We start from the raw sequence: 70,789 nt of genomic DNA on the forward strand, positions 1-70,789 counted from the left end.
CTCCTCTTTTGTGTTGTCTTTGCAGAGTTCTTCTGCCCTTGCTTTTCAGGCAGCTTCATGTTCTGTGTTGTAGGAGCAAAACAAGTCATTGTCCTGGCTTTGTGTGGGGTGGTCATGATGCACCTTTAGCTTCCAGCACTGACCTTGGCCCTTGGGGCAGCTCTGCAGGCAGATCTCAGCATTTCAGAGGTGCAGAGTCATTGGATCCCAGAATGGTTTGGGTTGGAAGGGAGCCTTGAACTCATCCAATTCCAATCCCCTGCCATGGCAGGGACACCTTCCACCATCCCAGGCTGCTCCAAGCCCCAGTGTCCAGCCTGGCCCTGGGCACTGCCAGGGATCCAGGGGCAGCCCCAGTCGCTCTGGGCACCTGTGCCAGGGCCTGCCCACCCTCCCAGGGAACAATTCCTGATTCCCAATATCCCATCCATCCCTGCCCTCTGGCAGTGGAAGCCATTCCCTGTGTCCTGGCACTCCAGGCCCCTGTAAAGGTTCAAGTCTCAATGAAGCAATGCAGAAGCCCAGTGTGCATTGGTAACTGCTGTAAAGCTGGATTTGCAGACTGAGGCTCTTGGAGCACATCAGCACTGATGGCACAATCTGTGTGAGAGCTTGTTGGCACCAAAGGAACCTGTGAGGAGTGACAGGACTGTGGCCAGCACGGGTGCTCCAAAATGCTTCCATGGCTCCAGGTGGGCGTGCAGGGGAAGAGCTCTGTGTGTGGGCACAGTCCTTCCCAGCTCTGCATGCCCTGGCACAGGCTCCACATCTGCCAGGGGCTGTGGCTGTGCCAACAGGCACTCTGCAGAGGGCTGGCTGTGCACAAACCTCTGCTGGCTGGAGTGGGCTGTTTGCTCCTCAGGCTTATCCTGGACAGGCTCCTGCACCTTCACACATGGAGGCTACACCTGGCTTCTGAGGAATTCGTTGTTGCAGTTTGTCTGTCCGTGCTGGGGACCAGGACAAACACTGGCACAGGAGCTGGTCCTGTGTCCCCAGGATAGCAGGGCTCAGTGGTGGCAGCGCTGGCAGGGACACGGCAGCCCAGCCCTGCCTGGCCCTGCAGAGCTGGGGAGGGGACAGGGCTGGCACCCATAACAATGGGCAGGTTCTGACACTGCCGCTGGAACTCACTTAGCAATTCTGTTGATGTTCTGGAAATGAAAATATAATTCAGGCCAGCTTCTCCGCCATGCTGACCCTGAGAATCTGGGAGAAGAGCTACTGAATAATCAGGGGCTTTTTTTTCTCCCCCCTTTTTGCTAGAGTTACTGCTCAGTGTTGAACTGTCCTCTACAGTGTCATCAATTCCCTTGAACTTACTGCTCCAAGTGTACTTAGCATTAATATAATTACATAAATTGCAGTCTCATTAATCACTGGGGGCTGCAGCACATCCTTGTTGTGCTGTTTCATGGGTGGCTTGGCTGGTGGGAACCCCTGGCCAGGGGTGGAGGCTGTGGCTGGAGCACTCCCCCTCTGCTCCTGAGCCTGGTTTAGCTGAGCTTTGTGTGTCTCACCCTGCAGGATCTGGAGTGTTTGCCAGCACTGCCATGATTGCAGCCTTGCTGCCGCAGAGAAGAAAAGAGAAAGGTGGGTTTGTCCCAAGGCAGTTTGGCTGGACCACATCCCTGCTGCTGTCCCTGTGATTTGGGTCTGTGGGGTCCCAAAATGCAGAGCCCAGCCTCGTGGCTTGGCAGTGAACACCCAGAGCCTGTGCTCTGTGCAGGGTCTGCTGCAGGGCTGTTTGATGATGCTGTGCTTCTGTCTCTGTGGTAGAGCTCTTGGCCTTCCTGGCAATGTAAATTCTCCTGGCTGCATGCTAAAATTACACTGAGTTATTGATTTGTCTGAGAGGATTTCCTTCCCGAGGGACATTTCTGGCTGCTGTAGTGATTTAGTTCTCCTGCAAGGGCAGAATCCGTGGCAGAGCAGAGCCACCCTCCTGCCCTTGAGCCTGCAGCTCAGGGTCGCGCTCCCTCAGACTTCCTCTGCAAGCTGATTTCTGTTCCAAGGCTGGGACAAGGTTACATGGCTGTTATTTCCGTGTAACAACTGCAAATAAAAGGGCATTTTCAACTTTCCACTGCAGAAGCTGCAAGTCTGGGACAAGCCTTTGTGCCATGGCACCAGCATTATCTTGGGCATGTCTCAAACCCAGCTCCAAGGCTGGAACGTGGGACATGTGGAGCCATGCCAGCCTTAATATACTTGGACTCCTGGGAATATTTTAGTTCCCCAAAGTGGGGTATGATGGGAGCAGGAGCATGCTCTCCTAAAGCTGCAGGGAACAACCTCTCTTTTCTTTGCTTTCTATTGACTCACCATGGACCGTCTCTAAAAACCAAGCAGCTGAGTTCCTGCTGGTGGTCCTGAGGAAGCCAAGACAGTTTTCTTCTATCACCAGTTTTCTCCCCTTGACCCTGAAATCCCACCCCGCTAGCTGTGGCTCAGCTGGTGAGCACCATCAGTAGAAGGACCTGACCCTTCAGGACACGGCCCAATGTTTCAGATACTCTGTGGCTGGAAAATGCCCAGCTCTGTGTCCTTGGGTGCCCATTTGAAGCACGTCCCTGTGGGTTCCTGTATCTAACCCCACTATCTAGTGGATTTGGCACCAATCTCAGCTGCATACTGATAAAATGGGAGGCTGCTCGTGCATGTGGTGTTATAAAACAGCATCCACGAATTAGGTCCAGGGAGAACGTCAATTTATTTTCCTGTGAACCAAGTGTGGCACAGCTCCTTCCTTTCCCAGTGATCTATCTGTGAGATAAGACACATCTTTAGTGTCTATCTTAAATACTGCAGTGTTGACAAGTTCTCTTGACAGAAATTAGGCTAATGTCCCTTACGACTGCGTTAGCTATAGAAACAAGGCTTTAAATTGAAGCTTTGCAAAGCGCTATTCCAGCGCCCTCTCCAAGGCATCTCCTTATTCCAGCTTTTATTATCCAAATTTGTTCTCACTCTGCCTTGGCAGCAGGGCTGGCAGGCAGCTCTTCCTATCCATCCTGCTGGTCTGGCAGCCAGGGGTGGGACCAGCACCTCCCGAGCTGGACCAGGCAGTGCTGGCCAAGCACCGTGGAGCCCTCGGCCCCGGGGAGGCTCCGGGCTCGGGGGTGTCGAGGTCGGCCCGAATGAACGGTGACGGATGATTTTTTTTGGTGCAAAAATAACCAACAAGGCACAGGGGCTTTGCAGTAACAAATCAACAAAATGCAATTTTATTGATAATAATCACAGCTGAATATGCGTTTGGTTAGGGAATCTAGGGAAGAAAAGGGTAAGACAAGGGAAGAGGGAGGAAAGAAGGGTCAGGTAGGGGCTATAGCTACCAAAACGTGTCGTTGTCCTTCGGGGGTCCAGCCGTCGAAGCTCACTGGTGAACGTCTCGGGGAGATCTCAAAGGACGGTCGGATTACACCCAAAAATATACCGGTTTTTTTGGGGGGGAAGGGTGGCCAAAATGAGGTTTCCATGGAGGGGAAAAGAATAGGAACAGGAGGAGGGGGATGTTATTCCATTGTTTTCATGGCCGAATGCTGGCAGGTACGTTTATTCTGGGCAGTCGTTCCCCCCTTCCCCAAGCTGGGGGGGGGTTCAGTCCCAGTCTCTGGAAGGGGGTGCCAGGGGGGTGCCGGGGGGTTTCTTGTCTTGTCTTGGTTCCTTGATGAGGGGATTAGCATCTCTGTTTGTCTGTCATGATAGTTGAAGGCAGGCAAGAGGGGTCTTCTTTTGGAGAGGGGGAAGCCACCCCAGAGCTCAGACCAGCCAGGTCAGGATGTAGGGAAAAAGTCCAGATCCATTGTTCAGAAAATGGCAGCACGCCCCTTTCGAGTTCAGCATGGCATGTTCTGCAAACACCACCTGTGAACACACTGAATAAGCATGAGACTTTCTTTCCCAACTGGCTCAACAGTTTTTAACCTTTTGGGGGTCTTTTCTCTTCATGACAATTGTGAGGTAAAAATGAAGGATTTTCGGATAGACTCTCACACGACTGCGTGACTCACGATTATCTTGAGGGATCTTCATCAGCAGAACTCTGGAGTGCCGTTGATAAATCTTTGAGACTTGTTGCAAGTCGGTAGCATAACCCTGGAAAAGTAGGGATGACAGAAAAGAGGGGATAAAAGGAAAGAGAAAGAAAAGAAAAGGAAAAGAGAGAGGGAAAAGGAAACCAATAAACATAAACATAATTAATATTGATCATCCTAACAATTTTCACACGTGGTTATTCTTTTGTAACAATTTCAAAAAATGATTAATCATAACAATTTCAAAAATGGTTAATTAATAAAACAATATCATTTGTTTAAAAATTTCAAAAATTATTTAAACAAATCACAAATAATCAAAACAACAAGCAAATCATAGTATGAGCATTGTCTTTTAAAAATTATTTTCTAAAAATCAATGTAACCTTCTGTAAATCATACTTGATAATTAAGAAATTGTTCTTAAGCACATATGCTTGATTCATAATTGTTTTGTGTCAAGTGTTTCGGGGACATCTATTGTATAGAGTACATCAGCTAAGCAGTGTGCATTGATTACAGTCATTAATCTTCTAAGCTTTTTCATCATGTTCCAATTCATAATGAATAGGGCTGCTGACAAGATAAAGCCAAGCGTAACTAGGATCAAAAGAACAACAATTGGACGGCACACACTGTTCGTGATACCTGTGGCAGTAGGTGACCACCCAAAGAGAGTATCCCACCACCTATGCTCAGCATCCTGCTTTACCCCCTCCATAACCCGGTGTATTTGTCTCACAGTGTGATGAACAGTCACCAGGGTCTTCTGTCCGCTCTCCTTGATTTTCTCGAGGATGTCAACCAGGTCCTGATGCAGCGGCAGTTGTCTCACGAGGGTGAGGTTCATTCTGATAGGAGTGGGCATCAGCTTGTGAATCAGTGCGTAGTTTGATTGCAATAGGTAGTGAGAGGTAACTGGAGCTTCGTAGGAGAAATCACATCCTACTATCTTAGTAAAGTTACAAGCACAGAAGTTTGAGTGATTTTTTGTATCTACCACAACATCTTCTACAAAAACAGAATCACATATAGTTCTAAAGCATGCACAGCCATTGCCTATGTGTATAAGAACTGTCTCAGTAGCCTCATGTGGACGAATCTCAAAATGACAGATGTTTTGCTCTGTGGCTAAACAGATATCCTGAGCTACAATTGCATTGCTTTCACAGATGAACCCTTGCTGTTCTCAGACAATACAAGTTTCCAGATTAACAGTTTGCCATTTATCATTGACTTGATGGGCCCATCCCCTATATTCAGTAGGATAGAGAACAGCTCCGTCATGGTTTAATCCTAATGCAATAACAGGGAAGACCAAATGTACAGAAGCATTGCGTATGGTTAAAACAAAAGAAGTGGCTGTGTTTGAAATGGGATCATAGGTAAAGTTCACCAGGTTCCACCAGGATTGGAATTCTCTTTCAAATTCAGTGGCATTGTCCCAGATGATTTTCCGAATTTCTGTGGGGAAGGTGCCTTCCTCGCCCTCTCTTATAATTGCAGCAGAGACTGATTGCATCCACAATTGTGCCTGCATACAGCTGAGGGCTAAGGAAACATTGTTCTGTGTAGCACTAAGTGCATCAATTAGCAATTTGTGATCATTCACATTCACTCTTTACCAATTTGGCAAAATGTTTGACAGCAGCCACTGGTGTGTCCCTAAGGCTAACAGAGATGACCTCAGCGGTTGCTGTAATTTGGTCAGGTCTCTAGTTGTAGCAGCCAATTTGTTCATTAGTACTTCAGAGTCAATGCTATTCAGAATTTCCAATCCTGTACCCACAACACCGGTCACATCCCTTGGTGTTCTCTTAAAGGAGCTTCGTTTCCAAAGCCAAGTGATCCAGCCTTCAAAAGAAGTTTGCAGAAATGGAGAGCAGGCTGGCTGAATATCTGAAACATTGTTCTGCATTAGCAATTTGACCTGTTTGAGAGACCGTGCCGGATTGAACAATATTTGTTGTTGGCCAGTTTTCCTGATTACATAAGGTCCGACCTTGAAAATTCTTGGGATAAGTATGACCGGTGGTGCGGGTGAAGTGGTGACAGTGGTAACAGTGGTTTCAGCATTTATTACAAATTTGAAAGAAAGGCCTTGAGTATCCTTGGACCAGAGACAAATTACCTCTGTAGTATGGGTTAATGTGAAGCTGTGCCAGCAATCCCATACACTTGGATGCGTACAGATTTGCTTCTGTTTGTTTTCCCAATCTGTAGAAGCACTGATAGACATTGCTTTGCTGTAGTCAGACCCATTAACCATTCAACACCTAACACTAATTAGTTCACCTACTACTCCTTGAAACTGCCAGGTTTTGTGTTTCTCCCTTTCTTGTCTAGTGTACAACTTATCTTCATGTGTGACTACTGTTAGTAAGTTCAGACCCGTGACATTTCCCATAGATCCGGTGGATTGTAGGAAGGCTTGAGACCAGGGCCACTCGAAGGGGTTCCTTGTTGCCTCTGCCAATTGGGGTGTGACGTTAGAAAAAAGGTTCACACTTTGGGTCTGAGAGAGTGTAATTACAGCACTCGGTGTGGGTTTTGGTACAGTGTTTATCTTGAATGTGTAAACCAAGCCTCTTAGTCCTAATGGACTAGCTGTGTCATCATCCCAGCGGCATGTCACATAAGTGGGTTTGACCAAAGTAAAACTGTACCAGCAATCAAGTGATTCATCATTACAATCCCTTGTAATTGCAACATTGGTGGTTTTGGTATTGGAAACATAACTACCAACATGTTCCTGGTGACAACACAGAGTAAGGGGACTTTCTATTTTGGAACACCCCCATTTCTTCGTGGGACATAATTTTGCTGAGGGGATGTCCAGATGATTCCTTCCACCTGCTTCCATAAAATTTCCACCAATTATGATGGAGGTGGCTCTTTCATGGAGGGTTCCTTCCACCTTTCTGCATGTTACCACAATTGACTCACCAACCGTTCCTGTCAGGGCTCAGATCAACTCATTCTGGTCCCACCTCCACTCATTCGGGCAGTAAACCTTGGAGTCATGCTGCACTAGGGTTGCCAGGCTCGGGTAATGGCCCTTGGGATAGGTTCCAAGGACACTGGTGTGCGGAACGATGGCTTCGGGTCACAGCTGCTCACCAGGGGATTGTCCATGAAATTGTGGTAAAATGCAGAAAAGTATTAGCAAGGTTATCATGTTTTCAGATGATTCTCATGTCCCTCAGGGTTCTCCTGTAAAAGCAAGAACAACAAAAAATCCTGCCACTGAGAGGCAGAGTTTAAAATGAGGGGATTATCCAGCGTGTGTGTATGCGGTGCTCTTTTCCAAGAGCGACAGAGGCTACCCACGCTTATTTATTCAGAAGGGTTTTCAGCGCAAGTGGTACCTCACCCACCGTGAGCTTTCATTGGCCTCCTAATTGCTGGGCCTTGTCCTGGGGGGCCCTCTGGGGCTGCAGCCAGTGCTGGCTCCCACTGAGGCTGCCTGGCCAAGAGCAGCCCCAGGGGCACAGGGCGGAGACAAAGCACAGTGGGGAGGAGCAAGAGCAGGGACGAGATTGCCCTTGAAAGGCAGAGGCGCTCTGGGGCCCGCTCCTGGCCAGGGAGCCTGCCCAGAGCCGTGCCCTGCTGGCCGGGGCCTTGAGGGACAGCTGTGCAGCTGGGCCAAGCTGTGCCAGCAGCTCCAGCCGTGCTGGGGAGCCTTGCCAGCTCTGGGCCCTGCTGTGCAGGAGGGTCCCTGTGTGCCACTGGCAGCTGGGGCCTCAGCCACCCTCTTTCTTCACAGGAGCGCCTCTGCAGCTTCACAAGACAGCCAAATAACTCAGGCAGGGAGAACTCGACCTGTCATTTCTCATTTCCGTGCCAGTGTCCGTTGTCCCTGCCATGGCTGCAATACCAGTTTGTTGCTGGAGTCATGCTGTTGCCACCACCACCCAGAACAGGACCCTCTGTCCCCACTGGGGCTGGCTCTGCTCGACAGCCAGGCCAGGACGTGCAGCCCTCCAGACAGGGAAGGGCCTGAGTACAGCAATGTCTTTGGGCTTCAGCTCATGTGTCCGTGATCTACCACCAGCACGGGCTGAGCTGCTTGTCTACGCACAGCCATGGGTGGGCAGGCAGTGGCCAAGCATAAGGCTCCTGAGACACCATATTTTTGCTTAGTTCATCATTTTATTAATTAGAAACTTTTAGAAATAGTTAGGGATTATTTTTTCCTAATAAAGAAATCGCCAAAAATTTGTCCCCCTTTTTCCATAATAGTTAAAGAATTTATAAGTAGTTTTAGAATTCAGAATAACTTTGAACATTTCTACACTTCTAGAATCAACTGGACTTGTCATCTTGCATCTCCGTGCCAGTGTCCATTGTCCCTTCCCCACAGCTGCATTACCAGCTTGTTGCTGGGGACATGCTGTTGCCTCCACCACCCAGAAGAGGACCCTCTGTCCCCAAAGGTGCTGGCCCTGGTGTCCAGCCAGGCCAGGAGGTGCAGCCCTCCTGCCAGGGAAGGGCCTGAGTCCACCAACATCTTTAGCCTTCAGCTCAGGTGTCTGTGTGCTACCACCAGCGCTGGCAGAGCTGCTTGTCTGGGCACAGCCAGGACTGGGCAGACAGCAGCTGGGCACGGGGCTCCTGAGAAAAAGCAACCCCATTTTGTCTTCATTTTACATTTTTACAAAGCAGAAATTGTTCAAAATATTCAGAAACAGTTTTTGTTGAAAAAAAATCCCCATATCTTTCTTCCCTTTTCCCACAGGAGTTCAGGATTTTTCAAAGTAGTTGTAGAATTCTGAAAAATCTAGAACACTTTAATACTTGCAGAATAAAAAATAAAACTGCATTTAATTGGTGATCTTTACTCTAAGAAGAACTAAGTCATCACAAGGCACCCAGCGTACTGGAGAGGCTCTTTTCCCACTGGACATTCTTACCGAGCGACAACAACCAACCTAAAACCTTTTCCCTGATATTTTCTGGGATTTCTGAGAAGCTCACCTCTCAGTCTTCAGAGGCAAACTTTGAGCACGGTGGGAATCTCCTGCTGGGGAGAGGGTCTCTGTGTGCCAGCTGCAACTGGGAGCTCAGCAACCTCCTGTCCCAACAGGCGTCCGTCTGCAGCTTCAGGAGCGGCCAAACGCCTCAGACTGGGACACCTGTACCAGACATTCCCCATGTCCATGCCCATGCCCGATGCCCCTGTCACAGTTGCTTTACCAACTTGTTGCTGTGCAGGTGCTGCCACCACCCAAACAAGGTCCTCTCCCCCTGAAGGCACTGGCCCTGATCTCTGGCCCCTACTGAAGGTGGGCAGAGCTCGGCCCAGCATTTCTGTTGCAATAAAGAGATGGAGCTGTCACCCCAATGTCCGGGTGACAGCAGCAGCAAAGCCCACCTGGCAGCTGCACTGGCTCAGCTCCGTGCCCAGGAGCAGCCATGGATGCCCACAGTGTGGGCAGGCAGGAGCCAGGCAGGGGCTGCTGTGACCAGCGGCGGGGTCCCGAGGGCTGGGGGAGCCCATGCTGAGCATCCCTGGGCTGAGGGCACATTTCCTTCCCTGGCATCATCTGGGCCTGGACCTCCTCCAGTGGCAAGCCCAGGAAAAGAGGGAAGCCATCAAGAGCATCTCCATGGACACAGTCTGACCCACAATGTCAGCAGGTGACAATTAAGGTTTTGCTGAGCAATGGACCTGGGATACACAAAAACCATCAAGGCAGTCCATTTGTACAGATGCAGGCACACTCTGGGGTACAGCTGAGGCCATGAGGTCACAGCAGGCTCAGGGGTCACAGCAGGCTGAGGTCACAGCAGACTCTGAGGTCACAGAGGTGCCAGACCCGGTGGTTGCACAGCAGCACAAGGAGCGAGCAGTCAGTCCTTGAGCACAACTGTTGTGGCAGCAGCAGCGGCAGTGGCAGCAGTGGTGCTGACATTGGGACAGCACTGACAGGACAGCGGTGGCAGCAAGAGCTGTGGGACTGGCAGAGGGCAAGGCACCATGGCCCTTGCTCTGCGCCTCTTCCTCCTGCTCCTCCTGGCCATGGCCCTGCTGGCCAGGGCTGCCCAGGCTGCTCCGCTGCCAGCGTGGCGAGCACGTGAGCCGGCAGCCTGGCTCCCCTTTCCCGGGACAGCGCTCCCTGCTCCCCGGGAAGCGCTGGGGATGGTTTTCCCCAGGCCTTTAGGGAGGGTTTCCTCTGGGGGAGGGAGAGAGCTCCCATGACCCTGGGCAGCCCCAGTTTCCTCTCCAGGGATGTGTCACAGGCCTACAAAGAGGGTGCAGAGTGACCAGGAGCCTGCCCAGAACTCCCGAGGCCCTTGTGCAGTTTGACCTTGCCCATTCACACCTGGCCCCCACGGCCGTACCCGACCCCCTTGCAGTGCCCTGTTCCCAAAGGCAGAAGGGGATCCCAGCACACAAAGGAAATGGTTCAGGTCTTTGCTCCACTCTAGATTTGGATCACGCCTTGGAAGATTTGGAAGTCCAGGTGAATGACACTTTGAATGTCTTGGCGAATGCCAGAGGCAAGTTCTGAATTTCCCTTTTTACTGGCAAAATAATCAGTGTCCATGTTGCAAGAGCTCACCCATCGGCCATTTTTGTTAACGTTAAATCAGGGCTGAAGAATTCTGTAAACCTTGCCTGCTTCTTTCTGGAGCACTGAGGGATCCCAAAGGATCGCTGTCAGTGGGAGGAAGGAGCATTTAGCTGTCCATCCTCCTCTCGTGTCCAATGCCACTGTGTCCTTCCGTGTGCTGTGTGCAGTCACAGGGAAGAGTAGAACGGGCAGGGGCCAGGCCCAGGGCTGTGTCCCAGTGCTGAGCCTTGCCTGCAGCCTGAGGATCTGCTACAGTGCCACAGGTGATGTTCTGTCCTGCCTTTCTTTGCAGCTGAACCTATTGGTGAAGGTGATCTGGCTTCCCAAACCACATCCACGCCTGAGCCTCTGGGAGATGGTGAGGGTAGGTCACGGCCTTTCCCCTGGGAGAGCTGCCAGCTCAGAGCCCAAAGCTCGGCCAGGGGGGCATCGCTGCAGGTGCCGGGACAGAGCCATGGCCGTGTGTGCCCTCGCCCTGCGCGATCCCCTCACCGCTCCTGCAGCTCAGTGGTGCCCGTGCAGCTGAGCAGAGATGGCAGAAGCTTCTGTGGCTGATGTGTTACAGATGTGTCTGCAGGGAAGACTTTTCCTGTCCCTGTGATGATTCCTACACAGAAGCCAGGCTCCCGTCACAGGGGTGAGTAGTGTGTCCCTGCTGACCCCACAGGCTGAGCCCTGCTTTTGTGGCATCCATTCATGGGAAATGGAACCGTGTTGCTCTAAGGTCCTCCAAGGGGAAAGAACAAAGCTACAGGACAGAAGAAACCCCATGAGCCATCTGAACAAATGAGGGAAATGCTGAAGGAAATGCAGCAGGCAGGACAAGGTGGGTGCATTCCCTCAGCCTTCACCTAGGGCTGAGTAGCCAAGGGTTCTGACTGGACATCTGGACATGCCGAGCCCAGCACAGCAGGAAGGGATCCATGACAGCCTCACTGCCCCGCTGCTGCTTCCACGCCCTGCAGGGCAGTTTCCCAGCCTGGCCTGGCTGCAGCTCCTCCCCAGCCTCTGCAGGAAGGCATTGGGCATCAGCTGACAGGCAGCCCAAACTGCACCACAGGCATGAGATGCCCTGCAATTTCCCATCTCCAGGCAAATCAGAAAGGGGACCTATATGGAGAAGGGAGAGCCCTGGCCTACCCAAAAAGTTGAAAGGGATTTCTTGAATCTTAACCATGTCTTTGAGAGGCATTGCCTCCTGAAGATGCCACCTCTCCAATGGGGAACAGCCCAATCTGATCCAGCTCTCTCTTTTCTTTTCTCCAGAAGCAGATGGAGAGGCTGTGCAGAAGGAAGCTTTTCCTGGAGGAAGCAGTGGCTCATGGACAGCCTCTTCTGCAGGAAGGGAGGCGATGCCAGGCACAGTCACACGAGGTAATTGCTGTGCCTCTGGGCCTGAGCCCTGCTGAGGCTTGAGAGCTGTCCTCTCTGCTGCTTGGCACTGCGGGCACAGCCCAGACCAGATCAGCACAGCCCAGAGGAATTGTCCCGAGCAGGCTCAGGGCACTCGGGTACTGAGCTGTCCTGCTGGGCTCCCTCCATGGGAGACACGTCCTGAAACCTGGAAGCGGCTGCACGGGGTGCCCATGGTGGGGAAAGGGCAGAGGGGGAGAGCAAGGCTCCAGTGTGTCCTGAGAGGGCCTGGCTATGTGCCAGTGTGCTGGAAGATTTGTCCCAGGGGAAAGACGGTTGGAGGGATAGAAGTAGGTAGAAGGGGATGGAGAAGGGGCAGGAGGGATGGAGTGGGACAGGGGGATGGCTGTGGCACTGCCTGCTGCAGTTTTCCCCAGGGATTTAGCAAGACTTGCAGCTGTGGAAGTGAGAGCTCCCAGGGCCCTGGGTTGCTTCAGCCGCCCCACCATGGATGTTGCACAGGGAATGGAAAGAGGGTGCAGAGTGACCAGGAGCCTGCCCAGAACTCCCGAGGCTCTTGTGCAGTTTGACCTTGCCCATTCACACCTGGCCCCCACGGCCGTACCCGACCCCCTTGCAGTGCCCAATTCCCAAAGGCGGAAGGGGATCCCAACACACCCTGAAAAATGTTCTCATCTGTGCTCTGTTCTAGATGAGGTTGCTCGAAATGCTTCCCCATTAGATTGGTTGAGAAAAGTGTTGAAGCCTTTGGAGCCTCCTTCAGGTATGTTCTCACTGTCCTACACAGTAATAATTGTTGACAACTTCACAGCAACCAGGTTATACAAGCTACTGTGGCTGTTGTGTTACAGATATGTCTGCAGCGAGTACTTTTCCTGCCCCTTTGCTGATTTCTACAGAGAAGCCTGGCTCCCATCGCTGGGGTGAGTAGTGTTGTCCCTGCTGACCCCACAGGCTGAGCCCTGCTTCTGTGGCATCCATTCCTAGGAAATGGAACTACTGTCTGTTAAGGTCCTCTGAGAGGGAAGAACAAAGCCCCAGGACACAAGAAACCCCATGATCCAAACAACATCTTGAAACGAATAGTGACAGAACTGCTCAAAGGGAATGGTGAGAGCATTTCCCTCAGCCTTGTCCTGGGGCTCAGCAGCCGAGGGCTCTGGCTGCACGTCTGGACACGCCAAGCCCGGAACAGCGGGAAGGGATCCATGGCAGCAGGAACCCTGCTGCTGCTTCCATGCTCTTCAGGGCTGTTTCCCAGCCTGGCCTGGCTGCAGCTTCTCCCCAGCCTCTGCAGGAAGGCATTGGGCATCAGCTGACAGGCAGCCCAAACTCACCAAGGATGCCCTGCATTTTCCCAGTCCCCAGTAACATCCTGAGGTGTGGCTGCGTCGAGGAGGGAGGGCCATAGCCAACCCCAAAGGCCTGGGGGGATCAGGATTTTCCTGATCCTTATCCATGTCTTGGACAAGTATTGCCTCCTGAAGAGGCCACCTCCTGGATGTGCAATGATTCCATCTGATCCAGCTGTGCCTCTTCCTTTCTCAAGGGATGGACAGAGAGGCTCTATGGAAGGTGGCATTTCCTACAGGAAGGGAGGCGATGCCAGGCACAGCCACAGGAGGTAATTGCTGTGCCTCTGGACCTGAGCCCTGCTGAGGCTTGAGCTGCCCTCTCTGCTGCTTGGCACTGCGGGCACAGCCCAGACAAGATCAGCACAGCCCAGAGGAATTGTCCCGAGCAGGCTCAGGGCACTCGGGTACTGAGCTGTCCTGCTGGGCTCCCTCCATGGGAGACACGTCCTGAAACCTGGAAGCGGCTGCACGGGGTGCCCATGGTGGGGAAAGGGCAGAGGGGGAGAGCAAGGCTCCAGTGTGTCCTGAGAGGCCCTGGCTATGTGCCCCTGGGCTGTGGGAGCTGTTCCATGGGCAGGTGGGCAAGCAGGAGGGAGGGACGGAGGTTGGGAGTGACAGCAGTGGCGCTGCAGATTTCCCCAAGCATTTAGTGAGGGTTTCCTGTGTGGGAGGGAGAGAGCCCCAGGGCCCTTGGCTGCTCCAGCTGCCCCTCCAGGCATGTTGCACAGGACCTGCAAAGAGTGTGGAGAGTGACCAGGAGGCACAGGCTCCCACAGCCTTACCCCACCCCTTTGCAGTGCCCAATTCCCCAAGGGAGAAGGGGATCCCAGCACACCATGGAAATGGTTCTGTAGGATCTGTGCTCCCGTCTCGACTGGGATCATGACTTGGATTAGTTGGAAATGCTGGTGAAAGGTACTTTGAAGACCTTGCCAGATGTTGGAGGCATGTTCTGAATGTACCTTTCCTGACAGAATAATCCGTGGCAGTGTGGCAAGAGCTTACTCATGAGCCAGTTCCCTTAAGTTCCTCTGAAGGTTGATCAGTTCTGGAAACCTTACCCTGCTCCCTTCTGGAGCCCTGAGGGATCCCACAGGATTGCTGTCAGTGGGAGGAAGGGGCATTTAGCTGTCCATCCTCCTCCTGTGTGCAATGGCACTGTGTCCTTCTGTGTGCTCTGTGCAGCCACAGAGAAGAGCAGAGAGGGAAGGGGCTGGGCCCAGGGCTGTGCCTGGGGGCTGAGCCTTTCTCAGCTCCTTTGCTGCCCCCAGGGAGCCTGAGCTGCTCCTGCTGCCACTGCCAAGCCCTGGCCCTGCCTGGGGCTGGGTTTGGAGGTGCTGGCAGCTTCAGGGAGTCCTTTGTGCCCCAACAACCCTGCAAGGCGCTCCTTCAATCCCAGTGTGGGGCCACTGCAGGCACGTGGTCCCCCTGGCCCTGCTCCTGAGTGGAAGGCAGAGACAAGGGAATGCCTTGGAGGGCACCAATCACCCAGGTGCCCTCACTGCCATTTGGGCCTGAAGGAGAATTTTCAGCAGTGCCATTGGAGCTATTGTGTCCTGCCTTTCTTTGCAGCTGAGCCTGTTGGTAAAGGTGATCTGGCTTCCCAGCCCACGTTCAGGATTGAGCCTCTGGGAGATGGTGAGGGTAGGTCAAGGCCTTTCCCCTGAGAGAGCTGCCAGCTCAGAGCCCAAAGCTTGGCCAGGGGGGCATCCCTGCAGGTGCCAGGACAGAGCCATGGCCGTGTGTGCCCTCGCCCTGCACGATCCACTCACAACTTCTGCTCAGCACTGGCAGCTGTTTGGAGGAAGGTGGGCCATGGCCCAGCGGAAAAAGCCTAGATGATTTGTTGATTTTGCCAGATTTTGCATAAGCATGACGTCCTGAACATGCCATCAAAGTAATGGAGAACAGTTCCGTCTTTTAAGGTGTACTTTTTGTTTCTCAAGTGATAGGCCGAAAGTCAGGACAGAAGGAGGTGTTTCCCCAACGAAGCAGAGGCCGACTGGGAGCCCCTGCTGCAGGAAGGAAGGCCAAGCCAAACACAGGCACGGGCACAGGCTCAGAAGGTAATTTCTGTGCCGGGCTTAGTAGGGCTCAGCCCTTGGCAGGGCTGGGTGGCTGCAGCTCTTCCACTAGGGCCTGCCCTTGCACGGCCCAGCAGCAGCCAAAGCTGGAGGCGCCTTTGGAGCTCGTTCACAGCCCTGGGGAAAGGGGACTCGTGCACCAACGTCCCTCCCGCTGCAGCTGCTCCGGAGCTGGCCCTGAGTGCCCAGAGGCCCAAGGCACAGGAGCAGCCGGGAGCGGGAGCCCTGCCGCGAGCCCAGGGCCAGAGCCAGCCTTGGCTCCCGACCGGGCAGGGGCTGCACTGGGTCCTGACAGGGCCTGACTCTGTGCCCTGGGGCGGGGGGAGCTGTCACGGGGCAGGGAGGGCCAGGGCTGGCAGTGGCTGCTCAGGGATGGGTTTGGCCCGTGTCCCTCCAAGCAGTGACTGCCCAAGAAGCTGCGCTGCTCTCGGGCTCTCCTCCTGGCCTGCTGGGCTTTGTTGGGTGGCACAGCCTGTGCCAAGGGGCGGCAAGGTGCCTGCAGGCCCCAGCTCTGGGGGAAATGGAAAACGTCCTGCCCGCATCCATCATGCTGCCAGCTCAGCAGTGCAGCACAGCATGGGCCGACGCTCTCGATTGCTCCCACAGGTGCAGCTGGAACCACAGCACATGTTCCTGATGCCCAGAAGGGCCTTGGAAAGGGTTTCTGTAAGGGAACAGGCTTCTGGTTAGGGTTACTGGCAGGTCTGCTTCTCTTGGAGCTGATATTCATCTTATGCTGTGTCCGAATATGGACTTGCTGGAAAAGGGTGAGTGTTTAGTTCACCTTTCCCTCAAACAGCTTCTTTTGAAATTGTACTTCAGACAGAAAACATTGCCAGTGAGGCTGCAGTGTAGGTGTGGCCAGTCCATGATTGTCCAAAGAACTCTGCTGAGGGTTCTGCTGCTGCCCAGAGCTTTCATTGGCCTCCTAATTGCTGGGCCTTGTCCTGGGGGGCCCTCTGGGGCTGCAGCCAGTGCTGGCTCCCACTGAGGCTGCCTGGCCCAGAGCACCCCCAGGGGCACAGGGCGGAGGCAAAGCACGGTGGGGAGGAGCAAGAGCAGGGACGAGATTGCCCTTGAAAGGCAGAGGCGCTCTGGGGCCCGCTCCTGGCCAGGGAGCCTGCCCAGAGCCTGCCCTGATCACTGGGGCCTTGAGGGACAGCTGTGCAGCTGGGCCAAGCTGTGCCAGCAGCTCCAGCCGTGCTGGGGAGCCTTGCCAGCTCTGGGCCCAGCTGTGCAGGAGGCTCCCTGTGTGCCACTGGCAGCTGGGGCCTCAGCCACCTCCTCTTTCCACAGCTCCACCTCTGGACAAGAGTTGTAAGACAGTGGCTGCACCTCACACCCAAACAGCAGGAGCAGCTCCTCCAGCAGTTAGAAGGGCCTGCGCAGCCCTGTCAAGAGTTCTGAGAAGAAGACTGCAGAACAGCCATCGACAAGGAAATCTCCTATTCTCCTGGCGATCCCACTGCCACCTCCTCTCCTCATGTATATCCCCAAGCTACTTTCATTTCTTTTTTGATCCTCCTCTGTCCCGTCCCGACTACTTCTATAGACCCCAGGAGCAGCGTAGCACCATCCAGCCCCTCCTGAGGCCAACATGTCCCTTCCTCCCCTGAGCCCCCTGGCCCTGCCATCTAAACAACACTGAAGTTAACCCTGCTCTCTGCCAGGCCAGGTGATGGCCCTTTCTTTTGTTGCACTAAAGGGAAGGTGCCATCACCCCAGTGTTTGGGTGGCAGCAGCAGCAAAGCCAGGCCGGCAGCAGCACTGGCTGAGCTCCATGGCCAGGAGCAGCCGTGGATGCCCACGGTGTGGGCAGGCAGGAGCCAGGCAGGGGCTGCAGTGACCAGCGGCAGGGTCCCGAGGGCTGGGGGAGCCCAGGGGGCAGGCAGCAGCATGGGGCCCCCGAGAAAAAGAAACCCCATTTGCTTCATTTCTCACTTTTAAATATTAGAAATTTGTAGAAATATTTCAAAATCCTTTTTCTGTAGAGACACATCCCCAAATATTTCTTCCCAATTCCTATAGTAGTTAAAGATTTTTCTAAGTAGTTTTAGAATCGAGGAAAAGTGACCTCATTTTGTCTTCACTTTTCATTTTTAGAAATATTTAGAAATATCTCTTGTAGAGAGAAATCCCCAAATGTTTCGTTCCTGTTTCCACAACACATCCGTATTTTTGAAACTACTTTTAGATTTCTGGAAAATATTTTGCCCTCATACAATAAAAAATAAAATTGCATTTGAGTGGTAATCGTTATTCTAGAAAGAAGTAAGACCCCTTCAGCCAGCCACCCTGCTGCAGAGGCTCTTTTCCCACAGAAGCTTTGTACGTAGTCACAACCAACATACATAAAACCTTTTCCCAGATATTTCCTGGGATTTTTGACAAGCTCACGTCTTAGTCTTCTCAGACAAACTTTGAGCACAGTGGGAATCTCTTCAAGTTACCACCTTTGTTTGCTTCTGGTGGAACTCCCTCACTTCTAGAGCAGGGCCTTCTCTCAGCTTCCTGCTGCCCCCGGGCTCTCCTCCCGGCCTGCTGGGCTTGGTTGGGTGGCACAGCCTGTGCCAAGGGGCGGCAAGGTGCCTGCAGGCCCCAGCTCTGGGGGAAACGGAGAACGTCCTGCCCGCATCCACCGTGCTGCCAGCTCAGCAGTGCAGCACAGCACGGGCTGACGCTCCCCATTGCTCCCACAGGTGCAGCTGGAACCACAGCACATGTTCCTGATGCCCAGAAGGGCCTTGGAAGGGGTTTCTGTCAGGGAACAGGCTGCTGGCTGGGGTTCCCAGCAGGCCTGCTTGTTTTGGAGCTTATCTTCATCTTATTTTCCATCCGAATTTGGACTTACTTGAAGAGAAGACAGTGAGTGTTTAGTTCACCTTTCCCTCAAACAGCTTCTTTTGAAAGTCTACTGTACTTAGAAAACATTGCCAATGAGGCTGCAGTGTAGGTGTGGCCAGTCCATGATTGTTTAAAGAACTCTGCTGAGGGTTCTGCTGCTGCCCAGAGCATTCATTGGCCTCCTAATTGCCGTGCCTTGCCCTGGGGGGCCCTCTGGGGCTGCAGCCAGTGCTGGCTCCCACTGAGGCTGCCTGGCCAAGAGCAGCCCCAGGGGCACAGGACAGAGGCAAAGCACAGTGGGGAAGAGAAAGAGCAGGGACGAGATTGATCTTGAAAGGCAGGGGAAGGGAGAATGTCGCTTATCGGAGGGAGCCCCAAAGAGCGGCTGGAAGAGGTGCCGGCTGATCAAGGAGCCCCGAGGAGCAGAGGGAGGGCGTATCGGCTGACGGAGTGTCCCGAGGAGCGGCTGGGGAGAGTGGGGGTGTGCGTTGGCGGGGAGGAGCGGCCGCAGCGCTTGCACGGTCCGGTGGTGGGGAGGCCGGCGGGGCTGTCGGAGCAGGCTCAGCCCGGCCGGTGGGCACGGCCAACGTCGTCCGCCCGCAGGACCACGGCGCAGTTCCTGTTGGAGGCGGACCTGCACGGGCTGCTGAAGCTGGACACACTGATCCCGAACGCGCCGCCTGCGCGATGGCAGCGCAAGGCCATGGAGAGCAGCCCTGGGCCCAGTCCCGTCGGCGTGTCGCCCATGAAGCCGGCCAGTCGCTCCCACAGCTCCAGCAAGACGCCGTCCACGACAGCCGGTGAGCGCCGGCCACCGGCGGCAGAGGTTGAGTGCGGGAGCCTCGCCCAGGCTGCTTGTCCGTAGCCATGGGGCTCTGGGCTCCCTGCCACGCTGCCCTACCGGCTGCTGCTCAGGCAGGAGGAGGTGGGCTGTGCTCCTGACAGCCACCCACCTCCTTGCCAGCATGAGGGGCAGAGCTCTGAGCACTGGGGCTGGCCAGCTGCTGTTCGCCCAGCTGAGCCTTGCTGGCACAGCTGAATGCTAGGACGAGTGTGAGCAGGACTGTCAGCTGACAGCTTTACATCCTGTGAGCGTTTCTGTATCTTCCCCTTATCTCTGGACTCTGGAATTGTTGCACTAAACCCAAGTGCACACAGTCCCTAACGAACTTGGTGGCAGGGAGGAAAATATATGTTAGTTGTGACTGGGTGGCATGAGACCTCAGAGTCCTACTTGTCTGGTGGGTGTGATGGGTGGAAGAGTGTTGGGTTTGCTCCCGTGAAAGCTCTAATACAGGCTGTTAAATAGGTGTAAGACAATATTTTCGTATGTGAATGCAGGTAAATCTGGATCCAAAATTCAAAGCTACCCCACAAAGGCCGGGGGGGATCGCTACATTCCCAACTGCAGCACTATGCAGATGGAGATGGCAAATTTCCTCCTAACCAAAGAGAATGACCCTGCTGAGGATTCCCCTACCAAGAAGGTGAGCATGTTGCTAAGTTACAATTGCTTCAACAACCGCTACTCCTTCCTGCCCCTTTACAGAGCAGTGAACAAGAGGTTCTATCAAGTGGGCACACGGGACTGACAAGTCCCAGCCATCACTACTTGCAGCTCTGGGCTTCAGGAGCCTAGGATGAGAGTGAAGCTGTAGAGACTGCCATGCACTCTAAGCCTATGCTGCTTCTGGTAGCAAAATTTAGCTTTTGACTAATGAGGCTTTAAAATGTAGCAGGCAACACAAACACAAAGCTGTGAGCCTATGCAAAGTGAAACTGCTGGTGGTAGCTACTCTAGGACAATGTCTCCACTGGGAACACTTCTGGAATTTTTTACACTGTCTTCTGAAATCTGTTTGTGAAGCATTTGGTCGCTTTGTGGCTGTGGCTTTTCCCACTGGCAATGACACTGAATTTGCCATTGTGTGAAAATGTGAGCAGGACGATGTATGAAAGTCTGAGGAAAAACTGCTTTGACCTGCCTCTGTGTGACTGACCCTTGCAGCACAGGCAAACATCTTCAGATTCTAAGAGAAGGGGACTTAGGTGTCTGTTTAAATTGCAGTATGGGAATTGTTTTCAATGCATTGCACTGAGGGTGATTTGTCTCTGTAGGAGCAACAGAAAGCCTGGGCAGTGAATCTGAATGGTTTTGATGTAGAAGAGGCAAAAATCCTCCACCTCAGAGGAAAACCACAGAATGCTCCAGAAGGTATGATACAGGCTCTGTGTGAGCTGAATCAGCAGGAGAGATCAGGTCAGGGGAACAGCAACACAGAGGCTCTGTGTGTGGTCACAGGAGAAATCAACTGGTTTCTGAGAGCTGTACAGGCTGGAGTCTCCTTTCTTAAGGCTCCTGAGGTCGAGGGAGGGCATAACAGTTAGAGTGAATTTATTTAGGAGAGTTGCTATGACTGCCAGTTGGTCACCTGTTACAGGGCTTGCAAGGGTCTTCAGGGTGAAGAGAGAGACGAGAATCTTGACCTCATGTTCAGAAGGCTTGATTTAATATTTTATGATATATATTACATTATTACTGTACTAAAAGAAATAGAAGGAAAGTTCTCAGAAGCTAGCTAAGCTAAGAATAGAAAAAGAATGAATAAACAAAGGGCTGTGTCTCCGCAGAGAGCGAGACCTAGCTCTGCCTTGAGTGGTCAGTAAATCCCAACATCCACCCGCGACCAATCACACATCCACCTGTTGCATTCCCCAGCAGCAGATAACCATTGTTTACCTTTGGTTGCTGAGGCCACAGCTTCTCAGAAGGGGGAAAAATCCTAAAGAAAGGATTTTTATGAAAAGATGTCGGTGACATTTCACCTATACTGCAGGTTCCAAACCTTCCTGAAGTCTGTAAGAGCATCAAACCCTCTGCTCTGCACTTTCTAGCTTAAACTGCAACTAAATATAATGGGATTTAAAAACCCAAGTGTTTGTCAAATTTGTTTCCATGAATGAGGAAATTGTAGCTGAGCCCTGTTCAGCAGTTCATACTGCCAGTGATTTTAGTGCACTGCAGGCTTGTGAGTGTTTCTCTTAGGACTTTATTTTCACTCCAAGGGATTCCTAGTTGGGTGAGCAGCACTCAGCTGGGAGGAAACTAACTCAGGTTAACAAACCTGTTCCCCTGCACACAGGCTGTCAGAATAACCTGAAAGTGCTCTACAGTCAGAAAATGGCACCTGGATCCAGCAGGAAGAATAGCAGAAATATTCCCTCAAAGCCAGAACGGGTCTTGGATGCACCAGAGATGTTCAACGACTACTGTAAGTAGGCTGCAGGGTTGAGTGCTGGGCATCCAGAACATTCTGCACTGGATTGCTGTTCCTAGGACAGTGTAACTGGGCTATCTGTATTATTTGGTGTACCCAGGCTAGCACAGACCCCTTCTGGAGTGTCCCTGTGTGGCCTTAGCGGGACAGTGGTCTAGGGCACGGTGTAGATGCCTTGGAGCAGGGTACCTGGCCCCAGCAGCTGGGCATAGTGACACTCAGAAGGCTGCCCCTCACCTGTACGTGTGTGTGTGCACATGTGCACCCACACCTGCTGCAGCAGCACGGGTGAAGGGCAGGGCTCTCTAGCCATCATGGTGTGACCTGCATTGCTCTTTCAAATTGTAGAACTGAATCTCATAGACTGGAGCTCCCAGAACTTCCTGGCAGTGGCTCTGGACAACACTGCTACACAGCGCTCTCATACCAGGACCTCAGTGCTGCCTCACCTAAGGATTTAGAGCTGCCTCCCGGCCTTTCCAGGCTAAGTGCAGGTGCTCAGGACTCTGAGGTTTCCTAGCTTCTTGGGAGAAAGTGTTTGCTTCATCTGGACTTCTTGGAGTTTCCTCGGAGGAGCCAGGCACAGGCAAATTTCATCTCCACTGTGAGCTCTTCATTCTGATTGTTCCCATGAAGCTCAAATGCCAACCTGAGCTCATCGTTCCTCTGGTTCCCATGGACCATCACAGCCCTTCCATGGCCTCTCCAGAGAGGAGCAGCTGCACATCTTCAGAGCAGCAGTTGCCGGCCCGCATCCCATCAGGGAGGGAAAGAGTTTCTACCCTTGCTTTCCAAGCAGGTCCTGGTTAATGACCCTTTAAAGTGTTTTCCTGCAGTGCTCTACCATGGGTAGATCTCAAGTAAGAATCAGGTAGAAAGGGTCAAGTCGCCTAGGAAGGGGGACCTTGAAAACAGAAAGATTCTCTGCCTGCTTTTCCTGTCCTTGCTGCAGATTCGGAGGGTGTTCTGGGCATTTTGCAGACAGCCTCTCTGTAGGGGTACAAGGGCAAGGTGGAAGATATTGCCTAACAAGTGGTCAGTGTTAGGTGCACTCTCCCCTTTCTTTGAATGAAGCCAAACTTGGACTCTGATAGGATATTGCAGATGTTTAAGACTGTCTGCCCTGCAAATCAAGCCGTGCCATTTGGCGCTGGCAGGGGCTATGTAGAAATCACGAGCGGGCCGGGGCTGCTGAGGAACACGCCTCGAGCTGTTTGTTTTCCAGCATCAGTCTCATTACATGGTTATGACAATGGGAAGATGCCAGCAGCTCACATCCCAGGCAGCAGACAAAGAACTTAATGTTAAAACTTATAAAGTAAGTTTTTTGACCAATCACACAAAGCAAAAGCATGTTGACAGTAGTTGTATCCAATCACTATAAGCACAGGTACCTTTGGTTAAAACAGTGCTTGTTTATTTCGAAGACAATACCTACTAGTAAGCCTTAAAACACAATATACTGAGCTCCATTATTAAGCTTCAACCTTCCCAATATCTTGCTAGATAAACTTTTCTGTGCTTGGAGATTTATTCTAGACCAGCGTTAATACACAGACCATTGTTCTATTTGTCCTTGCTTTCTGCAGTTTAAATAATTTTTCTGCTGACCTATCTCATGGTTGCTGCTTGGCTCTAATCACAGTTCTGCTGTATCTGAGACCTGCCTTTTGCAGCTTTCCCAAAACTCTCTAATTTTGTGGATTCCCTCAGAGGACTCAGTGTCAGAGCCTCTGGAGAAGCGTGGAGGGCAGGGCTCAGGCAGGCTGTGCCAGTGCAGGATTTGAACTCAAGGCACCAGGAAGCACCAAGGCTGCAGACAGGAACTCAACCCTTCTCATCTCCCTCCCTGCCAGAGGCAGGCTCAGAGCAGCCATCTCACCCCTCTCTAAACCAGTGGGGGCTCTGTCCTTACCAGGCTCCTCGGGCTCCTGGGGATTGTTCCCACAGCTCTCGGTGCCAGGCAAAGCTCCCTCTGCTGCAGCTCTGTCCACAGGCTCCCCTCCTGAGGACTCAGGGGCAACATTAATATTCCCCTTGAAAGAGAAACAGAAAGGAAGAAACCCTTCCCACCACTTACACAAAACACCTGATCCAACAACTCCATGGCTCACACACTTAATCCCTTGTTCCTAACAAGAACTCTGGGCCCCAACGCCCTTCAACAGTCAGAAAAAATTGACTTCTCAAACACAGTCCAAAAGCTGTCAAAGCTGACAGTGACAGTGTTGAACATGGGGGTGACACTGAACACATGGAATGGCTGCTAAGAAAATCAATTGCTGCTCTGTTCTGTAAGGTTGCATGTCTGACAGCACTAACATCAGTCCTCATGTCACTAATTGCAATGGAAGTAGCACTGTCTTCTTTCTTCAGCCAACACCCCAATCGGTGTAATGGTTTCAGTGCCTCACCCAAGGCAAGTTGATGTAGAAATAAATTCAATGTACCTCATTTTGCAGGGCCCTAGGGTCTGAAATTGCTATTACAGTTTTCTTTATAATGATGGGCAAATCTTTTTTCTCTGTGTTTTCTCTTGATGGCTTTTTTAACGATAGGTGCTCTCACAGTGAGTTGTCTGATGCTACATGGGCCACCTTTAATTTTTGAGGGAATGTCCTGCCAGGCTCTATCTCCACAAATGAGCCAATATTCTGTTGCTAATTGATGTGGGGACTCATCTAGGTCATCTACTCGTCAGCAGTTTCACCCTTAGGGGGCACTGGGGTAGTACAATTGCACCACAAACTGGAGTATCTGTCCTCAGGATGATGGGGAGTAGCATTCAACTGTGGATCTCCCTGGTACTGAAACTCAGCACAAAATTCCATCACCAATGAACCAAGAATTCCAATTCTTGAGGTTCAGAAGGTGCTTTAAGAAGATCAGGGGCCCAGTGATGTCAGCTGGTTATGGGATTGGTCTCGTTGGCAGCCTCACACCAATATTTGTCACAATTGGGTATTGGCTGCTCCTTGGCTGGCACAGGCACACCAACCAGACAGGTTGCAAAGGATTTGTCTGGGCTGAAATGGGTCAAACACATGGTGTCTGAGCCTGCTGACTTGGCTAAAGCAAGGCAAGGTTGATCTACAGGCACGTATGCATGCAAAAGCAAGCAAGCAAAACCAACAAGTGCCAGTATATCATTTGATCAAGCTCCATGTTCCTGTTCAGCTGTTTTTTGGCAAAAGCTTCCCCATCTATTTCAGTTCTCAAGCAAATCTTTTAGCGCTTGTTCAGGGACTGGCCAACTATAGGGCACTAAACTGTCCCTCTAACCTTCAATTTTTACAAATTTGGATATCTTAGAATTCTTTGGAACACAATGGACACCACGCTTTTGCTGAAAGAGCTCTATGATACAAACCATTTTCCCAGTCCAAAAATCAACATCAAACTCCAGAATTGTAGCTTTCACAGGTTTAACGGGGAACGCCTGGCATGCACCGTCGCTTCTCGTGCGGCTCACGTCTGCGTGCTCATTTCCCTGCTGGTGGAATTGTCAGTGTGCTCTTGTGTATGAGACGGTTTCACATCCTTCACCAGGACCCACTTAGGTCCGGCACCTGTGCAAATACAAGCATACCCTTTGCCCCAAGTGATTAGTGAAAATGGTCCTTCAGTTTGTCCTAACTCAAGGTTTCTGATCAAAACTGAAGGATTTTCCTTCAATTTTTCTGTGTGCTGTTTGAAAAGTGCCTAAAAATTGGAGGATTAGTTCCTGCAAATGAGCTATTAAAAACATAAAGACATATAAAGCTTTGCTCAACCTCATCTAGGGTGTTGCTTGGGCCACTCCCCGTTTTCTTGATGTAGAATGGTTTTAGAGTGTGGTGCGTCCTTTCAACAATTGCCTGACCTGTGTAGGAATAGGGAATTCCAAAATGTGGCGAACACCCCAGTCCATCCAAAATGTGGCCAATTTTTGAGCTGTGTATATGGGACCATTTGTCAGTTTTCATCTTGTGGGGGATCAGTTTGGCGAGCTCTGGGCCCAGTGACACTGACAAGGACAAAAGCAAAAGACGAGAGGCGCTCTCTCTTCCCAGGACCAAAGTCCCACAGCTTTAATGGAGAACAGCTCCAGGAGAGAAAGGGAGTGTCCAGGAAAGGAAAGAGGATGTCCAGGGGAGGCAAGAGAGTGTCCTCCTCGTGGCAGGAGACTGTAAATGCTTGGAGAGGGGGGCAGTAGAAAGGAACTGCCATAGTTCAGCATAATAAATCACCACACTGTAGTTTTCTGCATAAATTGCTGCACTTGTTGAAAACAAAATTCCGAAATCTCCCCAAACACAACCGTGCAGTCCCAAATGACCACAATGTGGGAGAAAAACCACTCAACCCCCCTGTATACCCAAGCACCAGGTGTCACAGGGAGCACCAATCCCTGCAACTAGAAAGTCCACACACACAGGCTCACCGGGAAGGGAATATCTCTTTATGAGGGGACAGAGAGCTCACTCTTCTCAACACAACGCACACCATACACCACATCAGCATCCACCCACATCATCTTCCTCAAACATTGACACACTGAAAATACAACCACAATTACAACACACAGGAAAAACAGCAGCAATAAAACAGGATTTGCTCAATTCACCCCCAGAATTGCTAGCAGGTCCTTATTGACACAGCAAATCCTTTCTGCCATCAGCCAGACCCAAGCCCAAACTGCACAGGCGTACGTTGTGCACAGCACATCTCTGTGTGACTTGTGAACAGCCCTTCCCCTGCATACGCCTTACGGGTTACTTTATACAGAGTTAAACGTTCCTTTCTCCACAGTGCCAGCAGTCTTGTCTGTCCCCCACGAGGAGCAGCCGAGAGTGGAGGTGCCTCCAGGAAAGGAATGTCCTGGCAGCGCCCAGAGACGTCCAGAGCCCGGATGTTCTCGCTGGAGCAGGGAAGCGTTCCTGCCGCGGTCACCAAATGAGGTGTAGAATAGAACTCGCCACTGTTAAAGGTAGGAGGTGGTGTGTTTATTACAGCCAGGCACACGAGGAGTTGTCTCCTAAAGACTTGTGTGAAGAATCACTGGCTCTCTCTCTCATCTCTACTCATCTAAAATATCTTACACATTCATATAATTCACAAAAAACGTAACACATATTCATTAGATAACACTGCCTACCCTCCTTTGAATTAAAATGTATTATAATTGAGTCCAAAGTTCCTGCACATTTTTGCAGTCTTTCGCTTCAAATGGGTTGGTGGGTTTTAAAGTGGGGAATGGTCTCCTTCTAATGAAGGCCAAGACGTCTTCCTCAATTTGACCTCTTTCCTTATGATCTGTTGGCAGGCTTTCACACCCCTTGGCTATAGTTGTAGTTTTGGGGCTCAGGTGCAGGCTACGGTCCTCTTCTTTGTCACAAAGAAATCTGCATCCCATCCTGCTTCTTTAAACATAGTAAAGACAGGCAAGTGATATATTACCCTAGCCTTAACTACCTTACCTGCAAAAAATTAACTATTCCTTATTATTTCTACTCTTCTTGCTATACTCTTTCCCCCTAACTATATCTTGCTAAAATTTTAACTCTTCCAGTTCTTTTAAATCCTGGATTCATTGGCCTCATCTCACACGCCAGCCATGTGTGAGCCGATGCTATAACTGGGAAATTCCACTCCTGAGCAGGAGATACCTGACCTGGTTCTGAGCTGGAAGGGTGAGAAGGATGAGATGCACGTGGTTTTGCTCCAGGGGATGTCCTGAAAGTGCACTGCCTACCTGCCCCTGCTGCCGAGCAGCACGCTCCATCTCCTTCTCCTGCTCAGTGGATTTTTAGGAATCCAGGGGTTGGTATGTATTGTTTGCTACTGCAACAAATAGAATAAATTTCCTTTGCAAACCCAATTTTGTCCTGGGTTATTTTGTGCATGGGTCTCCTCCTGAACCTGTGTCAAAGACCAGCAGGGACCTACAGGACACTCCTATTCTCTTGTCAGTAAATTCAGAGAAGTGCTTCAAGTATCAATAAGTCAAAAGGTATCAATGAGTAAATCAAATCAATTGGGGAAATATTTAGCCTGTGAGTTTCAGCAAAGTATTGAATATGTCTTAGATCCATGGTTACAAACTAGTAAGTGAGATTGCTGGGTGTGCACGTGTTAGGGAAGTGATTCCCCACACACCCAGTGCTGAGATCAAGGATTGCCTCTCTTCTAACCCTGAGCTGGCAGCAGGGATCAGGCCCTGCTTGGTAACGTTCATTTTGAAGACTTCTGTTGAGCAGGTAAGAATGGTGAAAATGTAATCTTTTCCAGCTGTTTCCCTTTGGTTTACCAGTTTGAGGGTTAAAATTGTGTGCTGCAGGTGTGCTGGGTGTGTGCAGAGCAGTGCAGCCCCAGAAACCCCTTGGCTTGCCCACAGGTTGTCATGCTTTGCTGCCAGGTGTGCCCAGCTGTGGCAGCAGAAGGAGCCCGCAGCGCAGTGGGCACCGTGCCCTGCCCAGCCGGGGCTCTCTGGCACAGAGCAGCAGCAGCGCCAGCGCCGTTCAACCCGCTCCTGCCTTGGCTTCCCCTGGCACACAGAAGCCTCTGGAAATCAGCACCGCCAGCGGCGTTCCCAGCTGGGAGCAGCTGCTGCTGGCGGGCAGATGCTGCCAGTTCGACTGCTGCCAAAGGGGAAGAGAGGCAGAGATGTACCCGCACCGGAGCCCTGGGCATGTCCAATAAAGGTGCAAATATGTGGGGAGATTTGTTAGGAAACATTTCAGCCGTGATGCCAACAGTGGCTTCTCTCCTGGTTCTGTGTGTTCCAGACGAGTAATGTTGGGTCTGACAATTAAGAAGCAGATGTTATGTGGATGTTCAAATGTGTAGTGATGGTATTGTAATATATCCTCCCATAGTCCTCTTTCCCGTCCCCCTTGTAATAGCCTGGGTAGTCAGGGCATTTGGGGAGGGCTGGCTTGTGACCAGCAGGCAGGGTGTAACAACACCTGACCTCCAGTCAGGATGCAGGAAAGTAATCTCCTCCAATGGATAGCAGAGAAAAAGTTGACTGACAAAACTTTTAGAGGAGCTAAGGGTATAAAAGGCAGAGCATCGTTTTTGTAGATGAGCACATGGCTGCTAGTCACAGAGACTCCCAATGCTGCAATTTTTCCTTATTCATTCCTTTGTTAAGGTTTATTAAACCTTTAAAATTTTAAAAGTGAGAGTCATTTCTCACATGTGCAATGCTGTGGGCCATTATCTTGGTCTGGTTTCCTTTGCTTGGGTCCCATCTGAGTGCTCAGCTGGGGTACAGGCTGTATGTGCTTGGGGCACTCCTGGAGTTCCTCTTGGATCCCCTGAACAACAGGGTTTGGCCCATGAGGGGGTTTTGCGCTGCTTTGTGACACAGAAAAACTTCCCAGGCTCTTTTGTGTTTGCTGTAGGGAAAGTTGGTTATTGCTTTGCATAAACTCACAGACCAACATGGAGCGTTTGCTTTGTGATGTCAGGGCATGGTTGCCACCTTGTCGTCGTGACATCAGAAGGTTGCCTTGGTGCACAGAAGGCCTGAGTGTCAGAGCAGCCCTAGGCTCAGTTGAGGAGAACTTTTCTGGTTGGGGTATTTGTCAGTGGGTAGCTGCCCACTGACAAGAGCCTTGTTTCTTCTATTTACCTAACTTTCAAAAATGACAATGTTTCACCATCTGGCCACAGCAGCTTTTGCTGCTTATGGCATTTCTTTTTCCGCGTATTACGTTACACATTTTGCACGTAAGTAGAGTTTTCCATTTTACTTAGGTTAGGGTGTATCCTTACCTGGATTTTGTATGTCTTCCTGCTCTTTCTTGGGGGCTGAGTTTCTGATTTTGAAAGAGAAAGAGCATTAGGATGCCAGTGGTTTGGTAAAGCTCCTGTCAAGAGGCCCAGCTAAAAGGGGGTGTCTGTAGCCAGAGGGGCAGCATTTGCAGGGGAACCTGCAGGGCTTCCATTCCCTCCACGGGAGAGTCTGTGGCAGCAGAGTCTGTCATTTCCTCAGGTTGCTGGGACAAGCAGGACAACTTCCAAAATGCAGCCTGGGAGGCCTTCTCAGAAGGCCTTCTAAGGACTTTGTAGTTCTCCCCAGAACTCAGGGAAAGCTTCTTTTGTTCCAAATTTTGTAATGAAAGGATTTGACTGTCTATTTTGACCCTTGACAGACTGCTAAAAGAGTGATTCCCTTTGCAGTGAAGTGCAAGTGCCAAAGCAGTGAGTGTCTGCTCCTGAGGCCTGGAGCTGCTGCTGTGCTCTTTCACAATAGAACTGCCACAGCTCAGGGGGATTCGGGGCAAGCTTTTCTGGGTGACTGTTGTCAGCAACTTAATGGGAATTAGTGCATGCAACTTCTTTTTTTAAAAAAGTACCTGAAAGACAAGAGAACAATAGCTGCTTTATCTGCTGGACAGAACAGAAGCATTGAGTGTTGAAGAACAATTTGCATTTTCTTGATCATGTTTGTATTCATTTACTGGCTAACCTGGCCAAAGTGTAGGCACAACCAAGATTATTGTCCTGATCTCTTGCTGGCTGTGTGAAGGAACTATGTCACGTGGAGGGATGTTGATAAAGAAAAATACTCTCTGTTTGGGTTGACTTCTTCTCTTCTGTGGGATTCAGCAGCCCAGGCAGTTTTCTCACAGCACTTGTTCATTTTCCCTTGCCCCCTACAGGTCACCTGAAGCATGTATTCAGAGGTGCTGATCCTGAGGTGAGTGAGAAAGGAACATTTAATGTTCCTGGTGCTTAAGAATCGTAGAGCAAGCTGTGAGCATGGCCTGTGGCAGTAGAGTGTAGAGGGCCAGCTGGGCAGGCTGAAAGAAAATCCATATCCATGTCTGCAGAAGAAATAACAAAGGCATTGCTGGTTATTTCCCAATTTTCCATTTCAGAACTTTGAAGGAATGAAAAGCTCATGTTGCAGAGAGAATGTTGCTTCTTGATAGTAGCCAGGGCAAAATGTCTAATTCAGAACTATTAGCAATTCTGTTGAATTAGCCCATTTAAATTTAGTGTCAGTGACTGAGAATCCCATTGTTATCAAAGTTTCTGATTTGTCCTTAGCAGAGCTGGTTGTAGAAATAGAGCTGAATAGCATAAAGTGCTGAATAGAAATAAGGTTATAAATTATAGGTAACTTTCTGTCCCTCACACTGCTGTCTGTCCACAGATCACAGAACCAACTGCAGTCTCTCCTCTGGCTCCCTCTGCTCATGGAGAGGAGGCCGAAGAGGAGGCAAATGAGGTGGATGAGCGCCAGCCTCCAGCTGTGCTCACACCACAGCCTGAACATTCTGAGCCAGTAAGTGCCAGCTGTGTGTGCTGCTGTCTTTAGTGCAGGGCAGAGCTGCAAGTTTCTGACCAGCCAGCACTTGCTGTTGCTGGCTGAGGATGCTGAGTGCCGGAGTCCTGCCAGGACCCAGTGATTGCCCCCAGTCTGTGAGAGATGGACAATGGGCTTTGGTCTGTCATGTTTAGGGACCAGTTTCCTGGCATTTTGATAGGGGCCAGCCTGAAGCATGAAGGCTCCCTGTTCCCAGAGCAGGGAGCGTGTCAAAGACACTGTGCTCAGCCTTGTTGGATACACAGGGGACACTGTGGCGTGGAGAGACCTGTCCCCCTGCACAGACTGGCCAAGTAGCTGCAGGCACAAAAAAAAATGTTGATCTGACCACACAAGTTCTTTCTGGTGCTTTGTCTCCACAAACTTCTTGGGTGTGCTTACTTGGGAGTATTTCAGAGACACACTGGGGATGTAGAGTTGCTGCTTGAAGTCAGGGATTTTGGTGCCTTTGTTGCCAGGTTGCTCTTTTGCCTCTTCAGGCAGAGCAGCCAGTAGCAGAGCAGATAGGTGCTTGAGTCTGCCTGTTTCTTGGTCTTTGATAAGCTGCAAGGAGATGACTGTGTTGTCCATGAAGCTGTGGGGGGGCATTCTTGTCAGGCGTGGCAAAAGAAACAAAGGGAATAGTTCTGAACCCTTCTTCTGAGGCAAAAACCAGACACTGCATGTGTCTGTCGATACCTTCTATTGTGTAGTCTGCTTTGAAAACTGCATTGGAGCCTAGAGTGGGAGCAAAGCTGAAAGTCCTTGACTGCTGTCTTGTAATGCTAAACCCAGGATGTACACCTTGCAATGATGCCTGCAGTATCTGAAGTGCAATGGGCACCTTTGTGGCTGGGGAGCTGCGTGGGCCCAAAGGACGCAGGGCTGGCGGCCGTGAGCAGCTGGAGATGAGGCAGCGTGGGGCCAGGGGGCCCAGAAGGCCAAGGGCACGGTGGCTGTGCCAGCAGCAGTGGGGCAGCAGGAGCAGGGCAGGGAGCGTGGCCCTGTGCTGGGCAGCGCTGCGGCCGCAGCTGGAGTGCTGTGTGCAGCTGTGGGCCCTGGGAAGCAGAAAGTCATGGAGGGGCTGCAGCGTGGGCACAGAGGGACAGGGGAGCTGGGCAAGGGGTGCAGCACAAGGCCAGGGAGGAGGTGCTGAGGGAGCTTCAGCCTGGACAATGGGGGCTCATGAGGGACCTTCAGGCAGACTTCCATTGATCCCTGCCTTGGATCCATAGAGCCAATGCTCAGCACGAGGGCTGTTTCCCTGCCAAACATCCCTTCACTGCATCCAAGTGCTTTAGACACTGGAGTAGGTAACACTTTCATATTTTGTTTATTTGTTTGTTTGCTAGAAGGAGAAGCCTTGTGCAATTTCTCCTTCTCCAGGGAGCAAGGGAGCTTTTTTCTCAATCTTTCCTGCCCTTTTACAGCACTGGCAGAAATTTTGCTAGAATTTTAGTGTTCAAGGAGGCAGTTCTGGATAATGCAGTATTTTTGCACAAGAAGACATAGTTTGGGGCAGGGATGTTGGTGCAGAACGAGCTGTTCTGGTGCCAGACCAGCCAGTAGGGCTTGCCCATCCTTTTCAAGTTAACGGCTCCCGTGTCTTTTGGCAGCCCAGGGAATCAGTGTGTGTTGTGTTTGGGAACTGAGTAGGAAATCAATGCCCTTGCATTCCAGCTGGTGCTCAGAGATTAGAGGAGCTGGGAGGGGCTGGGCTGCATTTCTGATTCCAGCCACTTTAGCACCATCAGTGTGGGCGAGTCCAAGCGAAGAACTTGCCCGAGCACAGATGCACAAAGAGTGCAGTTCCCAGTGCAATGCTCTGGGTCTGATTGCATTCCATAAGGACCTACATGCTCCAGATTCCCCAAGAGTGTGGGTTACTGAAGCAACAGGAGAGCAAGTTCAGGATGGCTGCTAATTAGGGCATTGCTGCCGAGTGCTGATGTGTGTAGTGACAGAAAGGACAGGATTGATTCAGGGTGACCCCCACGTGGCGAAAAATGTGCTTTCACTCTATGATTAAGAAGGTTAAACAAATGCTTTCTTAAGCTATGTTATATTACACTAGTACTATATTAAAACTACACTAAAGAGATACTTCACTAAAAAGCTACTGAAGAAAAACTCGTGACTGTCTCCAGGCAGTCTTTTATCTAATTAGCTAATCAAATTAAACAACTATCACTAAAATCCAACTAACAAATCACTTTCAGAAAACAATCACTATAACACATTCTTAATGTACTAAAAAACAAGAACAGCCAGTAGAGATTAGAATTGTTTTCTCTTCTTCTCTAAGTTTCTCACTACCTTCCCTTAAAAAAAACCTAGGAGAGAGAATTATATCTCTCTCCATTCAAAGAATGTAAATACCACAGTACAGTAAAGAGATATTATAAAAGTGAGATCTGTCTATCTATCTATCTATCTATCTATCTATCTATCTATCTATCTATCTATCTATCTATCTATCTATCTAAATCTTCCTGACTCTGCTCCAAAGCAGTGGAAGATGCAAAGCTCACCTAAAGGCATCCCTTCAGGAGAGACAAACAGGACATGGCAGAAGCAGAGGGAGGCCCTCACCAGACCCTTGAGAAATGCCACCCCTTCCCTGTCAGCTGCCTGAGAGGCTGCTGGAGCTTCAGTCCCAGATGGCCCCTGATTGTAGGGCCAGGGTCACTTTGGAATCTGTGCCTCCCCTCGGGCAGAGAACGACCCAGGAGAGCAGCAGCACAGTGCTTTGGGAACGTGTGAGCCCAGCAGTCTGTGAGTCTTGGCCCACAAAGGGCGTATGGGAAGTTGAAACCCATCTTCTCTTGCTTTCTGTGCAGGTGCTTCTAGAGAAAGAGCAGGAGCACACTGCCTCATCTGAGCTGCCATGCCAGACTCAGGGAGAGCTGTTCCCTGCCCGAGGGCAGGAAGAGCAGCTCAGGCAGCAGGTGGAAGAGCCACAGGAGAATGGCCAGGTGAGCCTGACTGGCCAGGGCACAGAGGGAAGGGCAGGGAGAGGGGCATAAACCAGAGCTCTTGGCACTGAGGAGGCCAGGAGTCCCACAGGCAATGGAGGCACAGAGCCTTGCAATCTGCAGAGATCAGCCCTGGGACAGGAGGTTTGCAATGGAGGCAGGTGTGGGGAGGGAAGCAGAAAGAAGGGGCTGAATAAATGTGATTTTGAGGCTAAAAGAGGGAAAAGCTGAGCTTGATGGCAGCTCTCAGTCCCTTGCTCTGCTTTTGTGTGTACAGAACATCAAGGCAGAGCCACAAGCAGAGCTGCCCGAAGCTCAGAGTGACATCATGGCAGTGAAGAGGAGGAATGAAGACATCCAAGAGGAGAAGAATCTCCCTATGCACAGGGGTAATCAACAAAAACAGGTGAATGAAGGAATGGCAGCCACTCCACTCATGAAAGAGAGTCCTTTCCATTGTTGTTTACAGAAAATTGACAAACAGATGCAGGCACAGCTGCAGGAAACTGAGGCTAGGACCAAGGCAAGGAAGAAGAGGCTAGATGAAAAAATTAAAATCATCAAAGAGAAAATTAATCACCTCCTTCAGGAGCAAAAGGCTCTAGAAAAGCAAGTGAGGGAAATAGCAATCAGCACTGCAGTCACCCAAGGGTGGTTTCTGCCCTCCTTGCCTTTCCAGTGCAGAGCAGCAGGGGTGGGTGATGCCTCTGAGTGCCATCCTGATGAGGCCTCTGTCAGAGCTGCTCTCAAGAACACTTCCTGCTCTGCTGGATCTCAGCTGATGCTCTAGACAGTGGCATTACTCCTCTGGCCATTTAGCCAGCAGTCATCCCAATGAACTCCTGCTGGCTTCTTCCAGGTGACCTTGTTTCTTGAGGTGTTTTTGCAGGTGAACATGGTCACTCATATAGATTTGGAATACGAGCTACAAGCTGTCTGTATCCCTTGCAGATCTGCTCCTGTCCTTTACTTTCTTCCCACTCGATGACTCCTGGCTGACGGGGACAAGCTGTAGTCTCTGACTGCTTTGTTCTGTTTGACTTGAGGTGGAAGTGTTGCCATCCTACCTGGCAGCCTGCAGAGAGTTCCAGCAAATGACGGGCAACCAAGAGCCCCGAGGCTGGCATGAGGCCCAGGAACTGACCCATCCAGAGATGCTGCAGGATAAGCACGTCCCGAGGAAGGTGCAGAAAAAGAGAATTTCATGGCAGGAGGTAGAACATTAGAATGAGGAGCTGCAAATGTATCTGCAGACCTAGGAGGGGAAAAGGAGTCCTTGGGAGGAAGTGGAGCGGTCGTTGCTGCAGTCATCCTTTAGAACAAGAAACTGGCTATGAACTCAAGTAAAACCAGCCTTTGGTTTTGACCATTTGGTTTCACAAGTGGACATCCAAAGCAATCCAGTGGAAGAGCTCTGCATGTGGCTGACAGCAGCTTCCTAAGGGCTTGCATTTCAAATGGCAATCTCTCTTGCATTTCAGGGCAATCTCTGCCACACCTTCCTGACATCAACTCATTTCTTGTCTCAGATCTATACTGACTTTGACACTGAAGCTGCAGCAGAAGCAGCAGTGCTGTCCCAAGGAGCCTTTGCTCCTCAGCTGAAGAAGTGGAGCCTGAGCCCTTGGTTCACCTCCCATGCTGACCCAGCTGCTGCTCAGCAACAGGAGATGGCGGGTGACTCCCTGGAGCAGCAGAGTACGTCTGGTATCTTTCTTATCTGAGGGACAGTGTGTTGTGTGCACGTGTCAGCATAGCTGTAACAGAGGGTTCTGCTCAGTTTAGTGTCGCAGAAGTGCTGGCAGTGCTCCGAGGCAGCAAGAGAGAGCTCTGGGTGTTCCTGCTGCCTCTGAGGGCAGCTTAGACTGGCTGGAGTTTGCCTGAGCTTCCCTCTCTGCCGAAGGCAGAAGCAGGGATTGTTCCTGGATCAGCAGAAGGCTGTGACTGCTTGAGTCCTAGCCACTGGCAGAAGCCCTGCTGAGATCAGTCTCTAGGAGAACACATCAAGCCCTTTGTGATTCTGCAGCACAACCCAATGAATCTGCTTCTTGCCCTTAACAGCTGCCAGAGCTGTGCTCTCAGATAAGATCTGGTGGGGTTGAGAAGAGAGCCCAGTGTATTCTGTGTCTACCACCACCTGTTGGGACAAAAAGGGCACTGATCTGTGCCTGGGTGTGGCTGATCTCAAAGCCCATCCTGTTGTGTCCTGAATGGGGGCAACAGCTTGTCCGGGGCTCAGGCTTACTCTGGCTTCTTCCCATCAGTGCCTGTCGGTGCTTATGCTTGGGCTTTGCCAGACTTGTGGTCGCTGCCCTGTCCCTGAGGGCTGGTGACAATGCAGGGGCTGGAGCCTTCCTTAGCTGGGAGGGTCTCGCTGCTGCCCGGCTGCTGCAGCACGGAGCTGCCTGAGGCAGTGTGGGATCTCAGCACCTCAGGATGGAGGTGCAGAGAGGCCGAGACCACCCTTGGGGGGCTCGGGAATCCTGGAATGTTGCCAGAAGTGTCTGGTGGCAGGATTTTGATCCTACACAGGAGATGAGACCTGTATGAGGATAGGAGGATTCCACTGGGTGAATGGTGAAGGGATAAGTTAATTAGAGTGTAAAACACAGGGTTTAGGATTTTGGTACAGGGGGGTCTAGAGAAGTAAGATGGAGGAATTGGGGCGTGTCCTGTCCTTCTTCTTCTTCTTCTTGGCCTCCATCTTCTGTGGTGGTGGTGGCACTTTGGGATTGGTCATTACTAAAAGTGCACCGGTTAATAAGAGTAGAAGGTATTGGGGAGAAATAGTAAATATTGTATACGTAACTTCGAGTATAAAGATAAGTGACCGCCCAGGGGGCTCGGAGTGTGCCCATGGCTGACTTGCTGTGCAGACCTCTGTCGGGCTGAAAGAAAATCTTTTAGATAAACAATTAATAAACACCAAGACCGAGACAGGATCAGAAGTCTCTCCTCGTTCTTTGAAGCGTCGGCTCTCCAAGGCCATCCCTGGGCCTTTCCAGGCCACCAGAACAGCAACAGCCAGAAAACCTAACAAGTGGCGTTCGCTGCGTGGGCACCCCCCACCAACCCTTTCGGGGGGGGATCAGCCCTGAAGAGCTGAAGAGCTGAAGAGCCGAGAGAGCAGTTCCTGAGGAGAGAAGCTTGAGAAAAAAAAAAAAAAAGGAAAAGAAGAAAGAAGAAAAGAAAAGAAAAAAAAAAAACAGCCAGAAGAGTCTGCAAAAAAAAACAGCAGTCACTGAGAATTCCATCTCTCAGCTTCTGCCGAAGGCAGTTCGCAGAGCAGCCCGGATCGGAACCAGAAGGCGCCTCTGGATTCCTTCTCCTGTGACCTGCTGGACAGAGACGGGAGCCTTCGGACAGCTCTGACGACAGATTCGGTGAGAAGGTCAAAAAATAAGAACATAATTGCACACTCTCCCAAAAAACAACGGGAAATTTTGTCCGCCTTACAAGGCGTGGCTCAAGCATATACAGAAGGGATCCCAAGAAAAGAATTAAAACAGCTGTTGTTGTGGGCAAGGCTTAATTACCCACTGGCCGAAACATGCCTGCTATTCGAAGTGGGGTTTTGGCAGGAAATTAATAGGCATTTATATTTTCTAGCAACAAAGAAGGACGAGACAGCGTTAAAGCTGCTCTCGCCGGCAAGGAAAATGCTTGAAAGGCATTTCGGTACAGTCGAAAAGACTGGGAGAGCAACGAAAAGTTGCCGGCACCCTCAGAAGGAGGGTGGGGAGCAAAGCTCCAGGAGAAAAAAAAAAAAGAAAAAATTTTAATTAGTTCTGGCCTCAAGAAGCCAGGGGAAAGGGCTCTCGAGAAAAGAGAGCAGGAAATAATATTAAAGCCCCCGGTCCCAAAACCCAGAAACCCCAAGAAGCTCCTAAAGCGTCCTAAAACTCCGGAGAATATAAGGGAGTCAGGATCGGAGGAGGGGGTGCAGGGGGAAGAGAAGGGATCGGGGGGGGAGGCGTTTCCCGCGGGGGGCACGGCGCGGCAGCGGCGGAGCCGGCGGGGAGCGCGGGTGAAGAGATAAAGGGAGACATGAGTGCAGACGCGGCTTTTATCAGCGCGGCGCCGGGGGGTGGCGGCCGCTCCGGCCGCTCCGGCCGGCCGGCAGAGTAACCCGGGAGCAAAGTCGGGTCGAATTGCGGGGCGGGCCCGGGTGCCGGCGGGGGGCGGGCTGTACACACCGGCGGGAGGAGCCAGGGACACAACGTCAGAGGGAGAGGAGACAGAGTCGGGACAGACTGAGGGGAGGAGATTCGGAGGTGGAACGAGGGGGAGAGAGTGACGTCTCGGGCGAGGAGGGGCCGTGCTCGGGATCCTATGTCCCAGCGGCTCCACACCCTCCTCAGACTTGATGCCTCTGGTATAACCCTCGGAGTCCCAGTCCCTTCCCTTCAAGGGAGACGTTCTGGTGTTCAAGCTCCATTTTCAGCTGAATTAAAAGCCAAGCAGACACGGTCTCAAATGAGATCACGAACACGGCAGTCGACAGGACAGGGGCAGTCGAGCTCAGGCTGTCATCCGAGCTGGGGAGGCCGGTGACAGCGCCACCTAGTGGGGGGCAAGGCTTTCGCTTGTATCTCCACAGATCGAGGTCTGAAGTGGGTGTCGGCACGGCACGTGAAGCCATTCCGAACACGAGAACACGAGAACGTTGATCCAAAAGACAAAGAGACGAGCACTCAAACGGAAGTCGAGACTCAGACGGTGGTGAACGATTCAGAAGAAAAATAAAAGAAGCTAAAGACTTTGGGGGAATCTTCTCTAGGGTCTTGAATGGAAAACAGAATAATAATTTCACGCAGGAGCGGAATTATGGGTTTTATGATGCTTATGTGCATCATTCTTTCATTCGTTACAGTAAACAATGGGGGTGATTTACCTATTACTCAACCAAGGCAAAATGTATGGGAGACTTTAGCTCAGGCAGCAAATTTAGATAGTATTTGCCTGACACATTCGAGGCCAGGAAAACCATTTTCAGCATGCATGATTGGATTGCCAGTGGACGAATGGCCAGTTCCAGGGCACTCCGCAGTTAACATTTCGCAGATCATTAAAGATCCTGTGAAAGAGTGGTGTGCTTGGACACATCTACTTCCTGTGGCTTCTACAGAACCTCAGGAATTGGAGATTTTTGGGTCCATGACAATGGAACTCTGCATGCAGTTTGAGACTCCGAATGTCACAAAGGCGAAAACTGTCGATTTGACTCCCATTCATGAATTCTATAAGAATGCGTCAGCATGGTGTAAATATATAGGGAAAACTATCAAAGGATCGGTCCAAGTCCCAGTGCAATTGCCACGGGGTTTGTTTTTAATTTGCGGAGACAGAATTTGGCACGGCATTCCTGCTAATGCCACGGGAGGTCCATGCAGCATTGGGGAAATTTCAATACTATCGCCTGATTTGAACATGTTAAGAGAGAAAAAACGCAGAGAAAAAAGATCAATAGAACAATATGCGACAGATTGCAATGATAAAATGTTTTCTTGGGACAAGAAAGCGAGTATTGCTACCGCAATTTTCTCACCGCAAACAGCATCAGGGGTAGCCTTGACTCAAATCGACCGCATGGGTTGTTGGCTGAGCAAACATGCACGGTCTGTGTCTGTCGCATTGGATGACATGTTAAAAGACATCAGTGGTACAAGGCAGGCGACTCTTCAAAACAGAGCGGCGATCGATTATCTATTGCTCGCTCATGGACATGGGTGTGAAGAGTTTGAAGGGATGTGCTGCATGAATCTCTCAGATCATTCAAGGTCAATTCATGAAAGTATCAAAAATATAAAGGACAGCATAAATAAACTTGGCGAGATCACAGGATCATGGATCGATCAGCTGGTAGACTTCTTTGACATCTCTCCCATTTGGAGAGGAATTTTAAGAGTAGGATTCTATGTTTTAATAATTCTCCTATTCCTCATACTTGTCATCCCATGCATATTTGCATGTTTAAAACACACTATGAATCGGATAACAAAGGAAGTCTTCCTGGTGCAAACAGAAGGGGGAGATGTGGGATCTCAGCACCTCAGGATGGAGGTGCAGAGAGGCCGAGACCACCCTTGGGGGGCTCGGGAATCCTGGAATGTTGCCAGAAGTGTCTGGTGGCAGGATTTTGATCCTACACAGGAGATGAGACCTGTATGAGGATAGGAGGATTCCACTGGGTGAATGGTGAAGGGATAAGTTAATTAGAGTGTAAAACACAGGGTTTAGGATTTTGGTACAGGGGGGTCTAGAGAAGTAAGATGGAGGAATTGGGGCGTGTCCTGTCCTTCTTCTTCTTCTTCTTGGCCTCCATCTTCTGTGGTGGTGGTGGCACTTTGGGATTGGTCATTACTAAAAGTGCACCGGTTAATAAGAGTAGAAGGTATTGGGGAGAAATAGTAAATATTGTATACGTAACTTCGAGTATAAAGATAAGTGACCGCCCAGGGGGCTCGGAGTGTGCCCATGGCTGACTTGCTGTGCAGACCTCTGTCGGGCTGAAAGAAAATCTTTTAGATAAACAATTAATAAACACCAAGACCGAGACAAGATCAGAAGTCTCTCCTCGTTCTTTGAAGCGTCGGCTCTCCAAGGCCATCCCTGGGCCTTTCCAGGCCACCAGAACAGCAACACAGAAAACCTTACAAGGCAGCAGCCCCTGCTCTGGGCCGGCTTCTGCCTCGCACGGCCTGGGCTCACAAGAGGGTCAACATCTCCTCTGGGCAGCTCTCTGTGTCACAGGGACGCCTGAGGAGCTCTGCTGTCCTCTGTGCCCGTGCCCGCCGTGCTGAGTTGGGAAGATGGGGACGTGTGCGGTGCCGAGAGGGCGAGTGCAATGGGAGCGACTGAGCCGCGCTGTCAGGGTGAAGAGAAGTGGCGCGGTTCTTCACATGGGGCATGGGCAAGGGCGTCTTTGGGCTCAGCCTGCTCATAAAGGGTGAGGGTCCTGATGCTGAAAGCCCCGTGGGGATCGGTTCTAGCATGAGCTGCTCTGGTTTACAAATGCAGAGGCATTCTTCTGGCAAACTGCTGCAAGGTGGAAAAGATGGGAACACTTGGCAATATTCCTCCTGTTCTGAACTTGACATCTGTTCAGAGGAATTGATTCTAGATGTCCTGGTGCACTTAATCTTAGCAAGTAGGAAACCTTTTATAAATCTCACAGTGTTTATTCCCAAGAAAACAAAGGCACTGTTAGTTCCAGCTCTCCTAAATGTTTCTAGATGACAAACTTACTTGCCTTGGTAGGTATTCTCTTCTGGTCTCAGTCTCCTCTGAATGTATCTCCCTGTGCTTCCCTGTGTGCCTGCTGTCAAGAGGTCTCTCACTTAAAAGGATGCTGGAAATCAGTCTCTGTGCCAGCCACTTGTGCTGTGGGCCTGCTGTTCTTTTCTTGTTGTTCCAGTTCCTGTTCCTGTTGTTGTTAGCCCGCTGTCCACCAAGGGAGGGCTCAGAGCCCCAGACAGTGGGGCTGCCTTTTGTATCTCCTAGAAGGTGGGATGTCTGCTTTAAAGTGAACATCTTGCATTTTGTTTCCCTCAGGGAGAATGGTGAAGATGGAAAATCCTATTGTAAAATACATTGAACTGGAAAATATTGGCAGTGGGTGAGTCCAAGCAATGTTAATGGTACAAAACTATGCATCAGGTGTTTTGCTGGTGGAATAGGTATCAAGTGTGAAGTCAGACAAGCTGCAAATGTGTTCAGGCACTGGGCTTAGATTGTCAGTGCTGATCAGAATTTCTAAGTGTGCTCAGAAGGCATTGTCAAAGACATCTCCATGCTTCCAGTGGTCCTGCAGGTCTGCGGTACTTACAGCACAGATCACCTGTGTGGGCTGGCTTTCACTGCAAGATCTAAATGGCTTCTCCTCTCTCTGCTTTTGTTTTGTTTCTAGGACTTTTGGAGATGTTTGTAAAGCACTTGACACTGCCACAGGAGGAGAGGTAAATGTCAGCAACCCCTGTGGACTCTGCTGCACTCGAGGGCTTTCCCCTCTGGTGTGAGCTGTGGCTGGAGCTTTGGGCAGAGCTGTGCTGAAAAGGCACAAGAAGCACAGACTGGTGCCAGCCCACAGAACACGTTTGGGACTTTGTCCTCCTCAGCTGCCAGAAGGAAGGCACGGAGGGCAGCGGTTCCTTTCAGAGAAGGACGCGCTCACTCGCTCTCCATTGCTAAAACAAAGGTGGTGCCTGCGAGCACCTCGCTGCTCTTTGGGGCTGCAGCTTCAGAGTCATGGCTTCTCATTTCTGGCAGCCAGTAAATGCATCTGAAAGTTACTGGTAGTTCCTTAGCCACCTGCAGTGCTGCACTTGGGAACTGCACGTAGGGAGAGATCTGCAAGGCGTCCCTGAAAGCCCTAAGCCCTGCCCATAGCCCAAGATGTATCCACAGAGTATGAAGGCATGGATTACTTCTTCTGAGTCCCAAACCAAGCAGCAGAGAGTATGGTCAGAGGTTTGTGGGTGATAACTGCGACACTGCTGTTACCAAGTGGTCAAGGCAAAATGCCAGTGGCCCCACGTGCCCTGTAACTGGCTCCCAAGGGAGCAGAGAAATGGGCTGTTGGAATGTCAGTTCCTGATTACTGCAGTGCCTAATCACAAGGCAGTTTGGCACAGCTCAGCTGTGTCATTGCAAAATCACTCGCTCCACGTGCCTTGTGGTCTCATGCCACCAACCTCTCAAGTTACTGATTTTCAATGTCGTTTTAGGTGGCCATCAAGAAAATACAGCTTCAAGGACTGGGGAAGAAGGAACTAAAAGTCAACAAACTCATGGTCATGAAGGTGAATAGAAATCCCAACCTGGTCAACTGTTTAGACAGGTGAGTTGTGCTTTTGTCCCATGAATGTTTGTTTGCATGTTGCAAACATGCAAGGTAAAATCCCACTTTGGTCACTGGCAGAAAATAGAGCTGTAATTATTGGCTAATTATTATTGCTCTTTTCATCTCCAGTGGATGGGAAGAGATTGCATTTTGTCTGCATGAGTCTTCGCTGGCACATGGTATTTGAAAATTGTTCAAAAACCCGGATGAGTTGTGTCTTACTAAATCAATGATCTCTATATTCACAGCCACCACTTTGTTTTGGAGCTTAATTTTTTTCAAGTGTCTTCTTATGTCCAGGTAAACTAACAAGGATTTCCCTTGGATTGTTGCCACTGTTTTCCATTGCTATGCATGCCAGGAAGACTAGGTGCTTTTTTTCCAGAAACACCATGCATGACAGGTTTTTTTATCTGGGCTGTTACTAAACTGCACATTTTGCTTGCTGCCCAGCTGCCCATCTAAGACATCTCCTTTTTTGCAGCTGTGCCTTTCTCCTTGAGACTGCACAGATGGCAAACAATGCACAGCCAAGAGGGAATGTCTCTTCCTTTATTTTGTCTTTGTCTCAAAGGGACCTGAAAAGAAGAACCAACCTGTCTTTTCCAAACAGCAACTTAGCCATGTACATTCATCTCCATGCCCTTGTTTCCTTCTTTCAGCTACCTTGTGGGTGAGGAACTGTCCCTGGTTATGGAGTACATGGATGGAGGCACTCTGAGCAATGTCATCAGCCAAACCTACCTGTCGGAAGATGAGATGGCAGCCATCAGTCGGGAGGTCAGCAATCCCAGCTGTATTTCCAAGGGCTTGGGCAGGATTGTCTGGGAAACAGGGGCTCAGAGCTGGAGTGATTTCCTGCGCCAACCTTTGTTTCTGTGTTGCTGCTATTCTATGGGCAAGTAAAAGCATCTCAAGTGAAAGGCCTGCCAGTGCCCCTGCACTCCCTGTACTCAGTGCCAGTACTCTTATCTCCTCCTATTGTATTCTCGCTCTGTCTCTTGTATTTGTATTCGCTGTTCTCCACCTTGCCTCTCTACATGTTTGCCTGGAGTCTGTCTTCACTGCATTCCTTGCCTGTAAAAGGAAAGGTGCTGGTGGCAGGATTTGAAATAACCAGAAAAGAAAAAATACTCATTTCTCAGAGTCCTCAGCTGAAAAGGATAGAAGTGCAGCCAAAATGCTCTTTGCTTCCACAAAGTGACTGGTGTGATACTTCCAAGCCTGTGCTGAGGCCAGCAAGAAAATCTTTTCCATGCAGCCTCCCACGCAAAAGTGATCCACTAAACACCAAAGGGAGGGACTTTTCCTTTCCAAACCCCTCCTTTGTCCTCTGCATGGAAAAAGCACGTCCACTGCAGTAGGAGTCGTCCTGGCTGGTTTGCAGGGGACAGCCTACAACAGCAGGTGCTGTTGCTCTTTCAAAAGCTGACGTGCCTTTCCTCAGAAAGGTCCTGCCCTGCAAGTGTTGGAGCAGCAAGCTCTTCCTCTCAGTGGCCATTACTGTTCTGCCCTTAATCCCCATTCCCCTGGAGAGGGAATCTTTTCGATTCTTTGTTTCCCTTCTTGTGTGATGAAATCACATCACTCATTTTTGCCCTTCTGTTTCTGTTTTCTCGCTCAGTGCCTGCAAGGACTGGATTTTCTTCATGCAAACCATGTCATCCACCAAGATGTGAAGAGCAGAAACATCCTTCTCAGAACTGACGGTTCTGTCAAGCTGGGTCAGTGTATTCCTGGTCAGGTGCAGCGTTCCAGGGATGTGGGTGTGGGGCTGCTTGGCGTGACTGCCAGCTCCCCAAAAATGGTGCTGGTGGCAGTGCAGGGACCCCTGCTGCGAGCTGAGGGCACAGTTGCAACGTGCACAGAGGTAGAAGGAGCCACAAGCAGTCAAGAGTGGCCTTGCTCTGTGTGGGTCCCTTCTAGACAGAGGGATCTACAATCTAAAGCTTCAGGGGAATGAAGTCCACTGCTGTGAGCAGCATTAAGAAACCTGGGTTTTTTTGGAAGTGGCCAATTCCATACTCCCTTGGCTAAATCCCCAAGGAAATCGAGTGTGGACAGTTCTCCAGGAGATTCAACAACACATTCTTAGCCTGAGAGTGGGGAATTGTTTTGCTTGGTTTCCTAATTGGAGCTGGCTTTCATGGTTTGTTTTTTTCTCCACAGCTGACTTTGGCCTCTTTGCTCAGCTCAGCCCTGAGCAGGGCAGACAGAGCTCCGTGGCCGGCGCTGCTGGGTGGCTGGCGCCTGAAGTGGTGACAGGCCAACCATGTGGCCCCAAAGTGGACATATGGTCTTTGGGAATTGTGGGCATCGAAATGGTGGAATGAGAAGTTCCTTCCTGGAATGCAACTCCTGTCTTGGTAAGGTGCAAATACTCACCGATCCCACTGTCTTTCTCACCTGTCCCGTGTTCTGTGTGCCATTGGACAAAATCCCATTGCCATCTGCTGGCACCACTTCCACCAAGGTCCCCTTCTAAAAATGCCCCTGCAACACATCAGCGTCTGCTGTAGCTTTGGTTGTATCAGAAAGGGAAGTGGCAGTTCAGAAACCTAACCAGTTCAGAAACCTGCCATTTTGGCCTCCAGCCATGCCTGACATTTCTCACTTGTTTTTTGAACAATGTTGGAACTCTGTTTTTGAAGGACAAGAATTTTTCAGTGGACAGGGTAGACATACGATAAACATCCTGAGAAATGCAGGTTAGACCTTCCCAGTTTCAATTTTATAGAAAACATAGGAAAAAAGGAAAAAGAAAAGTAAACAAAAAAGGAAAAGAGGAAAAAAACCTACTACCAAAGCAATGCCCAAGCAGTTCTGATTGCTTTTTCATTTTTTAAATGCAGCTCTTCTCTTCCATTCTGTAGCATCTTCTCCAAATCCTGTGGTTGTTGAAACTTTCAGGCTTTCAAGTCATCTGTACATTGTTCAGTCACGTGTGTGGGTGGCCTGGATAAGTTTAGGATGTGTTTTTCTCCGACTGCAGTTAGAATTGTTTGCCAAACCCTTGGCTGTTTCTTGGTACTTTAACAAGTTGATGAGCTCGCAGGCAGGTGCCTGGGCTGGGATCCAGCATGGGCAATTGACACCGGTGCTGTGTTTCTTTACCACAGGAGCAGGGCCATCCCTGGCCTGCACAGTTCTAATGACAGGGAGGGCTCCAGCTCCCCACCATGGCCAGTGGCTGAGCTCAGCTGAGAGTCAGGATAAAACCCTCTTTGTCACCTCTGGTGATGTGGGAAAAGGACAGAAAGCCACATAAATTATTTGTACACAAGGAGAGTGCATTGCCATTTCTGGCTTTGAAATTCTCCTTTGGGTTGAAGAGGATAATAGCAAAGTCTCTTTGGTCACCATCTATTTCAGTGCCATGAGCACAGACTTATCATGACAGTGGTGGGCATTTTTATGGAGACTCCAAGGCCTCTTGCCATTGTTATTTTTGTCTATTTGAGATGGATTCTGCAAGTTGAGGTTTGAATAATTCCAAGTTGGTGTCTTATGTTTCTAAATACCATCTTGCAAAAGCAGAATGAGCTCTCTCCCCCTGACTTGTCAGCGTGCTAGAGCTTGGTTCCACATGAACCACGCTGGATAATGATCAGCTGATGTCTTGCCAATCTACACTGTAATTCCTTGGCCTGAGGAGTATCAGAAAGACCTGCTGAGCTCCACAGACACTGTCAGCTGCATGGAAGTGAGCATCCTTGGCCTTGCTGAAGAAACTGGAGCTCAGCTTAGGTTAGATGCTCTTGAGAAGGAGAAAGGCTGGAATCCTCAGGGGTTTCCAGAGGCCTGCGTGCCCAGAGGGACTGAGTTCTGGGGAGCAGCTGGATGTTTCTGCACATCATGGAAAGGGATTGCCAGACAGCTCAAGCCTCACCACAAGCAAACACTCCCCAGCTCTTCCCAGGCAACATTTGCTTTGGGTTTCAAGTTTTTCCCACTTGTCTGTCTGTGAAGATGCCCCTAAAACCATAAGGCAAGCCTCTCAGAACTGGTGTTACATTTCCAGAAATGAAGAAAAGAAGCCCAAACACATGAAAGTTGCTAAGGCACTGGTTTTTAGAGAGGAACTTAACCCCCTGTGCAGTTTCTTCTCCCTGGGAAACGTGCCTGAAACCTGGAAACCTGGGCATGAGGGTGTAAAGGCCACAGAGTCTCTTCTGCTTCTTGTGCAGTGCTGCTGAAACACTCAGGGACCGTGTTTCTCTCCCAGCCCAAGCCACATTCTGCCCGTCACCAAGCCAGAGCCTGGTGATTTGGAGAGCCTGCCAAAACCTCCCATTTGTTTCCTGGCACTTTCTGGGATGGGCCTACCATTCATGCATTAACTTGAGTAGCCAAATGAGTAGAGAGTGACTGTAGGGATGGAACCTCTCCTTCTGATTTGACCATGAAAGGTTTTTCTTTTCCATGTAAGGAAAGCAGAAATTTTCAGACTGCTGAGAAACAGAGCTGCAGGTGGCTCCTGTGTGTCCAAGCAGGCGTTTTCATCCCAGTACGTTTGTGCATGGATCTTAATGTGTCTGTGTTGAAGATGAGATTCCAAAGATTTGTTTCCTTACCTGAGGAATACCTGGTGGATTTCCTTTCTTTCCCTCCAATTCCCATTCTTTTCAAGAACAAAGCAAAAAGCTTGATTAGTTTTGTTTTGTGGCAGCTGTGCTTAAGGGACCAAGAAGCACTGCAGAAATACTTTCCATGTACTAACCCTTGGATACAGTAGAGTTAGTATAGCAAAGTCCTTCTTCCAAAAAGCCTCTCAAGCTGGCATGAATCCTCAGAGAAGCAAATGTCCTTTTGCTGATGTAGCTCCCACTAACTAGGTCAGTATATGAAATCAGCTGCCAAGGCAAGATCTGTGGGATGTTGGAGAGGCTGTGGCTGCATCGGGGTTTGGGTTTTTTGGTTGGTAAAGGAAAGTCATCTCTGGGTCTCTGCCAGGGCAGAAACTGCCACTGCAGAGTGGAGCTTAATCAATGAGATCTGGGAGAGCAGTGACAGATGGGAAAGAAGCAGGTGGAGCCCGGTGTCTCCTTTTTCCCCAGCCCCAACTCCTGATAGCCACAGGAGGAAGGCAAAAGCTGCAGCAGCCCAACCTATTTTCATCCTGCCTGCGTGACTTCCTCAGCTGCTGCCTGCAGACAGACGAGGAGCAGCGCTGGTCTGCCAAGGAGCTCCTGCAGGTAAAATGTGAAGGGGCTGCAGGTGAAACAGGCTCTGAGGGATGGGCTCCTCCTCCACTCAAGCCCAAGGCAGCAGATGAGCCCCCTTCCTCCTCACCTCCACTCTTGCTGCTCTTCAGATGAAAATGGTGAGGAATCCTAGACTGGGCTGGGCTGGCAGGGCCCTGCAAATGTCCTCTGGTGCAAGTGTCCTGCAATGAGCAGGGACATCTTTAAAGACATCAAGTTTCTCAGAGCCCTTTGCCACTGGAGCCGGAATGGTTGCAGGGATGGGGCACCTACAAGCTCTTGGGGCAAGCTGTGCCAGGGTCACACCATGCTCCGAGTAAACAAGTTCTGATTAGATCCTATTTGTGTTAAAAAATAATCACCCACATCCTCTTGTAACTGGCCCTGTTAAAAAAGATGTCCTCCACTTTCCTCAAAGCCACTCTGAAGTTTTGGAAAGTGGCAATAAAGTCTCCCTGGGGCCTGTTCTTGACAAAACTGAGCAACCCCACATCTCTCTGCATTTCCTGAGTCAGAGAGGCTGTTTCTGTCACCTTCTTTTGTAATTTGGTGGGGTATTCAGTTTTATGTAATGGCAAAAGAATTGAAGTAGAGCAATGCAGGGTACATAAACATGAAATGGTGGTGGAGGAACCCAAGGAAGCCAGTCCCAGCCTAGGGGTCAGAGATTTGGCTGTGGGCCGGAGGGGCTGTGGGGGGCTCACTGTCAGCCTCTGAGGGGCCCTGGTTTGTGCCCCCCAGCCCACCCTCAGAGGTTTCTGCCATGCAAACAGGGACAGCTGGGAGGGACTTGTCCCAGCCCCATCTGCTGCCTGGCACGCTCAAGCAGACGGGAACTGTGCCAGGGTTACTGCCAGGTTGTGTGGCAGAGAGGGAACTGCAGGGCCCAGTGCCACTGGGCTGGCCCTGCTGGGAAGGAAGGTGCCATCCAGCACACGAGGGGCAGGGCATGGAAAGGCAGACACTGCTTTCTGTCCCTGTGGGAATCAGCACAGTGCCTGTCTTTCAAAGAGAGGGACCAATGAGAGGCTTTGGAGTTTCCTGAAAAGAAGAAACTCCAAGGACAGAAAGCACCATTTCTAGAGCACTGGCAGGGCTAAAATCTCAGCAAGATGAAGACACCTGTATAAATGGATGAGTGGGATTCTGGGCCAGGTTTGCCTGTGATGGCAAAGTCTGCACATAAAGATGGAGGTGTAGACAGTCCCATTGTTCCTCTTCCTGCATCCTTCTAGGAGCAGGAGGAATCCTGTGAAGCACTGAGCTTGGAAAGTCATGGTTCATTGTTTTTTGTTGATCTGTTTTTTTTCCCCTTTGGGCAGCATCCATTTGTAAGATTTGCTGAGCCTGCGTCCAGCCTGGTGCCACTGATTGTTTCAGTGAAGAAGAGGAAGGAGACAAGAATGTGACAATCACATCAGGACCATTTATTCCTCAATCAGTTTAGAGTAGGATTGTAGGTTAGGATTAGGATTAGGATTAGGATTAGGATTAGGATTAGGATTAGGATTAGGATTAGGATTAGGATCAGGATCAGGATCAGGATTAGGTTAAGGATAAGGATAAGGGTAAGGGTAAGGATAAGGATAAGGATAAGGATAAGGATAAGGATAAGGATAAGGATAAAGATTAGGATTAGGATGAGGATAAGGATAAGGATAAGGATTAAGATTAGGATGAGGATAAGGATAAGGATAAAGATAAGGATAAGGATAAGGATAAGGATAAGGATAAGGATAAGGATAAGGATAAGGATTAGGGTTAAGGTAAGGGTTAGGGTTAGAGTAGGATTGTCTAATAGGACTGCAGAGTAGGATTGAAAATCAATAAAGTTTCTGAAACCACAACTCACCTTGAAGATTCCCTTTCTTCTCACTCTGCGAATAAGCTCGAGAATTCCTTCTGAATTGTCTGTTGTTTCTTAAAGGTGGAAAGTGAAACAGTGTCTTTGGCATGGTGTGAAAGTGGGGAAGGATGTTCTTCATTCATCCTCTCCAGACCGCACTGCCTTTGGAATATGGCCCACTGGTCTGGTTTTGGCCATCTTTGGTACTTCTATTTTAGGCAGAAAGGGCAATGGCATTTAAAGGCAAAAGCACAGGAAGAATGGGGCAGCCCAAACATCTTATACAGATGCAGGCCTTCAGCTGCGACTGGAGAGCATTGGGGCTCCCTAAATGCAATAATCTCTTTGGCTGGAGGAGAGCCTTGCTCAAGTGAGAAAGCAGAAAGATCAGAGAGGGTGCTCGGGAAGGTCTCCTGTGGCGCAGAGCTGTCAGCGCCTGTGAGGTGAGAGCGGGCCCGGCCTTGCCCGGGCTGGAGCCCCAGCAGAGCCCCGGCAGAGGCCGGAGCAGCCTGAGCCCCGGCAGAGGCAGGCTGGAAGGAGGCCCTTGGAGCTGCAAGAGGCAGCAGCCGGGCCCTTGCTGGGAGCGGGCGAATCCTCCGCTCTCAGAGCCCAGGTGGCAGCTGGCTGCTGCCGAGGGGAAGCGCAGCCGTGCTGGGCACAGCCCGGCCTGGAGGCCATGGCCGTCTGGAGTGTGCCCAGGAGCAGAGAAAGGCCAAGGGCAGCCGCGGGCCGCTGGGCTGGCTGAGGATTCCTCCTCTTCTGCCGGCTGCCCTGCAACTCCTGGCAAAGGCCAGCAGTGTGTGCAGCACTCTGGGCACCGGGGCAGGGAGCCGGGCTGCTCGGCAGGCTGGAGCACAGGGCAGCTCCTTCAGGCCCGGCACTTGTGCCAGGGAAGCGAGGCCAGCGTGAGGCAGGGACAGCTTGGCAGGGCCCATCTGCAGGAGCCGGCGCCTCACGCAGCTCTGGGAGGAAGCGCCTGCAACCCTGCAGTTCTGCACTGAGCCAGAGCAAAGGTGTGAGATGCAGAGTGTTTGGCAGAAATATTCAGGCCCACCAGGCCAGCCTGCTTTGTGCTCTGTGGTGCACAGCAAGCGCTGTGCAATGCAGCTCTGAGCTGCTGGGAGAGAGGCACATCAGGGATGTGCCTGAGGCATGTGCTTGAGGAGTAAACTGATTTGGAAAGGGGCAGAAGGGTTTCAGCAGGCAATTTGCGTTTTCTTCGTTAATTTCTGAAAGAAAGTCATAATGTGTTGCACATTATGGGTGGGGTATTAGAAAAGGTAGGGTTATTAGAAAAGAAAGGCCTTATAAAATCAGGCCTACCTATTGTTATGTTTGCCCAATTATCCCGTCATAAAAAGAAACCCAAACAATATTAAAAGTAGTAGCAATTTTTATTGAATATTTAAAATATAAAAATATAAAATTGGATAGAAGAGAATTTGATTAATATAAGGGAGAATTTGTTTCTAATAATAGCGCATAAGCAACAGATAACTGCGGGGTACGAAGTGCAGGCCTCTGGGACCCTTGCCACATCACATACAAGCTTGCCAAGTGAATATTCGTCCTTATATACCATGAGTCAATGCCGTCTCCTCCCATTTTCGATTCTTCACACTTCTACCTCTGCCCTCATCATCACCTTTACCATCCATATGCCACCACTTGGTTGGTGGTCGCACAAGTCTTTGGGGGTCGTCTGATGAAAATTTTGTAGTCCTCCTCTGTGTCCTTTAATTAACCTTTGGGTTACACCAAGCCAATAGAATGTAAGCCAAAACTAACGTAATTACTACATCTGAGTATTGTGGAGAGTTTTGTCAAAGAGTGGCTTGAGGAGAGAGGACACAGCCGAATTAATTTGGTAAAGATGTCCTAACTAGGGCAGAGGCCTTTTTGCAGGCAGGTGTCTGTTGGGAATTTAGCTGACTAGAGAATGGAAAAGTACAAGACCGTGGCTAATTCCAAATCTTGCACCTGCAAGATAACGTGTCCTTGGGCCTAGCTGAGTATGATAAAGAAATGGACAGCGAGACGTGAGAAGTAGAGAACGTAGGCCCAAAGGAATGAGGAAGAGCTGATGGTATAGTTTAACCAATAGATTGCTTGGCTTACAGAATATTCATAAGCTTATTATTTGCTGTATAAGTGTTTGATGCTTTCTTCAATAAACTGGACCTGTGATGAACCATCTGGTGTCCTGGTCTCCTTCCTTCGACAGAGTATCAAGGCAATAAATCCCTTATAATTAGCATTTTCCTGGGACACAACCAGAGAGTTCCTTCTTTGTTAATTTTTAGCAACCATTATCTCTTGCTTTCCTCCTGTTCCTGAACATCTGCTGGGGGGGGGGGGGGGGGGCATGGTGCCCCTCCTCTCCCTTTTTCTTCGGCATTACTAATTTTATCTGTTTTAATATTTACAAATATTAATTACTGTATCAATATTGATTCTTGTTTCAATTGTTATCAGCACGAATCATACCTATTTACCACACTGTGGTAAATTCCCAGCTGGCCTGTTCCATCTTCTATGTGCAGCCAGCTAACCTCCCATGGGAATAGTCATGAGTGCACAAGCTATTGTGCTAAGAGAACTGTTTGCATCTGTAATAAACAAGAAACCTGTCCCATGAGCATCCACGAAAGAAAAATGTAATCACCTGAGTAACAGTGAGTCTTAAAAGGAGAGAGTCTTAATATGTACACACTAATACACCTTCTAAGCAATAAATTGTGTGGCAAGGAAACTACCAGCCAGTTGAAGTTGAACACAAGTCTGTGAAAACAGTACAAAAATGAGTTATGTGAATAAAGAATTGGCTTTTCCTGCATGAAGAAACTGAGTCCCAGCTGCTTTATTGACACAGCAATGTGGTTTCACTCAGCAAGAGCACCTGCAGGGTGTATTGATGAAACACTCGTGTTTGATTCTCAGAATAGGAAGGAGAGGCATTTAGTCTAACAAACAGGGCATAGTCTTTTGAATTCCTTTAGCTTTAACAGGAGTGCTGAACCATGTATTCCCCCACTGCAGTGCTTACTGTGTGCAAGTGGCGATCTTGGCCTTGAGAATAAGGAGAGTGGTCCTGCTAAGAAGGTAGCTGGAATGCATTCAAAAGGAAGAAAGTGTTTTAGGAGGCTCTTGACCACCAAAGGACAGTTTGAGGAATGGGAATATTTCCCAAATGACTGTGTCAGGAACTGGAGTCGTGTCCCAGGCCCTGCCATATTTGATCCATGTTTGAGCAGGTTGACAAGACAATGAAGAAAAGTGTCTTGTTTAGCAGGTGGGACCATGACCCTTGAAAGAGAAACAATGGATTGGTCAATGGGTGAGCAGTCAAGCTTTGAAAGGAGAACAATGCACAATGCAGCCCTTGGTGGCAGGGAGTCATGGAGTCATCCTGAGCCATCATGGCCTCATCTCACATGCCAGGCATGTGTGAGCTGCTGCTCTAACTCCTGCTGTAAAATTCCACTCCTAAGCAGGAGATACAAGGCCTAGTTCTGGGCTGAAGGGTTGAGAAGGACGAGATGCACAGCGTTTTGATCCAGGGGATGTCCTGGAAGTGCACTGCCTACCTGCCCCTGCTGCCGAGCACCACGCTCCAACTCCTTCTGTTCAGTGGATTTTTGGGAATTCAGAGGTCAGTATGTATTATATGCTACTGCAACTAACAGAATGAATTTGCTTTGCAAGCCCAGTTTTGTCCTGGGTTATTTTGTGCATGGGTCACCTGAACCTGTGACAATGACCAGCAGGGAGCTACAGGACACTCCTACTCTGATGTCAATAAGTTCTGAGAAGTGATTGAAATATGTCAAAAAATTGGAGGTAATGTTTAGCCGGTAAGTTTCAGCAAAGTATTGAATATGTCTTAGTTCCATGGATACAAACTACTAGGTGAGATTGCTGGGTGTGCAGGGCTTAGGGAAGTGATTCCCTGTGCACCCAGCACTGAAATCAAGTAATGCCTCCTTTCTAACCCTGAGCTGGCAGCAGGGATCAGGCCTTGCTTGGTCACTTTCATTTTGACAACTTCTGTTAGCGGCTAAGAAAGGTCCAAATGAAACCTCCTCCAGCTGTTTTCCTCTGGTTGATCTTTTTAGGCACCAAAGCTCTGTGCCACGGGTGGCCTGGGTGTGTGCAGAGCAATGCAGCCCCCACAAAGCCCTTGGTTTCCCCACGAGTTGCCAGTTTGACTGCTTCCAAAGGGGAAGAAAGGCAGAGATGTACATCCACAGGAGTCCTGGCCATGTCCAAGAAAGGTGCAAATATGTGGGGAGATTTGTTAGCAATGATTTCAGCTGTTATGCCAACCCAGTGCCTTCTCTCCTGCTTCTGTGCATTATAGGTGAGTAATGTAATAGTTGGCTCTCACAATTAAGAGATAGATATTATGTGGATAGATATTATGTTCAAATGTAAAGTGCTGTTATTGTAATATGTCCTCCCATAGTCCTCTTTCTTATCCCCCTTGTAATAGTCTTGGTAGTCAGGGCATTTGGGGAGGGCTGGCTTGTGACCAGCAGGCAGGGTGTAACAACACCTGACCTCCAATCAAGATGCAAGAAAGTAATCTCCACCACTGGACGGCAGAGAAAGAAGAAAGAATTGACTGACCAAACATTGGGAGGGGCTAAGGGTAAAAAAAGCAGAGTATCCCTTTTGTAGATGAGCATGCGGCTGCTAATCATGGAGACTTCCCAGTGCTGCAATCTTTCCTTATACAGTCTTTTCTTAAAGTTTAATAAACCTTTAAAAACTTAAAGGTTGCCACCTTCTCGTAGTGACATCAGAAGGTTGCCTTGGTGCACGGAAGCCCTGAGTGTCAGAGCCCACTCCTATCCGCCTGACTGGGGTGTCCAGGGCACCTACACTGGAGCGTGGATACTTGCATGTATATACCTAGCTGCCCCTGTGGCTACAGACACCCCCTTTTTAGCTGAACGCCTTGACAGGAGCTTTACCAAACCAGTGGCATCCTAATGCTCTTTCTGTTTCAAAATCAGAAACTCAGTCACTAAGAAAGAGCAGGAAGACATACAAAAGCCAAGTAAGGATACACCCTAACCTAAGTAGAGAGGAAACATCTACTTACTTGTGAAATGTGTCATAAAATAGGCACCATAAGTAATGCCATAGGCAGCAAAAAGCAAAGGAGCAATTCACTCAATCATTTTAACACTGCCCTGCAAGTTTGCAGGCTGTGCTCACACAGTGGAAAAAGCAAGGCTCCTGTGAGTGTGCAACAGCCCACTGACAATTGCCTCAATCAGAGGGAATAGAATTAGAATGATTGGGAAGTATGTGAATGAGGCTAGTTGGCCAATGATGATGAAGGGGTGTCCTACTGGCTGGCTGCCTACTCAGGTTAGGATGAGGACGTTGGCGACTAGGGTTCAGAACAGGATTTGTGATAGGGGGCGGAAGGGTATTGATTGTAGTTTTGATGTATGTAGTAGTGGGGTGAGGAATACGATGAGGATTGAGGCGGCTAGAGCTAGTACGCCTCCTAGTTTGTTTGGGATGGATCAGAGGATGGCGTAAGCAAATAGGACATATCACTCGGGTTTGATGTGAGGAGGGGTGACTAGTGGGTTGGCTGGGGTGAAGTTTTCTGGGTCACCTAGGAGGTTGAGGGAGAATAGGGCTAGTGAGACAAGTAGGGAAAGCATTAGTACGAATCCTAGGATGTCTTGGATGGTGTAGTATGAGTGGAAGGGGATCTTGTCACAGTCTGTGGGAATGCCTAGCAGGTTGTTTGAGGCTGTTTCGTGGAGAAAGGTGAGATGGACGAGAGTAAGGCCTACGATGACGAAGGGAAGGAGGAAGTGGAGAGCGAAGAATCGGGTCAGTGTGGGGCTGTCGACAGAGAACCCTCCTCAGGCTCATTTGACTAGTGTTTGCCCGATGTAAGGAATGGCTGACAATAGGTTTGTGATCACAGCTCCTCAGAATGATATTTGGCCTCATAGTAGGATGTATCCTACGAAGGCGGTTGCTATGAGGGTTAGGAGGAGGATGACTCCAATGTTTCAGGTTTCTTTGTTTAGGTATGAGCCGTAGTAGAGTCCTCAGCCGATGTGTGGGTAGATGCAGATGAAGAAGAAGGAGGCTCCGTTTGCGTGGAGGTTGCAGATGAGTCAGCCGAATTGTACGTCTCGGCATATGTGAGCGACAGAGGAGAAGGCTAGATTGGTATCTGCTGTGTAGTGCATAGCTAGCAGAAGACCTGTGACGATTTGAGTAATTAAGCAAACACCTACTAGAGACCCAAAGTTTCATCATGTTGAGATGTTTGATGGTGCTGGGAGGTTGATTAGGGCGTTGTTGATGATTTTGAGGATTTGGTGGTTTTTACGAAGGTTGAGGGCCATTGGTTATTTCTGTAGGTGGCTACGAGGATGATGAGAATGGATAAGGTGAATGATCCTAAGTAAGCTTTGATTAGGCCTGAGTGGAGGGTGGTGGCAGTTTTGGTTGCTGTAAGTTGTAGGCTGGCTAGCCCCTCTGGACCTACTATTTTGTATTAGGAGAGGTCAATTAGGTGGGATGCGATGTTCTGTCCTCCTTTGAGGAAGTTGGTTATACTTAGGCGGTGGGATAGGGGGTTAAAGTATCCTAGGGATGTTGAGAAGTTTGAGAAGGGGGCTTGTTTGGTCAGGATGAGAAAGCTTTAGCTTGGACAACAGGAGCAGGAGCCTCGTGAGGGGCCTTCAGCATCTCCTCAGTGCATCCAAATATTTGAGCCACTTTTGGAAATTACTTTTCCCCCTTTTTTTTTCTTGGTTTTTGTTTTTTTTTTTTTTTTTGTTTGTTTGTTTGTTTGCTTGGAGGAAGAGGCTGTTCATTTTCTTCTTCTCCCAGCTAAAGTTCTTTTCATCATTATTTTCTGCCCTTTTATAGCACTGGGACTGGGTCTGCTAGAATTTTAATTTCCAAGGTATCACTTCTGGAGAATGCAGTAGTTTTGCATGAGAACACATCATTCTGTGCAGGGACCTTGGTGCAGAAGGAACTGTTGTGGTTCCAGGCCAGCCAGTATGGCCTTACAGATCACTTTGAGCTTAGTAGTGCTCATGCCTTTTTGCAGCCCAGGGAATCAGTGTGTGTTTTGGGTTTTGGGAACTGAGCAGGAGGTCAATGCCCTTGTATTCCAGCTGCTCCTCAGAGGTCACAGGAGCTGGAAGGGGCTGGGCTGCATTTCTGATTCCAGCCAGTTTAGCTCCACCACTGTGGTCGAGTCCAAGAGAAGAACTTGCCTGAGCACAGATGCACAAAGAGTGCAGTTCCCAGTGCAATGCTCTGGGTCTGATCCCTTTCTGTAAGGACCTACATGCTCCACATTCCCCAAGAGTGTGCTTTTTTGAAGCAACAGGAGAGCAATCTCAGGATTGTAGTTCAGTGTGGCACTGGCTACCAAGTTCTGATATCTGTAGCAACAGAGAGGACAGTAAAGAGAGATTTCAGTAACGAAATCTATCTATCTATCTATCTATCTATCTATCTATCTATCTATCTATCTATCTATCTATCATGTAGCATTTACATAATTGAATCTTCCTGGCTCTGGTCCAAGGCAGTTGGAGGTGCAAAGGTCACCTAAAGCATCCCTTTCTGGAGAGGATTAGAGACATGTTCCCTCAACCGATTCTGAGCAGGCGGAGATGTTTTCCTCTCCAGATATGATGGTTTTTCCCTTCAGAGTTGTTTCCCTTCTCTGGCCTCTTGTGCCCTGAAGTCCCCAGTTAATTCTTTAAATTTCTGCCTGTCCTAGAGAGGTGCAACAATTCCATGTTTAGGTGGTGTTTGGTGACTCTGGTCACACATGCATTACATGACACATGGTTTCCTTCACTGGTATCCCCAGGGCTGTGTAAGTGCATTCATTCATGGGGCCTTAAGAGAGTCTTCTCTTTCCCTCAGCAGCAGCAGCAGGGAGCGGTGGCAGGGTCAGGACAAGGAGGAGGTGCCTGCCCTGGCCCTTTGCTCCCGGGCCCCAGGCCAGGAGGGCTCTGGCTGCAGCAGGGCGCTCTTCGGGCAGCCCCTGGCAGCCTCTGCACAGAGCACGGCACGCTGCCCCGCCCTGCTTGTGCCACTTTTCGTCAGCAATACCTTAGCTCCTCTTCACAAGGAAAGAACTACAGCAATCTAAAAAGAGATCATTCAAGTACGGTTCTGTCTGCCTTTGTGTTGTACTTCAGGGCATGTATTTTTTTGTCTAGAATTTCATGGTTTTTATGAAAACATGCATTCATATCTGCACATTTTTGTAGTTTTTATTATTCATATACCAAAACACACCTTTTTAAATTCTTAATTTATTGCAGTTTGTAATTTTGAGGTAGTATATTTTAAAATGTCACAAAACAACACCCTTTAGGTAGTTTTCTCCTTTTTTAAAAAAAAAAACATAAGCCATTTTAGTCTCTGTCTCTCCAAGTTGGTTCATACCAGCCTATTTCAAATCAGGGCTACAATACTTTTATAGGATTGAGAGAGGTCCAATGAAATGCACACCAGTGATTCCTCTTGTGCAATGTCATGGCCCTGCCATAAAGCCTCTTTTCACTTTTTTTTTTCTCTCATTAGCTCAAATGCAAATGCACGTTTAGTTGCGAACTTACACAAGATGAGCAAAATCAAAATGATTTGAGGGGCCTTTGGGAGCTCCTTGCTGATCTTTCTGCTTCTTCAGCTGAGCAAGGCTCTGATCCAGGCAAAGAGATTGCACTTAGTGCTACACAACCATTTGGCTGGAACTCTGCTGATTTCTAGAACAGCTGGAGGCCTCTATCTCCCCAGGATGTTTTGGCTGAGCCAAGCTTTGCTGGGTTTTGGCTGCAAATACCATTGCCCTTGCTTTTTTATATCTACAAGTACCATGGCTGGGCAAAAACTGCCACGAGGGGCATCTTCCAAAGGCACTTTGGTCTGGAGTTTGTGAATGAACGAGAGCTTCCTCCACTTCCAAACCACATGAAAAAAATAATGAATGAGAACTTCCCATCCTTAACGAACAAATGACAATTCAGAAGTGGATCTAGAGCATCGGAATGAAAAGGAAGGCAATCTTCCAATGGAGTTGTGCTTTCAGGAGTTTTTCTTCTGACTCCCACTCACAGCTGGCACTGGAAAATGTCACATCTCTGCAAGCGTCAGTGTCTTCTGTCTACCATCAGTTGTTTTGCTGCAACAATCAGAACAGGCATCAGGCTGGAGAGAAGCTCAGCTGATGCTTGCAATAGGAGCTGCCCCAAGGAGAAAAAAGAAATGAACTTTTACCTCCCAAACCCATCTCCCCAGAGGCTCAAGCAGGATTTCTCTGGTTCCCAGAAATACAAAGAAATAGGGCTGAGAAGACCCTCTGCAGCTATGTGTTCATGCACAAGACTTTGCTGATGCCATTTGGGTTTTGCCTTTTTTCTTTTCTGTCTTTTCTGTATTCCTTGCACATCAATTTAGAGCTCTGTAGGCTACTCGATTTGTGACTACTTTTCCCAGTCCTTTTCCATGGCCTTTACCTAAGCAGAAAGACAAACTTCCAGAGCTCCAAGCGCCAGGGGGTAGAAGGCCCCAGTGTTATCTGGGTTCTTCCTGGGACAGACCCCTGCAGGGAGCTGGTGGACTCACCATCCCTGCAAGTGTGAGATGCAAAGCTGTGTTTCATGTCAGGTACAACCAGGTGAAGTATGTACTTGCGAATGCGAAATGTGTGGACATGGACAATGGGATAGTTGCGAATTCTAATAATAGCTGAGGAAAATAAAGCATGGGAAAAGGCCTATGAACCTATCTTTTGTTTGCAATTAACCCCGGTTGATTTAGGAGCATTGGAATTAAGGTGTTAAGGATGTTGTTTTTTGCTTGCACTTAGTCCATAAAAAAAAAAAGGCTCTGCAATAATAACCTTTTGAAGTATAATTTTAGAATATTACTTGTATCCTTGAAACTGTAGCTTTGGAATATATCTAAAGGAAATATGCTTATCTCACGCCTTAGTGAAGCAGAGAAAAACAGTTTGAGAAAGGAGATGAACATCACCTCAAGGATTTATGGGTTCAACCAAGGGAAGCTGGACATCACTGTTATGAGATTTATAGTCTCTGCAATTAAAAGGTGGACCCACATCTGTGGAGCTGGACTCCACCAGATGGGATTCGTCTTTCTTCTTTCGCAAACTGGACCGTCACCATCTGGGGATACTCCTTTGAAAATACATCCTGAGAAACTAAAATCACAATAGTGTATAGAATTGTGATGTAATGATTTGGAATAAAAATTGCTGATGAGTAAAAATTGGAAATAGAAACTGTTGAAAAAAAAATGATGAGTACCCCTATATATACCTGTAACCATCAATTATTGGTGTGCAGAGGGAAAACTTCCCCCCCCCCCCACTGTACCCAGTGCTGTTTTGCTCATACTTTACCATATTAAATAATAAATTGGTTTCTGCTTGAATATTGGCCTAGTCAAGCTTCTTATTCATAACGCAAGCCTTTAAAAGAAGACTGGATGTGGCACTCGGTGCCATGCTTTAGTTAAGGTATTAGGCCATAGGTTGGACTCGATCATTTTTAAAGTGTCTGTCTTCCAAGCCAGTGATTCTGTGATTCTGTGACTGACGCAGCTTTTCCTGCAGCCCGGGAAAGGGCTGCGGAGGCCCTTGGCCAAGAACGGCGATCAGGGCTCGTGGAAAAGAAGCAAAGGGCTCAAGGCGAAGGCTGGCAGGGCACAGCTGCCCCAGAGCGGCCCAGAGCGAGCCTCATGTCCTCCTCGTCAACCTGCGCCCTCTGCGCTGCCCTTTGCGGCGCCGGCGGCTGCTCTCGCTGCGGGGCTCCAGGGCGTGCTGGGGGCCGGGCCCCTCGTCTTCGGGAAGCGCCGGAGCCTCGGAGGTGAGCGGCTGCTGCTGTGGCCGGCAGGGGAGAGCTGCGGCTGCGGCCCCGGGCACGGCGAGCTGCCGCTGTGGCCGGCTCCTGCCGCGGCTCCTGCCTCTGCTGCGGGCTCTGCTCCTGCCCTGTGCGCACAGACACGGCCGAAGGCTGGCCGGCAGCTCCCTGCCGCTCCGCAGCGGTCCCGGCCGGGCTGCTGCTCTCTGCGGCCTCTGCCCGCCGCTGCCGGCCCCGCCGCGCTCCCGCCTGCCTCTGCCGCAGCCGGGCCCATACGGGAGGCAGCACACTGCGGGCGGCTCGGAAAAGCCCTGCCCGCAAACCGCCCGCCACGGCCTCGGCCTCAGGGCACAGCCTGCCGGCGTCCTCGCAGCTGCGAGCCGGCCCGGGCAGCCTGCCGGCCTCGGCCACAGCTCCCGCCTGTGTCTCCATGGCCGCGGCTGCTCGGCACAGCGGGCTGAGCACAGCCAGCGCCAGCAGCAGCTCCTCACGGGCCCAGGCCCTTGGTCGCTCGGAGCCCGCCCAACCCCGAATTCCAGCCCTGAGGGGCTTGGCATCCCAGTGCATCTCCTGGGGACAGCAGAGTCGGCCGCTGAGCTCAGCCCATGGTGACACCACCAAGTGACCAATGGAAAATTCACCAAGTCTTCATCAGAGACAAGAGAAAACTCCCATGGTGCCTGGCAACCTGAAGCAACTGCGAATTCCAGATCATTCTATCCATGTAGGAAAAGAGGCTTTTACATTAAAGCAGAAAAGAGTTATCTAAAAGGAGGGCATGAACAAACAACAAAGTTATTTGGACTCATGCTTCTTGTGTCTGTTAGAAAGGCCAAGAAGATGCACTCCTTGCTCTTCTGACACAGCTCTCTCTGTTCATGGTGTGGGACAGAGAGTGCTGATGATGTCCAGGAGCTGATGCAAGGGACAGGGACAAGGATGCAGCAGGCACAGTGCCAAGCTGACAGAGGGATGATCTCTGGCAATGGCACTGAAGGAGAAGAGTTTGCAAGCAGGACAGAAAATGGCTCTTTGTTTCACCTCTTCTTTCAGTGCTGCTAAGAATGTAACCTGGAGCAAGCTGGGAACACCAGAGCCTGGAGCCCTTTCCAGGCAGGGCTGCATCAGACACAAACCAGCAGGGGACTGAGGAGCCCCTGGGGTAGCAGTGAGCAACCTCGGGCTCTGCTCACTGCTGCTGGCATTTTCTATTGAATCATCTCCAAGGACTTCTGTTGTGCTCTGTATTTCTAAGGATTTCCCCCCTTGGTTTTTTTGGTTGTCTCCTACACCTTTTTTTCTCCATATTTTCCTACCCTGTCAGCAGCAGCCCCTGTCCAGAACTGGCTCAAAAATATCAGCAAAGTAGCTAGGAACAACAATGGGTGGAATCCTGCAGCTCAGGAATTCATGCCAGAGCCCTGCCTGTACCTTATGCTTTGTCAGGACCTCCTTCTCTGAGCAAAAACTAGGGATTAGTGGAGTTTTTTTGCCAAAGAGCTCCTGAGAAGCAAATGTTGTCCTAGATTTCTCAGGAGTGTATCCGTTAAGTTCATGGCTGGTAAACAGAAAGTAAGGCCAGGGTAGCAGAGCAGCTGGGAGCTGGCCACTCCCTGCAAAGGGCTGGTGTATGATGTGAGAACACCACGTTCCAGGAGGGGTGAGTGGGCTCAATGTGCTCAAGGTGCTGCCAATGAGGTTTGGGTCACTTAGAGAGTAGTCAGGAGCGGTGAGCACTGGAAGATCCAGCTGCAGTCCCCATCCATGTCCCTTTCAGTGCTGGCTTTAGGGTGTCTGCAGCCTGGATCCAGAGTGCCCTGGGAGGCTCCTGAGGCTGCCTTTGCACTCAGGGTGAGGATGCCCAGGAGCCCCTGAGGCCGCAGTGGGGACCAGGGCTGGGGCTTGTGGCCTGGCAGGTGTGGCTCTGGGGGCTGTGACATGCCAGGGCATGGGTCACTGTCACTGCCCTCCGCAGCCCTGGCTAGCTCTGTGATGCTCCAGGGACAACGGCAAGAGTGGGGAACTGGCTAGGTGAGGGTTTTGCCTGAGCCTGAACCTCTAAGCCAAATGCCTAGCAGAAAAGACCCGTGGAGGACCGAGTCAAGGAAGCAGAGGAGGCTCTTCTGTGGTGTAAAGGGCAGCAAATTCATCAGGAGAGACCTGGGAAAATTCTGTCGGGAAGAATTCCCAAAGGGAACAAATGTTGAAAGATTCCCGAGCACCCCTGTGCACGGGTTTTTAAAACCTTTCAAAACAGGGGGTGGACACCATATAGTAACCAATAAGCGGCTCTTGGGGTGCGGTTTTGAGGGCTATAACAAATCAGAACAAGGGGAAGAGAGAGCATTGGGATAGGGATTGGATCTTAGGGTGACGGACAGGGAACTTTCTGGAACAAAGGGTAGGGTTTGGGCTGATGGATGGGGCAAAGGGGCCGGGTTGTCTTGACAGGCAGGGAAAAATCTGGTGAGGAGGGAGGGGATTCCTTGAGGGACACTTGGGTAGGAGGGCATAACACAGGGGAGAAGCTCCCTGTAATAACTCGGGTAACACTTGAACCTACCACTATATAACAGAACATTTGACTCAATAAACTAACACACTGCAACACAGAAATTCAGGCTTTCAGCAGCTGAGAGGTGGCACTATTAGAACCCGCAGCAGCTGGTGAAATCCATCTCTGTCCTTCAGGTTGTTGCTGTGTGGGAAGGTGCTGCGAGTTGCGGTGGCTGCACTGCCCCTTTGCTGGGAGGCTGATCTGTACGGGGGCAGAGCAGTAAGCTGCCATGGTGAGCAGAACATGCTCAGAGCATTACAGTTCAGAGAATGGCACTGCCCCTGAAGGGCAAAAAGCTTGAAAGCATAGAATTCTGTGCGGAACCATTGCACAAATTTTCTCTTCTAGAACATGCCCATTTTTGTATACTGTAGATGAATACTCTGGATTTTATAGAATACATGGGTTTTTTTCTTAAGGTTTTTTGGAAAAACTCTCAAGTTTATTTCTGTTTGTATTTTACATCCAGCATGCATACAGGGTTTTTTTTTGTTGTTGTTATTATTTTTCTTTAGTAAATACTTAGGGGAAAAATACCTAAGCATTCTTTAATCCTTTGGGATATTGTGGGTAATATTCTTAGAAAGAAAACCTTGTTGAACAAGTGTGAAAACGCAGAGAGAGAGAAAATAGCATAAAAGTCTTTTAGAACAGGGCGTGTAATAAGGACTGCAGAACTGAGTAATTCCTCCAAGGCAGAATTAGCAAGATATATCACCAAGAATACCTGCCAAGATACTTCCTTAAATCAGGGGAAATGTGACCTGCAGCCATATGAAGTACAGCCAAAGCAAATGAAAACCTTTGGAAAAGAGGGAATTTTGCCAGTGACATCAGTCTGTCTGGATAACTGAGGGATGCCCATCAATATTGCACTACATTCCTCAATATTTACAATGTCTTTTCTCCCAATTTCTGTGAAATGAATAAGCTGCAGTTGTTTACCATTAACTTAAGCTCTTAGGGGAATTACCAAGCACCATGTATGTTTTTCTGTAGCTGAGCAGGACTTGAGTTTCCCAAATCTTCTACAAAGCAGAAGGGAATCACACAGTTACTTGTGCTAATGTTAATGAAGGGTTTCATGAAAGCAGGTGAATGAGAGCATTGCATTGTAAAACTTCCACATGCAAGAAAACAGGAGTCCACTTAGAATAAAACATATACGGCTAGCATAACATCAGAACAGGATAAAATGAAATTGCTAGACAGGAACGGATGCATCAGAAATTAGGTGTATCATTTCTGATACATCTGCATGCATTTGCAAGCTAAAACAGAAAAAGAAGGGCAGAGATAATAAGGAACGAAGATTTTAAAATTGCACTGTGCAGAAGAGACACACGAACCACCAGTGTGAACACAGCTGGGAGATTCAGCTTGGAGATGGATTAGAGTGGAATCCATTCACTGAAGGTCTCTGGTGGACATGAGTGCAAATACTGAGGAAAAAAGGAGAAAAGTTTAATTTCTGAAAGCTGTTTAGATTGCTGGAAGCATTGTCTAGAGATCTAAAAATCTAAAGCCTCAGAGAATCTGAACCTAAACCATCCCCAAATGGATTGATAAGGTATGATGAGCACATCTCTGCTGTTTTCAGAGTCAATGAAATTGACAATGAGTGTCTGGAAATTAGGACTGCCCACCCAGATTTTATCTCCCTTACTTTAAGAACACCTTAATAAGGCACTTAGAGAACTGAACACTGACATTCTCACCCTGCTCTATTTACTTTACATTTGAATACAGGCTGGTAGAAAGAGAAATCGGGCTTTAATTTCTCCCCAAATTACCTGTTGTACTTTCAGGTTAGGAGTAGATGTAAAATTCAGCTAATCACTCTCTCCATCCCTGAATATTCCACTAGTGAACTGACATACAGAACATCATTTTTCTCTTTTGTACCTTCCTAAAATGGTGCCCAATGAACAGGACACTTGCATAAATCTCACAGAAAATCACCAAAATCGCTGAAATTAACACTCAATTCCATGATAAAAGCTTCTGAGAAAAGGCTTGACAGGATCACTGAACAAACTGAAACTTGGAAGAGAAACATGCATTTCAGACCTGATCAAGGGGAAAGAAAAAGAAATGCTGTAACAATTCCAAGTGGAAAGTAAAGAGAAACACAAGAAGCACAGAAAGAACAAGGCCCTGTCAGATGACCTGTGCAAGGTAACTTTGTGCCCCAGCACTGTTAGAGGACATTCCCTGTCATTGGTGCAAGCAGCTGGAGCCATAAATGCTGATTGATTTGGGGGCCACAGTCTTGATAAGTGCAGAGGTGGTTCAATAACCTGACATGAGGGAGTTCCCTCCGAGCAACTGGGATGGCACAAAGAAGTGAACAGCTCACCACAGCCTGGCCCGCTCGGCTGCTTTTCCTTCTGACCCTCCTGGGGAGGCTCTGACATTTCCTCTTCCCTGATGGAAGCGCAGCTGCTGCCAAGGGAAACGTCCCCACACTCACTCAGTGTTCCCTTTGCTTGCCAGGTGTCCCATCTGCTGTCCCTGCCCAGGAGAGCTGCTCTGCTCGGGAGGAGGAGACCGAGCGAGAGCCTGGGAACATCGGCGGCTGCAACCCCTCCTGATCTGGTGCTGTTTATGGATGTGTAGCTAGATTTGGATAGTTACAAGTATAGGGATATTTACATACAATGAGTGATATTTGTATAGGGATAGTATGTGTGTATATTGTTATATTGATGCGTGTATATTCATCTGTTTACATACTTGTACAGCTCTGTAGCTGTGCATTTCTATTGCTGGGGATGTATGAATTTTTTTTTTTGGTCCATTGATATTTGTGTATTTATAGACAGGTTTGTTATGTTTGTATTATATTGTCATGTTACATGTCATGAAATATGTAATGCATGTTTACATCTCTATATTGTTATGCCTATATATGTATTTACTTCTATTTATTATGTATTGAGTTGTATAGTTCTAAAATTCTATTTATTTAGTTCTGGATCTGAGATTCTTTAGAGAGGGATATTGATGTTTCTGTATTTGTATATGGGCTGTACAGTTGTAGTAATATGTAATAAATTTAATTGTTAAACTCCAATTCAGTAACTTCAATATTTGTGTACAGCGAGTTGTTGCAGAGGGTTGCAATGAAGTAATTTTTTTTTTCACTGAAGTCGATATCTGTATATATTTACATATCACAATTCTCAGACTAAATTAGATTTTAATCATAAATTGATATTTCTGTGTTTCTATATTGGTAGCACAGGTGTTGTAATTTAAAATAAATTTCATTTGTAAACATAAGTTAATGTTTGTGTATTTGTACATTAGTAGTGTGGGTGTAACTATCTGCAATAAATGCAGTGTTTCAACTGAAGTAAGTGTAGATTTGTGCTGCCCAAAGCCATGAGCAGATGTAAATGCTGGAGGATTTTGGCCATGCCAATCTCCGGCCATGCCCAGCACATGCCCCACCTGCACTCGGGCTGGGCAGGGGAAGCGCAGATTTGGGCTGGCAGCAGAGCCCCACGTTGGCTCAGAACTCGCTGCAGAGGCTGCTGAGAAAACTCCGGGGCTCCATGGGCACAGAATCCAAGCAGGAGCCACCCGGGGAGGACAAATCCCTCATCCCACAGGCAGCTCTTTAGGAAAGGGCTCCAAGTGTCCCCCTGAAGCTCATCCCAGAGACCAGAAGCCAGCAGGGATCCTGAGCCAGCTCTGCTGCCTTTGGCAGCACTTTGGCAAATGAGCTGCAGCAAGGGGGAGGCAGCAGCGACTGTGACTGCTGCAGGCTGGGGATGAAGGAAGGGCCATGGACACAAGTGCTGAGATGCTCCAAAATCCAGAGGGAGGCTGGAGAGCTGGGAACCAACTTGGCATTTCAGTGCCAAGCTCTCACAGGCACTGAAATGATGGAATTCCTTTGTGTGAAGTTACCTGGAGGAACTGACAGGGAGTTGCTGCTAGGATCAGCAGTAGCAGAAAGCAAAAATGTACAAACACTAGGAGATCATCTAATATCCCCCACAAGCAATGGCTTCAAAAGTGATCACATATATTAATAAATTATATTATATTATATTATATTATATTATATTATATTATATATCATATCATATCATATCATATCATATCATATATCATATCATACAATATCATATCATATGCATGAAATTTAATGCACATGTATTTTTGGACAATTTTAATTTTTGGTATATATTTTCATTTAAGATATATATTTTAGTCTTTCAGCTCGAGAGAGTGAAGATTTACAACAGTGCAAAACCATCTGCCCACACAGCAGTCAGCCCCTGGGTGTGTGCATGCACGCTCACTCACTGTGCCTGCTCTTCTCAGCATCTCGGGGCTGCTGTTTGCACAGAATTGGGATGAATTTAACTCAACAGAGCCATGAGTGGGGTGTCCAGCTTGTCATGAACACTCATGTGGCAATGAACAACACAGAGCACTCAAATCCCATTATCACAGGTCATTTCATTCCTGCTGGGCACTGCGGAACTCTTAAAAGACACAGAAAAGGGGTGGAAAACATTGGCATCATGCTACTGCTGGTGTCCTCCTGGAGGAAAATCTGTTGGGTTTCTTAAGGTGGTAGCTTTCCAAAACCTAGGAAAACTGCTCAGCACTGGGTCGCAGACATCTTTTCATAAAAATCCTTTCTTTAGGATTTTCCCTTCTGGGAAGCTGAGGCCCCAGAAAAAGAATGTAAACAATGGTTATCTGCTGCTGTGGAATGCAACAGGTGCACCTGTGATTGGCCCATGTTGGATGTGTATAATTAATGGATAATCAAGGACCGAGCTCTCTCTGGGACAGAGTTGGAGAGAGCTCCTTTGTTATTCATTCTTTTCTATTCTTAGCTTAGCTAGCCTTCTGAGAACTTTTCCTTCTATTTCTTTTAGTATTGTCATAATGTAATATATATATCATAAAATAATAAATCAAGCTTTCTGATCATGGAATCAACATTCTCGTCTCTCTCTTCACCTGCAAACCCTTATGACCATGGTTAAAGCACTGGTAGCCCAATTGTGACTTGACTTGGCAAATATGGGGTATTAACAATGGACTCCATCCTTGGTTCAAATCACCTGCCCTCACCTGCAGACAAAAGCACCACCACCAGCAGCAGCAGCTACATCAGTCAGTTTTCTCAAAAAGCTGTGTTAAATTTGGGAGAGGAAAGGAAAACACATCAGACACTGTGGATTAATGACAAGACTCTGAGGAACAGTTGCAAAGCAAAGGGCAGCAGCTTCTCTCTGGGCCACTCCTTGTGCTCCAAGGCAGCCGGGCTGCCCTGGCTGCCCAGGACCCTGCGCCCCGCGGGCTCTGCAGAGCTGCACAGCGGGGAGGCAGCTTCGGGCACCTCAGCCCCTGGGCAGGAGGGGCTGCTTGCTCTGCAGGGCTGCCTGTGGGCAAAAGCAGGGTGCTGGCCTTCTGCTCTTGGCCCCAGCCTGGCCTTGCAGGGCTAATGCTGTTCCCTGTCTCAAATGTGCTAAAGACAGACTTGTTTGTTTGCAGCTCTGCACAGGTGTGATTTGCACCACAAAATACTGAAGGACTGAAGCCTGAACAGACCCTGACTGAAGCCTCAACAACAGGACCTGAGCCAAAGCTGCCCTCTAGATCACCTTCCCAACCCAATGTTCTATCTATCTGCTACTTAACCAAGTGTTATTATCAAGAGGAATGTTGCATCCATTCACTGGTGAAACACGTCTTCACCTTTCTGTATGAGGAAAATGGACAAGGCCACACCTGGCCTTGGTTCCTCCTTGAGCCCTGGGCAGGCTCAGGGAGAAAACCAAGAGGAGAATGACACCAGCTGTGTCCCCAGCAGAAGCTCTGGCACATTGCTCGTCCAGCACTGTTGGAGCCGGGCTACTTTCACAGCACACTCGGGAGCCTCGTGGCCGCCAAAGGAGGAGGCACCGCAGGATTTCCCGGTTCCCGGCCGTGGCTCTGCAGGGCTGGGCTGGGACAGCTTCCCCCAGCTGATGTGCAGCTCTGGATGAAGGGGACAGCATTGGGCTACCTGGTGGTGGATCTTCCTTAATCACCAGAGGCACCCTTTTGTAATAATGCTGAGGTGCATTGCTTAGCTTATCCTTTCCTGACTCTTTTTTGCACTTTTCCATTACAGTAAATCACACTGTTCCTTCAGCTGGTGTCTGTGTCTGTCGACGGAAGGAGATCAGGACATCAATTAAGATCATCACGGGCCCAATTTTATTGATCAGTACAGCAGGTTAAATACAGTTCATAATGAGCTTCATACATATTGCAAAAGTTGAGCTCAGGATTGGTTAGTTACATATCAGCAACTACGCCTACTTCTGCATTCTTGTGGTTATACTTTTGATACTTTCTACATATTCTCAGGGAGAATCTCTCTTCCCTATCCTCATGTTGCGGCAAGGGCATTCTGTCCTTGCCTGTCATTGGTCACTGACTTCTGACTTCTCCTTTCAGCTTAATGACTGCTGACTTCCTTCTCTCAGCTTGACCAGCGGCATTATGTCAGTATGGCCTTTCTCAGCTAACCAACTATTACTAAATCTCTCCACATGTGTCTGCATCTCTGACTCTCTCCACCATCAAAACAAACACACAGCCAGTTTAGCACGAGACCTGCCTCTCTGCCAGCCCATCTCTTGGCAAACACCCCTGGTGGCCATCTCCACAAATGAAATTCCCACTTTGCAACTTCCTTTTCTGCAGGCAGGTGAGAAAAGGAGCCACTCCCAGTTCTGGACACCTCCAGAAACCAGCTGCTTTCAGCATTCACAACCCTGAAATATCAACCTCCTTCCTTAACCTGCCACAGAGAGCTCCCACCAAGAGGCCTTTTGTCCGAGGATACCCACAGAAGAGCTGGAGAAGGGAGCAGTTTGAAACACAACTGCTTCAGAGTTTAAACCTGCCTTTACCAAATGAGCACACACCAACCTGTCCCAGAGGGAAAAGCAGGCAGGAAAGAGAAGCTCCTCTCCCACATCAGCAAACTCTGTGTTTCCTTCTGTTCCAGCTGGAGAGTGGAGGCAATGGGCTGCACCTCACTTTGGGAAGGAGCCCTGGGAATTGGCCTGGTCTGGGAGGGCAGTAAAAGGAATTCCCCAAAAAGTAGGAAAAGATTGTCTGGAAGGAATAGATGATGACAATATTACTGCAGAAAAGCAAAAAAAGAATAATTGTGACGAACAAACATTCCCAGACCTGAGATTGAGATCTTTGGGGCATCTTCAATTCCCCCACTGCCGGTGTGCCTTGGTGATTTTGGGGAAAAGAAGCGTTCGGCCCATTCAGCCTTTGCACTGGCAGTAGGGTGCAGGCCTGTGGCAAGGCCGAGCCTGCCTCGTGGGTTGGGCCTGGGCTGTTGGGCTCGGGTCCCTGGGCCAGGGCCATCTCCCGGCCTCCTGATGGGGTTGGGGGTTTTGCTTCCCCCTTCTGATCCTGGGCCACCGCTTTGTGGGCCAGATCTGGGGTTCCTTGTCTGTCCACTTGGGTCAGGGTCCCCCAAGGCCTCTCTGGCTGCTCTGCTGCTGCTGCTCTTTCATACAAAGACAAAAAGCCAAAAAAAAAAAAAGAAAAAAAAAAAAGAAAAG

At 49.5% G+C, this 70,789-nt stretch overlaps 1 protein-coding gene and 1 pseudogene across 1 annotated transcript; one reads left to right on the forward strand and one right to left on the reverse strand.

Moving 5' to 3' along the window:
• Positions 1 to 11,363: 11,363 nt before the first annotated feature.
• LOC132080775 (serine/threonine-protein kinase PAK 3-like) lies at positions 11,364 to 49,284 on the forward strand. Its single transcript, XM_059484057.1, is given in 16 exon segments — positions 11,364 to 11,444; positions 11,885 to 11,992; positions 19,617 to 19,762; positions 20,394 to 20,490; positions 21,419 to 21,547; positions 29,213 to 29,269; positions 30,205 to 30,242; positions 30,702 to 30,833; positions 33,695 to 33,829; positions 34,107 to 34,442; positions 42,556 to 42,668; positions 43,334 to 43,451; positions 44,296 to 44,395; positions 44,841 to 45,037; positions 47,729 to 47,866; positions 49,198 to 49,284. Coding segments are annotated over 16 exon segments (1,971 nt in total). The 5' UTR covers positions 11,364 to 11,404.
• Positions 49,285 to 54,940: 5,656 nt separating this feature from the next.
• Positions 54,941 to 56,107, reverse strand: LOC132080776 (cytochrome b-like; annotated as a pseudogene).
• Positions 56,108 to 70,789: the final 14,682 nt, after the last annotated feature.

This window comes from Ammospiza nelsoni, chromosome 17, assembly GCF_027579445.1.
Source record: "Ammospiza nelsoni isolate bAmmNel1 chromosome 17, bAmmNel1.pri, whole genome shotgun sequence".
Taxonomy (NCBI): Eukaryota; Metazoa; Chordata; class Aves; order Passeriformes; family Passerellidae; genus Ammospiza; species Ammospiza nelsoni.